We start from the raw sequence: 72,089 nt of genomic DNA, 5'->3' as shown, positions 1-72,089 counted from the left end.
GCTTTTTGGTAGCGGGCTGTTTAATCTCATGCCGCTTTTACTTTGCCAAAGCGCTGCCCTTTGGTTTGGGTTTCTGGGCTCTAAATGCGAGTTTCTAGTTTGTCATGCCACATTTACTTTAGCAAACTACACCGCTGCGTTCTCCCATATGGAAGTTTAAACTTTTTTGAACGCGTTTGTATTAACAAACCATAGTGTATCCATGGCACAAATCTTGGAATTTTATTCTTTGATGTGCGCCTTTTTCAATATATGTGGCACTTGTATGTTCCCTCATCTCACCGAATAGCTTTTTAGTAGCAGGCTGTTAGATCTCATGCCGCTTTTACTTAGCTGATCCGCGACACTTCCGTTTTGGTTTGTGGCTTCTCAATCTTTAGAGCGCTTATATTTACAATGCCAATAACTCTAACTCTAACAAAGCGAGACCTATTGCATTGCAAATGCTTGTTTGTTTGTCCTGTCGTACAAAGCATTGTGATTCCTCAGATGAAGGGACAAGTATGGTTCTTAAAATGGTGCCTGAGTGACAGGAGAAAGCCTGGCAATCGCTGCTCCCAAGGAAGACGATGATGAGGGAAGGACACCGTCTCCTCCTTTGCCAGAAATGAATCCAGAAATGCTTGTTGGAAAAAAAGCCCTGATTGGTAAAAAAAAATACTTTGATGATAGGGGACTGCAAGCTTTAATGGGGCTGCCAGTCAAACTGAAGGTAGTGTTCCAGGGCAAGAGATATGTCTTGAGCCAGCTTATCACCACCAAAAATCCTTCTGAGAAGCTTGGACAAGTCAGAGGGATGGCTCCTTGAAAAGATGAGTTTTGTTTAATGCTCAGTGTTGACTCATGGACTGCAACAAGTACTGTTCTGTGGGATTCACCATTTCTCATCTGGTGCTTGGGAGGATGGACATAGGATTTTACTCACTTAAGAACTGGTGTTTTTTGATGCAATTGTTCCAGGCTCTCCCAATTGCTCCTTGTGAGTATCTGAGTATGTGAAGTGATTGTTTCTGATTCAGACAATATTTAAATTGTAGTTACACTTTTGAGAAGCCTGTTTGTTTTGTGTTTCCTCTGCATGATGTTGTGCTTCTTGCATCTTTGATGCAATTAGTTTTCTTGCAAAACTAAGTTGTTATAAGAAAACTAAATGTACTTACACCAAGTCAAAAAGCAGCCTGAAGTAGCAACTACAGAGGTATCTCAGCAAGTGGGAAAGAGAATTTACTGGGGCCCAGCAAGGCCTGCTGTTCCTCTATCCTGTCCTCCAAAGCTGCATCTATGTATCTTTCTCATTCCAACCTTGAAGTGTTCCATGATTCTATTACATCATGGATAAGGCTCCCGGCTTGCCGTTTTTACAGATTTTTACAGATTAATACAGACAGACAACAATGTGTTTTCTTTCTGTATTTATTTTTAAAAGCAGATAAATACTGAAAATGGGGCTTCTTTTGATTGATTCTTAATGCTGTCTTTCATGAATTGCAGACCGACAGCCTGGGGAATTAAAAACAGGATGACATTTCCTTAAATAATGGCATATGTCAAGATACATTTGTGGAATAGTGCTACTATTTACCAGTGGGTGTATTGTTATGTCATATTTGGCAGCTTAAATAGCTAATACACGACAGACATCATATGAGTGTGCGTCTCTCTGTTAAATATGGAAATGTACAACTTTACATCTTCGTTTATCCACAAACAACATAAATATGGATAAATACTGAGAAGATGGCTAAAAGATAATTATGGATAAATACAGACAGAAATGTTAAAAAAATAAATGTTATAAAGCCAGGAGCCCTAATCATGAAATACTACATCACCACACACCTCCTTACCACGAAGATCTAAGGTTGTAAGAAAAAAAAACATGAACACTTTTTGAAGACACAGGCATTTAAAGCGTCTAGACCCTTTGAATTACTGTGCTGGGCTACACTACAGGGAGGTACTTACAGGCTACCAGCAAGCTTACAGTAGCTCTCGAGCTACATACTGGGGACGTCGGTTTAGCGTCTAGGTGAGAGGTTTAAATTCATGTAGCTATGTGAAGAGCCTTCGAAAGAAGAATTTCCGTATGCTAGAAGTCTCTCTTGTACTTTCTTCGAGCTGTACCTGGCGACTCATTGCTCTTGGATGGGTTGATATCTGAAACCTGCTTTGAATTCAGAGCCAAAACGTTTAGTGCAGTCATGCATGCACAGTTTCAGTCGGACTAACACATTCTGCCCTTCATTACCTAATTAACAGAAGAGTAATTCTGTTACCTGTCTGAATGGAACTTGCCCCCAGATGCATCAACAACCCATATTGCGATTCCTTAATAGCGAAAAATACCGATTCGCTATTAAGGAATAGCAAAATGGAATGCATCAAGAAATCACTTAAAAAATAGCGATTTCTTAGAATTCCTTAATTGCGAATCGCAAATTGCGAGTCGCAATTAAGGAATACCTCCCCATTCATTCCTATGGGCCTAGAGGCCCTTAGGAATGAATGGGAAGACAATCTCAATTTGCAAATCGCAATTTGCGAATCGCAATTAGCGAATCACAAATTGAGATTGCGATTTCAAGGGTGCAGGGGTGTCCAAAGGACACCCTGTTGCACCCCTGAAATTGATCTGTGCACATATGTTGCGCACACACATGCCCTTAGGGCATGTGTGTGCGCAACATGAAACTTTGAAAAAGATTTTGCAAATTACCATGAAGTTGTACTTCATGGTAATTTGCGTACCCTATTAGCGAATTCGCTATTTTTAAAACTTTCATGCATTGAGATTCCTTAAATGCAAATAATCGCAATTTAGCGATTTCTCAATTTGCGATTTTTGCATTTGAGTTGATGCATCCCAAATGCAAAAATACCGATCGCAAAGGGGCAGATTCTGAGAATCTGCCCCTTTGCGAGCGGGTTTTTGTTTGATGCATCTAGCTGTTATTCTGTCTATTGTGCTAATTATCTCTTGAAAAATCTGATCCACTTGCTGCATTTAACTGAAGGATCACCAGGTTCTTGTAAAAAAAGGTGCTGGAATATTCACGTCCTGATCGTTGGAAGGAAATAATCTTGCAAGCGGAATTTAATTTTAAGCAGCCTGATTCACAATACACTTCAAATGATGATGAACAGCAGTAAATGAAACAAATAAATACCACTTCTGTACAACCACATGCAATTCTTATGGATGAGCATGTCTTCAAGATTTCAATATTTCCTTTCATTGTAGTATAATCCACTGACCTGCACAGATTGTGGTAACCAAGGGTGCGCAAACAACTGATAGAAAAATTAGAGTTTTTGTGGGATGACAATAATGAAACCTAAACAGAAGCAGTTCATCACAAAACCAGACGATGGCGCTCGACGACTGTTTCCAATGACACTAGATGCATTTCTACAAAAATACTACAAGGAAAATGGAAACGTGGTTAACATTGACACATTTAGCATTGCGGTGTCGTAAATCTGACATGGAAGAGAAAAAATATTCCAGAGATGGCTTATGGCTCGAAGGTGTTCTCAAATAAGTCTTCCAAGGGGTGGCTGGAGTTTCTGTACTAGGTGCATTCGGTTTGGTGCAGCAACAAAGCTCATCTATAGATATAGTACATTTTTCGAGATGCACAATGTCAAACGTCTATTGCTGCACTAGTCCTCTTTCACTCTTCTCAGTCGGATACTTTTTTTTAACTAATGTGTATTTATAAGAATAGCAGAATGCAACTCCAAAATTAGGATCTGAATTGGTTCCCTATCTGGACGTGTGTGTGTAGGTATACACATAGATAATGAATTCTTATTTTAAACGTTAATAATAAACTTACTTTTAAAAAGACTAAACTCGCTAAACCTATTTACAAATATTTTAAATTAAGTAAACACACTTTTAAACAATATTTACTACATATGAAATAAAGTTAAAAATGTTAATGAGGATGATATTTTTCAAAATTATTTTTTAAATACTATTATTTATAAATGAAAATAATATATTTAAATTAAAAGTTAACTAATTATTACCCATTTAATTTCATGAGTTAATGTGCTGTCGGTGAAAGTTTATTTTATTAGCTCTAGGTTTCAATTAAATATTTAAAATTATTTGACATTTATATTTTACATTAAAATATTGTTAATCATTTTTTTAAAGAATGAATGCTTAATAACATGTCCCCCTATACTTTCCCATAGGGAGCTCTCTGCCATGGTGGTGGAGAATCCTGCTGTAGCAGGCTCTATCCCCTAGTTTGAGGGGGTGGAGGCATGTCAATCTAAAGCTACATTTGTAAATGGTGAATAGCAATAAAGAGTAGACTTACACTTAGATGTAGTTGCAAATGTACATGTGAATAAATATAACTGTACAGTTAACGTTTCTGAATAGGCCCCAGTATATCTATCATGGGCTGTGACTAGCCCAGGAGAGTTGCATTAAGTTGCATCTCATCCTGTTTCAATCTCCCCACATGACAGAAAAACAACTTTTTTCAAACAAATTCTTACACAATTGCAGAGAATAAAGCACATTGGCTATTAGGGGTCTTGCCATCATGCCAAAACAGTAAAGTGTTTATAAAGATGCACTGCTGAAAAGAGGAGCAACTTTAATTCCCAGAGTTACCTGCACCTTTGTTCCGAGGAAGAGGCAGCACTTCGGTAAGTACAAGGCCAGAATGGCCATAGCAGGCACTGGGCATTTCCCCGGTGAGCCGGAAGGGTGAGGCCCGGTGTATGAGTGGCGGGGGCCGTTCTTGTTATGGGGGGACAGTTTTGCAGCAGTGCTCCCATATCGGCCCTCTGTAGCAAAAGCAGCAGCAGTACATCTCACTAGCAATACCCCCCAGCTCCCCTCAGAAACCCCCCGCTGGGGCCGGACCAACTGTATTGCCAGGGCTGGTTTGTGTTCCCAGTCCGGCCCTGGGTAAGTATGGCAGGCGCAGACACATGAGTACCTCCTGAAGAGGAGTCTTTGTAGACGACTGTCATTCCAAAACACATACCATTTCTAGAGGCCCCATAATGGCCTCCATAGGAGGCCCACTCAAGGATTTGAATTTTCGCTGCTGTTCCATATCAGACATTTTCAGAGGGGAACTATGTGAGCACATGGGGTGTCTGTGTACCCTAGGCGAGGGCATGACCGCCCATCTTTCCATTATAGAGGTAGTGCAGCAGACATGGTGGTGGCACCCTCCAAACTAGAAGGGTGAAACCAATTTTTCACTTGGGACCTGATTATGATTGAGCCACAAACTTGTCTGGGGGCAAACTCCAGTTGGTGCTCAAAAAGAGATTTTGTGTCCTCTTTGTTTGTTTGAAATACAATAAAATAGATTTAATCAAAAAGAGATTTTGATACCGGTGCAAAGTTCACCGACACTGAAGTGTGCATACAACATTTGCAGCAGTAAAATCCTGGAGAAAATCACAGAAACCTAGTGCACGAAATTGTGTTTTGCACCATGAGTTCAATCGTACACAAATTGCATGTGATTCGCTATTCCTGGGTGTGCAAACTGTAATCACCTATGAATGGTGTACTTAGAAAATTTTTGCAGCCCATACATTTACAAATGTGTGTGTGCAATTTGACCCAATTTGTGCAGTGCAACGATAATCAGGCCCTGAGACGCTGTACATGTTAAGGGCTTTTGTGTTATTCAAGGTGTTTGTGCTTTACTGTCATTGAATATGCTTGTTATTCATTATCAAACTCTGCTCAATTGCTACTTTATTGTATGGGTTGGTGTACAGAGAGGATCCCCACTGCAGTCTTTTTGCATGCATCCATTTGAGAGGAGCAGTGTTGGAATCAGAATTATTTCCCCTTTCCAGCAGAGAACCTGAAAGCATTTTCCATGCACGGAGGGAGTGCTATGTCCTGCGTCAAGTGGGAAAACAATGGTGTCTGACATTTTGTTTAGCGTATCCTGCTAAAAAGTGTTTTTCTCACTTACGTAAAAAAACACAAAAAGTCAAATGAAAACAGCATTTTTTTAAAGTTTCTTTTTAGAACTGCCTGTTTTTAATTGAAAATAGAGCTATTTCTTTTTTTTTTTTACATTTTTTGCACATGGTTTGGTGGCAAAAAATCTGCACTTGCTCCTCTCCTGTCATTTCCCACTCTCCTTCGACAGCCAAGTGGTGCGGCAATGCGGCAGTTCATAGGGGAAAGGCACTCTTTACCAGTGGCACAGCAAGGGTAGGGTGTGGGGGGGGGGGGGGGGAGTCCGTCCCGGGCGCCATGAGTTTTGGGGGTGGCATGCAGGCACGGCCCGTGCAGGGCGTTATACCGGGGCGGTGACATCAGGCGGGGGAGGGTTAGGGTGGGGTGGTTGTAAAATACGGTATATGGACCATTACAGGTAAGTACCGAAAAAGAAAAAAAAAACTAATTTCGTTACCTGCGCTGCATCGGTAACAAAATTCGTTTTTTTTTTGTACTTACCTGTAATGGTCCATATCCCGCATTTTACAACCCCCCACCCTGCCCTCCCCCGCCTGACGTCACCGCCCCGGTATAACGCCCTACACGGGCCGTGCCTGGTGGCATGACTCCTACCCTAGTTGTCGTCTGTCTTCCTACTACCCCCTGCTCTTACCTGCAGCCATCGCGGGGCGGCAAGCGCAGGGGCCGCCATGGGCGACAAAATATCCAGCTACACCACTTCTCCACTCATTCATTGTCTCATCATGCACCGCGGTGAGCATGCTGGTAAAAGCAGGATGCTGGCATGACAGCACCTCAGCTACCCAATTTCACCAGGATACTCTGAGCCATGTCCCTGGGCAGCTCACATTCTATTGCTCCCCATATTATATCTATTGTTCCCCACTCACGACAACTGCTATGCAGGCCCACTGAACAAACTGGTTGCTGCACTGTCAGTGGGTGCCTGGGGCCATTGATGTCTATAAGTGACTGTGTCTACGTGTCGTTCAGTACTGCCACAATATGTAGTACTGCAAGGGATTGTTGATGTCCAGAACTGCCTGGGGCCAGGGGCGGCTCTAGGCTCATTGCGGCCCTGGGCAGGGAGCTTAGGTAGGGGGCCCCCGGAGGAACGCAGGCGCGGAGGCCAGTGAAGAGGGGGGGTCAGGGTGTTTGGAAGTGGAACAGAGCCACAGGCCACCAAATGCCTGCCAGGGGCCGTCACGCAAATATGTTTCCATCCTCAGAGGATTATTATATTAAGGATACATATTGGCGTGGTGGCCCCTGGGGTTTGGTGTCCCTGTGCAGGTGCACAGCTTGCACATGCCTAAGGCCGGCCCTGCTGGGGCCTTTGATGTTTAATACTGCCTTGGGGCGATTTTGTTCAGGACTGCCAGTGTTTACTGATTTCCAATTCTGCCTCTGACCTTTGATTTGCATTACTGCCTGCTGCCCATAATTTTCAGCAACTGATGTTTATTCCAGCCTTGCATCACTGTTCATTACTGTCTTGGGCCATTGATTCTCCTTAATGCATGGGGCCATTGATACTCATGTTCATATGGAGCTAGTCTGCTCCTGCATGGGGACCAAAATGTTCATTGAGGCTTGACCTCCTGGCAGAGCATGGCAAAAAGAAGAAAACAGTACAATCGCCCCTCCTCCTAAACCTCCTTGCACTTGCAAGGCAAGACATATAAAAAAGAGAAACTCTGTATGGATGGCAAGGTGGGGGTGGGGGAGCTTTGCAGGACTGCCCACTAGAAGCCTTCACAGACCTCGGATATAAGCTGGTGTTGATGTGGTGAGTAGCAAAGGAGTGCAGCGCCACCAGCTGGTACTAGAAGTAAGGCCAGCACTAAGGAGGCAGTTCTTGTAGCTATCAATGGAGGTTCCTTTGTAGCTCTACAGACACAGCTTGCCACGCCTTGAAGCCACTGCCCTCATTTTTTGTTCTGTGCATTCTTTTATATGTATTTCTTTGTTTTCTGATGTCCCTGCGAAGTCAACAGCCTTGTACTGACTCATTAACAGCCTATTTCTTGAGGATGATGCCGTCTGCATTATTGTTTTTAAGGCTCATCTTTGGCAAAACTGCTTGGTTTTTTAGGTTTCTGCACCGAATTATGTTTGTTAATCTAGTCCCTGCGTCCAGAGCCCACTTTGAAAGGCTGTGAGTACACACAGGGGGAGTGAGGCGCACAAGTGCAGAATAACAGCAGATGTTAAAATCCATGTTCAAAGGCTGCGGTTCATGGCCAGAGACCCCAACAGTGAGCCCTGTGGACACATGGCTGAGTGCAGGACATGGTCTTAGGGCAGGAACTGCACCCATCATCCCATGTGCACAGCCACAGTCCCTGCTCTGCTGGGCTCATGGCGCTGCCAAAGCGGATGTATGATGGTACAACGCGATCAAAATGATCGCGGTACATCACAACGCATCTTTTACAATGGTAACGACTTGCGCTGTAGGGTGCTGGATTTAGGAATAGTAAGATTTACTATTCCAACTCCAGCCTACGTACAGTAGGGAAGGTGTTGGAATAGTAAATCTACTATTCCTTAGTCTAGAGCGCCCTCCAGCGCAAGTCGTGGTAACGACTTGCATTGTAAAAGACGCATCTCAATGGCACCGCGGTGTTTTGACCGCGTTGTGCAATCTGCTCACCTGCCAAAGCTTACTTCCATGATTTATTCCCCTTTGAGCACAATTGAAGGTTTTGTGCCATGATTCTGTGGACAAAAGGGCGAGGTACAAAGTGTGACAAAAAGCCAAGCCCAGCATCTAAAGATTCTGGCACACAGCCCAATGCTGTGCACTACTGGCTCTGTAGAAAGTGAGAATGGGTGTAAGAAGTGGGCTGTGCTCAGTCCCAAAGGGTTTACGCAGTTGATTCTGTGAAAAAATGTCCTGAGTGTAACTAACAAAGATTATATTTTCTCCATTTGTCATGATTGCTGAAGCTCCTTAACCTCACAAGGTACTTAATATTCCTTTTCAGGAACCAGAAACAAACATTCCTTGGTGGGCAGGGGTCTAATCTCTCCAATTTAGGAACATGTTTTGCCTCTCGCTCTTATCATAAAAGGGCCAGCTGCCTGTAGCTGCTACAATGTTATATAATGCAAGCAAAATCAATACATTGCATGTTCCCTACAAATATACGCTTGAATATAATACAAGAAAAATCAATACATTGTGGGTTCCCTTCATTTATACCTATGCATATGAATCCATAAGGTGTAATAGTGTGAAAATGAAAAAGGAACCAACAGTTGATACAACTAACGTAGTAATCATTTATCTGTTTCAAACAACAGGATGAAGATTGAAGGAAGAGCGATAACTCCCTAAGTGAGATCTGCTGTGAAGGACATAATAGAAAAGTATGAAACTATTCTTGAGATGAAGTCCTGGTACCTCTCAAAATGCATTCCAAATAAAACAGATTAGACTGCATCTACACTGCATCAGGTGCAACATTTGTAAATGATTGCTCAACAGAGAAATACCTATATAGTCCTGGAATAAAAGAGCTGCCAGTTATTGAGAAGAATTTCTACGCAAACTGTTTGTGGCCTAAATCAAAGTGGTACAAGCGCAGCTAATTTATTAAGACGCGTGTAAAAGGGTTGATTTGTGTAAGATACATTTGAAGAAGAATTGCTACTTTTAATAATCTTTATTGATTATTATGTATTTGAAAATTGACCAATAATCAATTTTCGCAGGCAGGGTAACTAAGATTAATTTATAGAAGAGTTACCAGTTGAGCAAAAAACATTTGTGATAGAGCTTTCTAACTGATGTATACATTAGGTTGAAAGGGTGTTAAGTTTGACTAACCCAATTTAAGGTGCTACTTTCGTCTCATGTCCCCACCACACTATTCTAAATCAATCTTAACTCCCAGCTATATTTACATGGAATTTTAATAGCCTAAGAAACATTTTCTTATTTATCTACATGGAGCTTCTGTTACAGATTTTTTCATAGGTTACTTTATAAACCAGTATTCAACTGAAATTGATACTCATTTCATTGACCTCAGAAAGATGAAACCCTGAGTCAAACTTGCAAACCTGCATCACACACAGCACTCTCCACATCAAGTACTCAATTTGTTGAGTTATGTTACGAACACTCCTATGTAAGGCCTATGTAGAAAGTAACACATGTTACCAACAAGCAATAAGCCTTATTGTTAAATATGTTCTTATAGTAAACATAGTTCTTAAAAATTACCTCTCTTGCTCTATACAAAAATGCAAACCTAGAAATTGCAGAGTGCACATAATTTCAGCACTATGGCTGTCCACATTTTCTAGCACTATTGTTTTAATAAAAGAGTTACATTTTTTTATTTGGAGTACTGTTACCTATTGATCAAAAGAACAAGGATAAAATCAATTTTGAATAAGAATTTGTTTCTTCAAATATCCAAACATCGCATGTCAGCATTACTCCTGCCAAAAATGTCAGAACTGCTGGCCCTGTGAGTTCCATTTATTACACAGTGGTGATAGCCACTATGCAGCTATGACTGAGGGGATGTTCCATTGAAAAGGCGTTTTTCAATGTGCCTATAAAGTTTGACGCCCATAGACGGATTTGCATGAAACCTGGCAACCTGCTTACGCAGTCAGCTAAGTTTCAGCATGCCAAGTGTCTTGAGGATTCGTAAACACAAGTAAAAGTTAAGAGAGGTGAAAGTGTTTTCCCCATTTAAGCTCTCATATGAGGTTTTGCTCAACTCTACAGCCCCAGAGCGGATCAGATATACACCAAGCTTGGCATGAAAGTAGGTCTTTACTCAGATCGCAATCAGTTTTTGATTTGGTGTAACGCTGATCTTTAGCTTTTAAGATCTATGGGGCATATTATCAAGGACCGGTGCTAAAATTATCGCCGTTTTATCAGCAGGAAACTGCCGATAAAACGGAGATAAGGGACTTGATAATATGCCCTTGTTAATTCCCATAGAAGTCCATGTTCTGATGTTAACATGGGCTTCTATAGGAATTAAGGGCGTATTATCAAGCCCATTATAGCCGTTTTATCAGCAGTTTCCTGCCGATAAAACGCCGATAATTTTAACAACGGTCCTTGATAATATGCCCCTATGTATTTACAAAACTTTCCACAGGCTTTACAAGGTTAACATTTCGTCTATCGCTGCAGTTTTTACTCACTAGCCATTACTCACAAATCCTGCCAATCACATTTTGAATTTTTTACAAAATGCATTTAACTGGATTACAGCACTTTTTCACCATGTTGAAACTTGTGAGTCACCTGCGATTCATCAGTTTCATTGTTTCTAAATTGGGACGTGACTCACGAGTTGGAGGCAAATTGGGAGCCCGCCAGCAGCTATTTTTAGGTGCTGGATTTGACCACAATGTGCCCGACTCACGAGTTAATTCTGATTCGCAGATTTCAGGCAGTGTAAAAAAAAAAAAAAACAGCACAGGAGAGGCCACTCTAAAATGAGTGTCTGGCTTTGCTTGGAAGTGGGGGGGAGGAGGGGGGTGGGTTGCAGGCCCTGTACCTATCTCCCACTGTACAGTGCCGGCTGCAGGGTCTGTGACTGAGTGCACCAGGACGATTCGCGGAGGATTGGGCTCACGGCCTAGGGGATGGACATTATGTACATCATAAAACAAATATGAAACTCACTGAAAAAGGACAGTTAAAAACTGAGTTATGCGTCTGGCTCGAATGCGTAAAATCACAGAAATTCTCCAGTTATGAACACACAACACACTCCATAACTTGCACCAACTGCCACGCTCAAAACACTAATTTCCCCAACGAGATAGAAACTAAGAAAAGAGCTATCGAGATGACAGCATGTTGAGTTATGGTATGTGTTGTATACATTCATAACCATAACTGGCAAATTTCAGAGGTTTTACACTTTCGGTTTTTAACTGTTTTTTTTCAGTGAGCATTCCTTGTATGTAAATTAATGGTATGTCTGGTGTGATTACATGTATTCCTGTGTATATGGTTTTCGAGTGTGTGAGGTTGTGTAATGTCTTGTGGTGAAGAGATGGCTGGTGGGTGGTGATGTGATCCATTTAAAGCAGGACTTCTTTTAACAGGGGTAACTACCATTCCCAGGCACAAATAATGGCAGGACTAACAACGGTAGCAGCTGGTGAAGTTGTCATGCATTATTAGAGGCTTTTTGCTGCCACCCAAGTTTGGCAAAGATGGCTGGTAAATATGGGTATTCTACACTGACGAGACCCTTTTATTTCCCCCAGAGAGCGAGATATGTGTGTAGAAGGATGGATTCTGGGCTTTGCAAATTCCCTGCCCTCCAAGTTGTGTGAGGCTTGTAATCTAACAATGCAAGAACAGCAAGCAGCATGCCTTTTGCCACCTAGTGAGAATCCAAAAAACAATTAAACGCATCAGCTTGGAGCACACTGATAGCTTTCACTGTGAAAAACAATGACTCATGAACTTCTGATCTCATATAATATGTTTTGACAATTGCACTAAAATTGTAATTTTTAATGTTTCTACATTTCACCCCTTCATTTCACTCCTGTCCTTTCTTTCTATTTGTTTCTTTTTTCTTTCTATTTTTCTTTTTCCTCCTCTTATCTCATCTCCTTTTCTCTTTCCATTTTTTTGCTTACCTTTACTTTTGTTCATTTTTTCTTTCTTTCTCACGGTGTCTTTCATCCTTTCTTCCTCCCGTTCGGTCTCTCTCCCTTTCTTCTGCTCTTTCTTACTGCCTTACTTTTCTTTCTTTTTGTTGTTTCTTTCTATTTTCTCTCTTTCTTTCTTTCTCTCTCACAATTCCTCCCTCTTCTCCTTTCTTTGTGTTTCTTTCTTTCTACCTTTCTTTCCCCCTCCCTTACTCTATCCCTCCTTTCTTCTTTTCCTTTAACGTCACCTTTCTTTTTTTCTTTCTCCCCACTTTCCTGATTCCTCCTAGACTCCCTCCCGTTCTTTCTCCCACCTTCAATTCCATTCTATACCTCCTTCCTTTAAGACTGTGTGCGTTTTGAAAACAACCTCCTCTGGCTTCAACAGTATATTTCTCATAGAGCCTTATGAAGTCTGCATGTAGCTTGCAAAATGTATTATTGGTAATTATCCTAGTTAGGGGTGCAATGAATAGCGTAAAAAATAACTTTGTGTGACGCTGTGTGCCTGGGCATTTTCACCTAGGGTAGTAAATACTTTGCCAGCAATCCTCAAACCATTTCTACCAAGAGGAATCATTGTTCTTAATCTTGAGTTATTAGACCACTGGTAGTTCTATACATCAGCCAATTGACCTCAGGTAATTTGTCAGGAAAAGAACATTGTAAGAAATGGGGTTACCAATTCTCCAGGGGGGTAGCACGGAACCAAGCGGGCAGGCCAAACTTCGGAGGACATGTGAAGCACTCACGCAGTACCCACAGACGACACACCAGGCACACCACAAAAGAGGCAGGACACCAGTTTGAGTTGGAAAATTAAGAAGTTTAGTATCTCCAACCTGCAAGGCAAAAATGCATCAACAGTGATATCATAACACAGCACCAACTGGCACTAGAGCCAAGTGTATCAAGGGGGATTATTTACATGGGAAGTAAGGGCTGAGTCTGTAAATCCATAGCTGAAATAAAGAAGAATGTTTACATTGTCATTAAACCTGGGGTCACAATGGCGGGGCCAACTCAGGCTCTCATCCTTAGCAGTTTAACTCCAACCCGACCCCTGTAAAGGAAAACTTCATGGCATCACAGTAAATCTCAGCAGACAGGAACACCTGTAATAAATCAGCAATGGGATATAACCGGGGGCCTGGAATGACACGTCCGGCCAGCACAGGGGCAGGACACCTGCAGTAAAAGGGCACATCAACATTAGATATCGGTCTCATCACCTTAGGCCAGGGAGATGACCATCTCATCAGGGTAGTAGGCACCTTGTATGCAATTGAACCTTAGGCATACACATTACGCTGTGACATTAGGCATTTAACCATAAGCATATCAACACTGGCGCATTATTCCTGAGCAATACCCTGGCATCTAACACATTGTGCACCTCACCAGTGCGTACATTAGGCTCACTTACGCAGGTAAATAACATCCGCAGGGGCCCACAACCTTAGTTGTCTAAGAGCCTGGAATCAGCGTAGGATCACCTAGCAGGCGTGAAACATTAATATGCATTGGCATCAGTAACGGTAGTAACTGGTCACAACCAATCAAACATTTCCTATAACCTGGTCACTGTGCAGGAATAAACATTTCATTAGGGCAACCCAAAGGTCTCCTCAGGCAAATAACGCATGGGGGGTGCCTACCATTAACAGGGGCATTAACCCTAGGCCATAAGCACACTGGGCGCGAAATTCAGCAAAAGCACTGCCTTACGCCACACTAACCCAAACACCAGGGCCTACACTAGCTGGCGTTCACCTGGACCCCCAGGTAGGGGTTAACTAATGTCTTGGCCCAGTTCAGATGCCTGGCAGTTCCAAAGGTACTTCTCTCTGGGGGCTCTGGTGTGCAATTAGGGCCAACGAGCTCCAGTACAATGTCTCCCAGGGGGGGGGCCATGCTCTTCCTTTAGGCAGATTCCCAGAAGACGGGGAGGGGCGAGCACCGACCCTGTGCCCCGACATACACCCCCAACTCCCCTACAAGCAGCCCCACTCACCGGCTGCTCCTAGACTCTTTTCTCCCGCAGTCCTCAGCAGGCACGGGGCTCCACCGAGGAAGATTATAATCCTGGGTGCTCTAGGAGTTTACAACGGCGCTCAAGAAGCAATACACACTTATATTAGCTCTCTACAATTTCTGTTACTTGTAACAGAAATTGTAGAGAGCTAATATAAGTGTGTATTGCTTCTTGAGCGCCGTTGTAAACTCCTAGAGCACCCAGGATTATAATTTAACTTCATTGGAGGGCAGCTAAGAGGGCACTGGTACTTACTGACAAAATGAGTGATAACAATGAAAGAGAAAAGATAGCAGCAGAACTATTTGAGAACCTGTGTAAAGGTAGCACAGTTACCCAAGCAATTAGAAGTGTGACACAGCAAAAGGAAGAAGGGTTACGTGCAAAATTCATTAAACTAGAGAGACTTAAGAAAGCGGAGATGTCCAAGTGGTGGGACGGGGCCACCTTAAAACAGTATGCAAAACTTAATAGAATACCAAGGGGCCTTCGTTCCCAAATTATGCCCACCTTCGATGACCTCGATGAGGATTTATTGGGGGTGTGGGAAAAGGAGCTCACATCGAGCTCAATGAAGCTAATTGATATCTTGATTGAGAACTCTGACAGAAAAGTGGCGAAGTTTCAAAGTGAGATTGCCCAATTAGAAGCAGAGATTGTAGATCTCAACCTTCCTGACCCAACTGCAAAAAACTATGAGATATTGAAAGGCATTCTAAATAATTATCAAAATGATATCAAACAAAGGAAAGCGCGCAAGCTGAAGCGCGATGAGGTAGACTACACTAACGGAAGAATTTTTACATTTTCTAAGAAATATGATTATTTAATGCTAGGGGATAAAAATAAGCAGCAGCAGCAATCTGTTTCTTTGAGTTCGAGTAGTACTTCCTTAAGCAGCATCCCTATAAGTAGTAGTGAGAATGAAGGGGCTTCTGGTTCATCGGTTAGGCAAGCGCACCTTTTAGGGAATTCATCATTCTCTCTGGAAGTAAGCAGGATGAAAAGAGGGAATCGCGAACAAGCAAGGCGTCCTGTGCCCAAAAAACAAGAAGAGGAGGGAAAGCAGGCAGACGTAGGAGGACGGGCAGGAATGAAGTTGAGATCTTGGGACAAAAAACCGTAGTAACAGAAATGAATAATGAAGTTCAGGTGGTGAATTTGTCAAGTATTTTTCTTACTGATCACATGACTAGTCTACTCACTAAGGGTTTAAGTTTTTGCCCATCAGCAAAGGGTGATATTTGTGATGTTAAAATTGATTTATTCAAATATATCAGAAAGCTGAAATTGAAAAAGCATTTTACCTTGAACCCTAAAAGTAATAAAGATGAGAGTTTGCAAAGAACTGGTATTATGTCTGATTGCTGTACAATTGGTAATATTCAAGATACGGTTTCTCTCCTATCAATCACAGAATTAGAGGAGGATCCTGTACCAATGGCCAAACTATTGGAAGATTTAGAGATCAGGCCTGATTTTTCGATATCAAGTGGCCTTAAGAGCAAATCCAAATGGTCACCAAATGTAGCGAGTGGCAGTAGCGTAGAGATATTTCACAAGCTAGTGATCTCTGATTTGGACAAACAGGCGCAAAAAGCTTTCCCAGGAGGCTATTTGAACGATAATCTAACACAGCATGAAAGAGAAGCTTTGGATACCTTAAGGAATAATTCAGAACTGATTATTAGAAAAGCTGATAAGGGAGGGAATATAGTGTTAATGAACAGGGATGACTATGAGCATGAAATATATTCTCAGCTAAGTAACAGAACTTGCTATGAGAAAGTAGTTCATAATCCGATATTCTCCCTTAGCGACAGGATTAATATTTATTTGAAACATTGGCATGACACAGGTTTACTGGACGATGATGAATATTTATTTTTAAGAGTGAATCGTCCGAGATACCCGTGTCTATACACTTTATCAAAAATTCATAAAGGCCTGCCATTTCCACCAGGGAGGCCGATAGTATCGGGCATAGGAGGGCCAACGGAACGACTCTCACAATTTGTGGATGTCTTTCTTCAACCGATCATGACCAATCTGCCATCTTTCATAAAAGATACACGACACATTTTGAATATCCTGGGTGATATTAAGTGGGAACCAGGGATGATACTGGTAACCCTGGATGTGATCTCACTGTATACCAGTATTAAAAATGAATTAGGATTAAAGGCGTTGGAATACATTTTTTCTAAGAAACCAGCTAGTCATTGGCAACACACACAAATGACTTTGGCTATGACGGAACTAATTTTGGATAACAATTATTTTCTGTTAAAAAATGAGTGGTACAAGCAGAAACAGGGTGTGGCCATGGGCTCCAAGTTTTCTCCAGCATATGCAAATATTTTCATGGGGTGGCTGGAAGAAAAGGTTGTCTGGGGTCCAGGAGCAAGTAAATGGACTGGATCCATTTTATTTTGGGGAAGGTTCATTGATGACTGTATTATGATATGGACTGGGTCAAAGCAGTCTCTGAATGAATTTTATGATCATCTCAACAACAATGATATGAATATCAGATTTACCACCAATAACAGTACAACTAGCATTGTGTTTCTAGATGTGGAGTTGTACGTAAAGGATGACTCCATAGAAAGTAGATTGTATCGTAAGCCGACTTCGTGCAATACAATTTTACATGCGAAGAGTGCCCATCCGCATAATCAGATTAAAGCAATTCCATTTGGTGAAATGCTAAGAGCAAGGCGGAACTGTAGTGAGGCGCCACAATTTAATGACTGCATATATGACATGGAAAAGAGATTTATTGGAAGGGGTTACGGTAAAAGGAACATCTATTTAGCAAAGCAGAGGGTAATGAATGTAGAAAGAAATATGACTTTGAAACCTAAATCAAAGGATAAAAAAGAGGAGCAAGTAGTTAGAATAATCACAAACTACACTCCCATGAGCAAGCTATTGCAACAGAGTATGACTAAACACTGGAATGTACTAAGAATGGACAAAATGCTATGTAAACATGTAGGAGGAAGACCTCAGATAACTTACAGAAGGGGCCAGACTTTGAGCACCCTACTGAGTCCAAGCTATCCGATAGCTGAGCGTACAGAAACCTGGTTGGACAGGTATTCGAAGGGGTTCTACCAGTGTGGTCACTGTGGAATGTGTAGACATGCTAGGGATAAGACTAAACAATTCCAGGTATCGAATGGAAAATGATATGAAATAAGAATGAACATAACATGCAGCACGAAATATGTGATCTACATAATTGAATGTAAATGTCTAAAGTTTTATGTAGGCAGCACTATTCGCATGTTAAAAGACAGAATGGGTGAGCATTTGAGAGCTGTTAAAAATAATGATTTGCGATACCCAATAGCAGAACATATACACACATGTGTAAAGCAGGATCAGAGTAAGAGTTTTAAATTTTATGGAATAGATCATGTGTACATAGATTCACGAGGGGGAAACAGAGAACTGAAATTAAGGCGGCAGGAGGCAAGATGGATCATGCGCTTGCGGGCTGTGGAGGACGGCCTAAACTATGACCGGGAGTTGGAATTTTTCCTGGGTGATTAAGAAGTAAAGACAATGTGGTACTTGTAATTATAATAGAAATATTTTGTATATGTTGGAAATCTGTCACATTATGATCAAAAGCTTTGGCTTAAGTCCACTTTAAGATGGCAGCCGGGGTAGCGTAAATGGTGAGTCCGTTTTTGGTGCTAACCAAGAAATATCATGAAACACGCTATCCAGTAAATCCCCACTCAAAGATGGCGACCGGGAGAGTGATAGCGGTAAGTCCGCTTTCTATTTTTAGCTCGGGAACATAACGGAATCAGGAAGTAGTGGAGGTGTTGCCTGTACTCGGGACTGCAAGACAACGTGGAGGGTAAGCATCCAGAATTAGAGGGACATAATGTTGAGATAAGGCGTTTTTGAGTATTCGAAATAGTAATGGCAAGTTATGCCGTTTTTGTTTAACAGGGAGAGATGCAGGACTAAGGGCGGAGAAAAGAATGGAAGGGATATGAAGTGAAGTTACTGACTAAGGTACGAGTTTGAGGTTGGAAGTATTAGGAACAAATGCAGTGGCCAACGTAATGATAAGTGGAAGCGTAATTGTGAACTTTAATTTTAAGGTATACAAGCAAGATAGAAGTGAGTTAAAATTGAAAATTTGGGAATAAGGGAAACTGGATCGGATCGATTTACCGAATAATACTGCAGGTGAGAGCAGTGAATTGGCAAATAGTTATTCCTGTTGTCAGTTTGAAAGGCTTGTAAAAGACAAAAATGAATAGATAAATGAATGCAGGAGGTTTGAGATGTGGATACTAATTATTCTTATAGGAATTACGGACATTGAAAAGAGGCTTTTCTCCAACCAGTGGACTATAGCGATAAGAAATAGAGAGAGCGACCTCCCTGAAGTTGATAGAGGTAGGAAATTTCGTTTTTGGAAAGTGTAGTAATCATTTGTGTTGCGTAGTTGATCAGTCTTCCGTCATGCCGAAACTTAAGAGTAAGGAAAATGTTTCTCCCTTCAGGCAGGAGATTGTTTGTATGAAGACAAGGTAAAATATTGTCAGAGTTAATATGAAAAAAACTTTTGGGGCTATAAGCAGACTTGTGCAATCAATATCACAGGAGGATGTTCACCTTCAATTATGCATGAATATGTATAGGTTCTTTTAAGACACCACTGTGATACGTATTGGGACTATGTTTTTCACGTGATGGATGCAGTCTCAAATATATTTTCAAAAATATGTTTTCAATAATACTGTCATAACAAAGTATTGTTAACTAGGAGTGATGTGCATGTATTCACTAAATAATGGGTTTCGAATGGCACGGGTTTTCTCTATGTGCCTTATGGGGCTCTATTTTGCTTATATTTGCAACTGTAATATTTGTATATATTGCTAAGATAGAAACCTTTTGTGTTATTTCCAGCCCTGATGAAGCCGATCGGTGTCTAATGACCTCGGCGAAACGCGTTGCTTTGGGATTGGAATTGGAATTAAAGAAGAAAATCTTCAAAAGTCCTTGGATCGTTAAATTATTTGGCTAATTGGAGCTATTATTGTTGGAGTGCTTCAATCTGTATGACTCCACCGAGGAAGGGCAAGCCCCCTCCTCTCTCACAACGAAAGCCGGGCCCCTCCTTCCTCACGGGGGCCCGGGACTTAAAGGCAGCCTCCGCGAGGCTTCAGGCCCCAAACGGGGCTCTCTTCAGCTTCGAGGAGGAGGGGGCAGGCACCGGCAATGTGCCTCGAGGCCCCCCTCCCCTCAAGCCTCTAACCGCAACACTCGGGCCACTTCTCCCAGGTGGAGGCGGGGTAGGCTCCTTCCCTCCGCTCTCTCCTTACGGCGGCGACGCTTCTCGGGGCCAGTCGGGTCGCTCCCTCTGTGCCGGTGGGTCTGGCACCGACAGTGTGCCCCGGCCCCGCCTCTTCCACCGGCCCCTCACTCCGGGGCCCTGACCGGCGGGGTGGGCTCCCGCTCCGGTCGCTTGCAATCGGGGCTCCCCCTTGACCACGGGGGCTCCGCAACGGCACTTCACCTGGGTCCCCCTCCCTCACGGGGACCCAGGGCTTCGCGTCGCTCCTCTTCCCGGGCTGCCGGCCGGCAGCCAATCCCTGAGCGGCCTTCCAAGGGCACGGCCGCGCAGGCCAATCCGGGTGCGGTGTTGGCGGGGGCAGGCCGATGACGCGGCCGGGCCCCTGTCACGTGATGGGGGACCTGACGGCTTCAGGGCCTAGCGCGGCCCTCACCTCACATCGGCGACCCTCTCCTGGCACAGGGGGCTGCCGCGACAACGCCAAACACAGCGGGGGTCCCCTCGGCAGCGCCGGGCCGCGGCAGTGATTCTCGACCCCAGGCGCAATCTCCAGGCGGCGCCACAGTCTCTACAGCGCCCGGACCGCGGCGGTGATTTTCGCCTATTTACAACCGGCGCAAGGCGGCGCCAACTCTCCTCGGCGGCAGTAAGGGGTAGGCTCCCTTTTTAATTAATTATTTATATGGCGGACAGCGCGCCAAAACGAGGGTAGGCTCCTCCAGCTCGATTCCCCTCACAGCGCCCTCAGGCCACACGGCGCTATTCTCCTCAGCAACCGGCGCTATTCACAGCGCACTGCTCCTTCCTCTGCCCACAGCTCTCAGCTCCTTTCTCAGGCCACGCAGAGGGGGCAGGAAATTAACTCTTCTCCAGCGCTTCCAAATTATAGCGCTTCTTTAGCTGTACAGTTCAGATCAGCGCTTCTTCCCAATTATAGCGCGTGGCAGGCAGTGCCTTACAGCAGCAGAGCTTCCACAGGGTGCCACAGCTTCCTTGGGGGCATCAACCTCCCCAAAACAGCGCTATTGCAGCACAGCACTCGGCAGCAAACCTCACAGGGGGAGCGAACAGTTCCACAGCCAACCTCAGGGGCACACTCCTCACCTCCTGGGCGCTTCTTCACGCAGTGCTGGCGTGGTACCCGGTCCAAACAGCGTCAGTGACCTGGGTAGGGGCCCTCCCTTGTCAGGGGCCCAGGGGACAGCAGAGGGGGGGTTCTAGGGGTGCAGGGCCCAGCTCACAGGCCCATGTGGCGGTAGCACCTCGCAGCAGGTCCCCTCTCTTTCTTGTCCCAGCTCTGACCGACTCTCTGGTGGCACATCCCCCTTACTTATACCCTCCTCCCAGGCAGTGCCAGAACCTTATAGAATGTTGGCAAAGCTGGCCTAAACTGTCTCAAGGGGAGGGGTTGAGCACCCTGGGTGCCAGGCTTTTCCTCCAAAAGCTAGGGCTAGCTGGGTAATAATAACTAGACCGCTGACCTATGGCAGTCCAGTGGCAAAACCCATGGCCATGGCATCCATTGTAAATACAGAATATTTTAGTCAGGTGCATTTTTAAAATGGGGGGAAATTTACAAGTGCTCACACCATTACATGACATTACATTTTAACACAGGGCAACTCCTTCCACACATGGCCTATACAGGTTTATTACCATGGGGGAGACATCCTTGACAAGGGGGTCAAAAGCAAAAAATGTTGGGGGAAAAGGCCAAGTCCAATACAACTCCCCCCCAGCCAAAAGCCAGGGCAGACCAATCAATGCCTTGATGGGCTTCCCGGCTTGGGGCGGAAAAAGGTGGACGCAGGCCTGCAACTACAGGAGCACCTGCAGTCTCCTCTCCACTCCCAATGGTTCTCTCTCGCAACCCTCCCTTCACCAACAAAACCACCCCACTGATGTTCCCTAGTGGGATGTGGCCAGGACTGGCCTCTAGGCCATCCAGAAGTCTCTGGCCCTCGTTTTCTCCTAGAGTGGGAGGCTCTAGCCTCAGGCTGTAGTACTCTTGGACCACTCTCCTCTCTCCAAATTGCCACTGGTCCACCCACCTGGGGTCTACACCCTCAAGCTGACCAGCTCTCAGGGGCGAGGCTCTCCTCCCCCTACCTCTCCTCCTAGGGTTCCGCCATCTCCTTCTCCCGGGGACACCCTCACACAACCACTCTCTCCCCAACCTGGAGTCGAAACCCTCAGGCTGAACCGGTGACAGGGGCAAGTCCTCCCTCCCCCTGCACCCCTTCCCAGAGTTCCGCACCCTCCTAACTGGAGTAGTACCCCTGAGAGTCAAATTTGGGGGGACTCTGAACACAGATGTCCCACCCGCCAGGTCCGACAAACCCTCAACCTGGCCACCCAACCCGGGATCTGCGCCCTGTGGCTGAGCCGGTGACAGAGGAGAGACCTTTCTCCGTCTGCACCCCCTCCCAGAGTTCCGCACCCTCCCACCGGGAGAAGTACCCCTGGGAGTCAAACTGGTAGAGACCTTAACTACAGGTACCCCATCCTCCAGGTCAGGCAACCCCTGAACCTGGAACCCCAGTCCAGGATATAAACCCTGTGACTGGTCAGACCCCCAAACCACTGGAGCTCTGGTTACTGATGCTCCGGGTTCTCCTGACACTAGGGGATTCCCTTCACGAGAAGGCACATCAGGACAGCCTAGGCTCCCAACCTGGGGTCCCCTTATGGAACTCTCCAGGCCCTGTGACTGCAGTTGGGGCACCTCGGGACACCTCCCCGTCTCACTCCCTCCTATAGATGGGATGTGAGGCCCTACAACCCGCTCACTATCCTGGGACCTAGCTGGGCCATTCTTCACCTCCTCCGCCTCGCTGGGTCGGAAGATCCCTGCACCCCTCCCTTCAGGATCACTCCCCAATGTCTTACCAGACACTCTGGCACTTACCCAGAGGTCTGCCTCCCGTGCAAGTTCCCTGGGGTCTGAGAACCCGCGCTGCAACAGATGGTGACGCAGACTTGGGACACAACTCCTCAGCATATGCTCCCGGATAACGGCATGGCACAGCCCTTCCCAATCCTCCACTGCTCTCCTCACCACCCAATCCTCCAATGCAGTCCAACACTCCTCCTCAAACTCTCCCCAGGACTGGTGGGACAGTTTTCCCCTGCCCCTAAACACTATCCCGTCCCCCTCTTCCTGGGAATCAGGCACGGTCTCCTGGGCTTCAGGAATGGGACTCCTTGCACTGGACCTACACTCGCTGCCACCACTGGATCCCACCCTCCCTGGTGTATCCAGGCTCTTAAAACCGCTCTCAGGGGACAACCTACCCACCTGAGCTACTCTCTACCTGGCAAAGGCCCTCTCTGCCTCTGCCATCCTCTCCTGGGCTAGGACCATTTCTGTCTCTAGGCTCTGCTCATGAATCCTCAGCTGCGCTAACTCCGTGGCCTGCTCAAACCTGAGCTTCTCCAGCGCTAGCTGATACTCCCTTTCTTCCCTATTATCTACCCACTCTTCTGGGGACAGGGAAAGGGATGGGGCAGTGACCCCGGGACAGGACCCAATGCGGGACTCCCTCTCTACGGTGTCCTCATCAGCTACCGGCGTCTCTGCCCTGTTAGACTCTTCCTCCTCTCCACCCAGGTAATTACCCTCCAGGGTTGCAGATTGGGAGCCCTGCCACTGGCTTCTACTGAATCAACCCTTTAAATACTCGGGAGGGTAATCAGACAAGTCCCCGCCGATCTTTAAGGGCTCTCCCCTCTTGAGGGCCTCATAAAGAAACAACTTTCTTCTAATGTTTCCTACTGGGGTATCCCTCTCTCCAGGAGGAAGTCTACCACTTCCTGTTCGGTGTACTCCATCAGTTCCACCTCATCATAAACCAACCCCATTGTGGCGAAGTTCACTCGGGACACACCCACAGTGGAACAAGGGGACACAATACACAAAAACACTTTCAGGAGGAAGTAATACAGCAAACAATATTCAGCCAACAATAATCCCCACAACAAGGCTATGAATACTCTCAAAGCTCTACTTGTGGTGTAACCCGTGGCCGCTGTGGGACTGCGTAAACACAAGTCCTATCCCACCGCTCGCCACCAATGTAAGAAATGGGGTTACCAATTCTCCAGGGGGGTAGCACAGAACCAAGCGGGCAGGCCAAACTTCGGAGGACATGTGAAGCACTCACGCAGTACCCACAGACGACACACCAGGCACACCACAAAAGAGGCAGGACACCAGTTTGAGTTGGAAAATTAAGAAGTTTAGTATCTCCAACCTGCAAGGCAAAAATGCATCAACAGTGGTATCATAGCACGGCGCCAACTGGCACCAGAGCCAAGTGTATCAAGGGGGATTATTTACATGGGAAGTAAGGGCTGAGTCTGTAAGTCTATAGCTGAAATAAAGAAGAATGTTTACATTGTCATTAAACCTGGGGTCACAATGGCGGGGCCAACACAGGCTCTCATCCTTAGCAGTTTAACTCCAACCCGACCCCTGTAAAGGAAAACTTCATGGCATCACAGTAAATCCCAGCAGACAGGAACACCTGTAATAAATCAGCAATGGGATATAACCGGGGGCCTGGAATGACACGTCCGGCCAGCACAGGGGCAGGGCACCTGCAGTAAAAGGGCACATCAACATTAGATATCGGTCTCATCACCTTAGGCCAGGGAGATGACCATCTCATCAGGGTAGTAGGCACCTTGTATGCAATTGAACCTTAGGCATACACATTACACTGTGACATTAGGCATTTAACCATAAGCATATCAACACTGGGGCATTACTCCTGAGCAATACCCTGGCATCTAACACATTGTGCACCTCACCAGTGCGTACATTAGGCTCACTTAGGCAGGTAAATAACATCCGCAGGGGCCCACAACCTTAGTTGTCTAACAGCCTGGAATCAGCGTAGGATCACCTTGCAGGCGTGAAACATTAATATGCATTGGCATCAGTAACGGTAGTAACTGTTCACAACCAATCAAACATTTCCTATAACCTGGTCACTGTGCAGGAATAAACATTTCATTAGGGCAACCCAAAGGTCTCCTCAGGCGAATAACGCATGGGGGGTGCCTACCATTAACAGGGGCATTAACCCTAGGCCATAAGCACACTGGGCGTGAAATTCAGCAAAAGCACTGCGTTACGCCACACTAACCCAAACACCAGGGCCTACACTAGCTGGCGTTCACCTGGACCCCCAGGTAGGGGTTAACTAATGTCTTGGCCCAGTTCAGAGGCCTGGCAGTTCCAAAGGTACTTCTCTCTGGGGGCTCTGGTGTGCAATTAGGGCCAACGAGCTCCAGTACAATGTCTCCCGGGGGGGGGGACCCTGCTCTTTCTTTAGGCAGATTCCCAGAAGACGGGGAGGGGCGAGCACCGACCCTGTGCCCCGACATACACCCCCAACTCCCCTACAAGCAGCCCCACTCACCGGCTGCTCCTAGACTCTTTTCTCCCACGGTCCTCAGCAGGCGCGGGGCTCCACCGAGGAAGGGCAAGCCCCCTCCTCTCTCACGACGACAGCCGGGCCCCTCCTTCCTCACGGGGGCCCGGGACTTAAAGGCAGCCTCCGCGAGGCTTCAGGCCCCAAACAGGGCTCTCCTCAGCTTCGAGGAGGAGGGGGCAGGCACCGGCCATGTGCCTCGAGGCCCCCCCTCCCCTCAAGCCTCTGACCGCAACACTTGGGCCACTTCTCCCAGGCGGAGGCGGGGTAGGCTCCTTCCCTCAGCTCTCTCCTTACGGCGGCGACGCTTCTCGGGGCCAGTCGGTTCGCTCCCTCTGTGCCGGTGGGGCTGGCACCGACAGTGTGCCCCGGCCCCGCCTCTTCCACCGGCCCCTCACTCTGGGGCCCAGACCGGCTGGGTGGGCTCCCACTCCGGTCGCTTGCAATCGGGGCTCCCCCTTGACCACGGGGGCCCCGCAACAACACTTCACCTGGGTCCCCCTCCCTCACGGGGACCCAGGGCTTTGCGCCGCTCCTCTTCCCGGGCTGCCGGCCGGCAGCCAATCCCTGCGCGGCCTTCCAAGGGCATGGCCGCGCAGGCCAATCCGGGTGCGGCGTTGGCGGGGGCGGGCCGATGACGCGGCCGGGCCCCCGTCACGTGATGGTGAACTGACGGCTTCAGGGCCTAGCGCGGCCCTCACCTCACATCGGCGGCCCTCTCCTGGCACCGGGGGCCGCCGCAACAACGCCAAACACAGCGGGGGTCCCCTCGGCAGCGCCGGGCCGCGGCAGTGATTCTCGACCCCAGGCTCAATCTCCAGGCGGCGCCACAGTCTACACAGCGCCCGGGCCGCGGCGGTGATTTTCGCCTATTTACAACCGGTGCAAGGCGGCGCCAACACTCCTCGGCGGCAGTAAGGGGTAGGCTCCCTTTTCAATTAATTATTTATATGGCGGACAGTGCGCCAAAACGAGGGTAGGCTCCTCCTGCTCGATTCCCCTCACAGTGCCCTCAGGCCACATGGCGCTATTCTCCTCAGCAACCGGCGCTATTCACAGCACACTGCTCCTCCCTCTGCCCACAGCTCTCAGCTCCTTTCTCAGGCCACGCAGAGGGGGCAGGAAATTAACTCTTCTCCAGCGCTTCCAAATTATAGCGCTTCTTTAGCTGTACAGTTCAGATCAGCGCTTCTTCCCAATTATAGCGCGTGGCAGGCAGTGCCTTACAGCAGCAGAGCTTCCACAGGGGGCCACAGCTTCCTTGGGGGCATCAACCTCCCCAAAACAGCGCTATTGCAGCACAGCACCCGGTAGCACACCCCACAGGGGGTTGAACAGTTCCACAGCCAACCTCAGGGGCACACTCCTCACCTCCTGGGCGCTTCTTCACGCAGTGCTGGCGTGGTACCCAGTCCAAACAGCGTCAGTGACCTGGGTAGGGGCCCTCCCTTGTCAGGGGCCCAGGGGACAGCAGAGGGGGCGGTTCTAGGGGTGCAGGGCCCAGCTCACAGGCCCATGTGGCGGTAGCACCTCGCAGCAGGTCCCCTCTCTTTCTTGTCCTAGCTCTGACCGACTCTCTGCTGGCACATCCCCCTTACTTATACCCTCCTCCCAGGCAGTGCCAGAACCTTCTAGAATGTTGGCAAAGCTGGCCTAAACTGGCTCAAGGGGAGGGGTTGAGCACCCTGGGTGCCAGACTTTCCCTCCAAAAGCTAGGGGTAGCTGGGTAATAATAACTAGACCGCTGACCTATGGCAGTCCAGTGGCAAACCCCATGGCCATGGCATCCATTGTAAATACACAACATTTTAGTCAGGTGCATTTTTAAAATGGGGGGAAATTTACAAGTGCTCACACCATTACATGACATTACATTTTAACACAGGGCAACTCCTTCCACACATGGCCTATACAGGTTTATTACCATGGGGGAGACATCCTTGACAAGGGGGTCAAAAGCGAAGATTTTTGGGGGAAAAGGCCAAGTCCAAAAAACATCTTTTTAATGCTAGCTCCCACAATCTAAGCAGTTCCATCTGTTGCAGAAGAAACAAGCCTCAATAAGATACCTCACAGAGTTGATTCATAAAACAGACGACTAAAAGGACACTACAGGTGCATGGAGACCACAGAGGCAAACCTTTTCTGATATAGGTCTTGTGCCGTTAATGCAGTATACTAATTGCAGCAAGATGAGGATACTCCAAGTGCAACATTTAAATTGCTTGCCTTATAGGTATCCAGATGTAAATCCCACATTAGGAGGTACCTTAGAAAGCTATTCATTGATCAGTGTAGCTCTCAGTCTAAAAAGGTTGACCCGGGGATGGATATCTTCCCGTGTCCCATGTACCACTCAATGTTCCTGTGCTGCTCAGACCTCTACCCTCTTCCTTCCAAGTCATTGTGGCTAGGTGATTCACAAAACCAGCAATGGACTAATGAGATATCATTTGTACTTCCGCATCCAGGTTCAGGCCCGTCTAGGAAGGTCAGCCTGTGGCATGGAACAAAGCACCCCCTTATTAAAAGGAATGTTGTTCATGGTTACGTCACGGGAACACCTTAACAAAGGTGATGTGTTGAATGCACAGCATCATCCAGTCTACTCTGTTAGAAAAGGTTTGAAGCCCAGCCACAAGAATTTTATGTTCTAGAGGACGGGTTGACTATTTGAGTGGAATTAAAAAAAATAATAGCAAAGCCCTGCCATTCTGTATTCCAACACTTCTCCTATTTGAAGCAGTATCCCACAACTGTTTGTTGCCTGTGGGCCCCCTGAGCCCCTGAAAGTCTGATACTCCCATGCTCATGAGACCCAGAGGAAGAAGTATGGGGCTGAAAGGTATATGTTTTTGCGTATAGGAGAATGGAGGAATTTTTCAGGTGCTTGAAAAAAGTGCTGAAAATCTTAGCGATGGTATGTTAAGTCTGTTACACCGGCAGTCAGTCAGGGCAAGGGAAGTCTGGCTTGCACCAATTGTTTGCTTACATGAAATAGAATTAGAAAATACATTTTTGTGTGCTTTCCTTCTAGTACTGACTTTAATATTTGTCATCAAATGCATCATTCGTCATAAACAGTGATTCTGCCACAATATTGTGTTCTGTGCTACTGTTACATACTCCAGACATTCATGGCAAATTTCTTTGAATAGTGCTCCATAATTTATGTTTGTCCCTTTTGCAAGTAAGGGAAAACATGGAGTAAATTTTAAAGAAAAGGAAAATAGCTGCATTTTTCATTGAATGGTCAAAATGCAATGAGATATTGATGCATGATTTGCACCAATGCACAGCCTTGTGATTGTTAAAAATAAACATACAGCTTGTATGGGTGCACTTAAGGACTAAATATGTATTGCGAAAAAAACTGAAAGATGTAGGTAACTGCAAGCTCTAACAAAGATGATGAAATGACACATGGAAAATCTAACCTGCCTGGGTCACTCAGTTTTTCTCCATTCTATAAGGAACATTCTAGAAGGAATACAATTGCGACTAAGGGGATTGATATCAACGGTGGCAGTTGAGGGATAGTTGAAACATTTGAATTCACAAAGGATTGACTCTAGCCTATGTTTGTTTTTGCTCAGTGAGGCCATTCTCGTTCTCTCGGTTCGGCCAGCCAAGAAGCAGTGGTGGAGATAGGCTTACCTTTGAAAAACAAAGTCACTGAAAACGAGTGTTCAAAATAAAACATCTAGAACATAATACCATGTCCTGACATTTGACACTTGTCACAATCACCCGCTCAAAGCTTCTTTGAGGGCTACTTAGACAGGTCTGCCGCTGAAGGGTTTAGTTTAACTTGGGAAATGCTCTCTCCACTTCTGATTGGACCTCATAGATCCATTAAATGGGAATGAATGTGAGTCACATAAAGCACTGGTTGCAGGCAATGGCTGTTGTGTAGCCTCAAGACACATAGAATCCTATCATCTCCATTCCATACTCTTCTCTTGGGATGCTCATGAGTATTCTTCTCGGTGTTTCGACCCAAGCTTTACTTCGAGGGGCTCATTAGGACCACAAGTCATTTGACTGAGCACCTGAAGTGGATGTGGTCATGTATAAACATCAAGGCTAATTCATATAATGTCACTCTGAAATCCATATGGTACACTATGTATTAAACTTTGAAAGCTGTTCTCCCCATGTCCTCATACCAATGTACCCACCGAACGCCATAATCTACTGGTATACTTGGGAGCTGTGTGTGTTTAACCGCATGCGTGCAGTGCAGATTTCAGCGCTGCGCTGCAGTTCGCAAAAACCCGCGGTTCATGACGAGCTCAGCTCGTCATGAGTGTACGAGAGGTGTACCTCATGACGAGCTGAGCTCGTCATGAGCGTCGAAGGGGTTAAACCTGCATCTAGTCATTAATTACCTAAAATATGTGATTTTATAAATGCTAAGTTCACACTTGTTGAGCACGGCATTGTCTGCACCTATCACCCCCATATATACAGCACCTTTTGGACTTGAAATACAAGAAATATATCTCTGCATAATTAGATAGGAGTATTGGTTTTGTTTGCATTCATGAACTGTTATATATGTGACTAAATCTGTTGTTGATTAAATTGGGTTACCTTAGAGAAACTCTGTTTGGCAAGTAGAAATTGAGTCACACAGGACATTTGTTCAGATATACCCACGACCCCATATCCGCCATGTTCTGCCAGAATCTTGGTAACTGCAACAGTGTCAAAGGATGCCTCTCGTGTGTACATTTAATTTTTTTTTTTTTTAAAACCTCACTGAAATAAAAATAAGACTAGTCAACCATCAGCAGGGGCCATCTTGAACTGGGCCTGCGCACTTCATTCCTAACTAAAGCTGACTACAAACCAAAGCTCGGTTGACACACTGGATGGAGCACTCACTCACCCAATTGTTGAAAACGATGCCCTCCTCAAATCAATTCCTCTACTAACCCACTGGATAATGCCCTCCTCAAATCAATCTATCTACTAACCCACTGGATAATGCCCTCCTCAAATCAATCTATCTACCAACCCACTGGATGATGCCCTCCTCAAATCAGTCCATCTACTAACCCACTTCCCCGATTGGCAAGAGCCCTCTTAACAAACAGAGACTCTAGTACACACAATGGCTTAGCCATACCTTAAGACCCCCGATGCAAATTTCGCGAGATTCGGCCCAAACACTTGGAGCATAAAATACCCCATTACCCTCTCAGTTAATGCAAAGAAAAAATTCAAGCACAATCTTCTCAAACAACTCCCGGAAATACTTATAGCTGATACTTACCATAGCATATCTAATGGGAACACGAAAACGGACCTCATCTTCTACACAAAACGCCCTACACAATGGAGGAATGTCTTCCTCATGCACCTTAAAACTGCTAACACTATCAAAATTCCAGATGGCACTAAACTCGTCACATCTCCCTCTCAACTTTACAAAGCTGAGACCTGCATATCAATCTTCAGAATGGAAAACATACTAATTCAAGCAGCAGACCATCACCTCTCTACATTTGACCAACACTTCCCCTCGCTTCTCACATATCTAACCAAACTCATTCCAGCTCCCATCATGAGGTACTGGGTTTTTTAAGAACCGGCACAGAACCGGCAACCCAGCGGTGTCAGGGTACACCCAGAGACCTCGAGTCCTTCCTGATTCAGACCACAGAAACTCAGAGTCTTCTAGGTGAAGTCAAGGATCGATTTTATTGGCTGCAACCAAGGTAACAAGTGTCCTAGAAGTACAACACACAGGAAGTATATTCTCAGGAGACTGCTCGAATTTACAAAGTCAGGCTTCTCTTCTTATACAGAATTTTAAGCTTCAGGCAAACATTCTTGGTTTTACAGTAGATCATTGACATATTTTCAATACAAAGAAAAAGCAGAGTCATGATGACATGTCCATATTTCACTTCGTGCTGCCTACAACAAATCACCCGGCAAGGCCCAACATTTCATCAGATATCGGTGGACCCCCAATAAAAACGGGCACCTCCCCACCATAAAGTAAGTGAAGCAAAGAGAGCAGAGACGGATGCGAGCAAGATACGGCAGGTGTGTGCGCTGAAATGGTTTTATGGCTTGTTGAGCCTTGATGCTATCTTGTTCGGCCACTGGGAGGGGAACTGACCTAACAAGTTCGGCCTGGGGCAATGGTTCCAACTTGCACAGGTCATAGGAAAGTCGATTAAGGTGTACGTGTCCTTTTGGGATCGAATTCAGCTGGATTATAGGCCTATGTATAGGGCAACTCGCAAAATGGCTGCCATACATAAAATGGAAGCCAAGGGTTCTGAACGATAATGGCAATTTCGAGGCGAAATTGTCACTCGAATACGCTGAAAATGCTTGTACATGGTGTACTCGTCATTCTCGGTCTTTTGATACTAAATTCGTCATGTTATGATGAAGTTTTTATTCTCGAGTCCAGAATAATTACACAAGTCCAGAATTTTCAGAACCACAAACCCTCCTTTTGCCCTTACATAGGAAATTAATCTATCCTCATGCTAATCTGAGTCCAGATCTATATTCCTAAAGTCATTGAGATGTTGCTGTAACATCATTCTAGTACTCAGTTCTTCTCTTGATACAGGCTTCCTTACACATGATGTGACACAAAGGCCACATATTGCAGGAGCACACTGTACGCATAGACAGAACAGGAAAAGAATGGCTAAGACCATCCCAATGACCATCAGAATTTTCCAGCCCCAGGCGGATATCAGTTCCCAGAACCATCCCATTAATGACCAATCTCCTTTATCCACATGAATAGATTCGGAAATCTTATGTAGTTTGGAGATGGCCTGGTACACCGTTGGAGCGTTATCTGGGATGAACACACAGCAACTCGATTGGATCAATCTGCATACCCCACCTCGGTCTGCAAGTATGACATCTAACGCGACCCTGTTCTGAAGGGTCATAAGTCGATCCGACTGGAGCTCAGCAGTCAAGTTACTAAGGGCACCAGCAGTTTCAATCACGGTGGACTCAACTACCCTTGTCAATTGCCTTATGTTCCTGCTGTTAGCCATGGATCCCCAGAACGGCAGAAAACCCTTTGCAAAGTCCCCAAATTCTTGACCTGCAGTGTCTTCTTTACTCAAGACACCTCTAACTATCCTTGTCCTGTGGTAATCTGCCGCTGCTGTGTAGGTGGGGGGCAACGGGAATGAAACAAAACATGAGCCCGAAAAGTCAGGGGGCAACCATGTATAGGCTCTATCATGGCAGATGAAATAAGTACCATTAGCTGCTAAAAACGCGGGGGAAGTCTGAGACCCAAAAACATACGTTTCAGTACAGACACTCTTCCCTAACTGAGCTCTGGGATTCTTGCCAGTACCTTGCAGACACAGGTGACCCTGATGGGGTACAATCCAAATCAGGGAGGATCTCTTAGCTTGCTGTTTCTCACTCAGAGTAGCTTCATATCCGGTCACGTTCCAATTTATATATGCAAATATCTCATCGTCCGGGGTATTTTCATAGGAGATTTCTCCCTTAATCATGTCAAATATACCTTTGACTAGGGCGCTAGTCTTGGGGTTGTCTTTTACAGAGCGTAGGGGTTGGACTTCACGTGCGTATATGAACATTGTTCTGTATGCCCACACAGAACCATTGTGGCTGAATGGCAGGACCAGATAGGGGATACCTTTATCCGTTGTGTGAGGCATAAGACCACACACCCAGCAGTTAGTCGTGTTCATTACAAGTTGGTGTTGGTGCAACAGCTGAACAAAGGAGTTATTAACGAACTCCAATATCCTATTGGATCATGGTCAGGAAGAGGGTGGAAAGAATGAGAGGAAACAGTAGGAGGAGGTATGGGTGATGCAGTGGGTACAAATGTTACACGAAAAGAGAATAAAACGTAACTTATTAAAAATATCATCATACTGAATAACATACAAATGCACAATATTAAAAAGCTTTTCTTCGTCATTACTTTACATAATTTGTGTTTAAAGTTCGTTGGTTTGGCAGGTCTCTCCATCTCGGAAAACTCCATCCTCTCTAAAGTGCTGCCCGCGACGGGAGGTTGATTCTGCTAAGAAATGCTTCCGTCAGTCTAGGGCAACTCCCTTGGACCAACCAGAACTGCCAACCTAACGTCGTCAGCTGCACCCCGAAGACTTTAAGCAATCGCGGCCCTAGCAGCGGAACCCGGATGGCGGTTCGATAAACAAAAATAAGCAAGTTTTCTTCAGATGGGAGAGCTGCACTTAAAAAAATAGTACATGGAAGGAAAAAGAAATATCTTTTATTTGTCCATAGGTCTCGGTCTCAAATTGTAACGTTCTCTTCCGGGTACTGTTTGATCCTGGAACAAAAGTTCAGGCTCTGTAGTGTTCAATCGCTTGGATGGTGGCACAGCCTCGTGCAAAATGTTCTCCCTTTCACGTTCAGAGTTAGTTCCTTTTATACGTGCATAACTGAAAGGTATGACACGTGGCACGGTTTTAGGTTCTGGGTCAGCGACACCCTTCTGGACCCACTGGTCATGTGGCAGAGGTGAAGGGATTCTTTTGCAGTGGACCCCGTGGATCCAGTTGGCCTTCCCCTCCACTCGAACAGCCGATCTTGTGGAAAGAAGGACGAGGTGCGGTCCGGTCCACCTGGGCTGGTCGTTCTTAGTTCTCTGGAAGTTTTTAACAAGGACCCAGGAACCAGGGTCGATGGAGTGACCTGGAGTCTCAGAGACCGGAGGCAGGGTGTCGTGAACCTGTTGATGCAAAACACGCAATTTAGCCGTCAATTCATACAGATAATCAAGCAAAACAGGGTGTTCGAGTTCACTGAACTTAGTGGGTCTAGGCACTCCCCATATGTTGGCCGGACGGCCGAAAACGATTTCATAGGGGCTAAGTTTCACTCGTGAATGCACAGTCATTCTGGTGGACAGGAGTGCTAGGGGTAGAGCATCGGGCCATTTAAGACCTGTGCTCGCTTGGATTTTGGCCAATTTAAGTTTCAAAGTGCCGTTGTAGCATTCTACTAATCCAGCTGATTGGGGGTGATTTGCAGTGTGGAACTTCTGCCGAATACCTAGCCCTTCACACACTCTCTTCATCACACGACCCACAAATTCACTTCCATTATCAGACCAGACCATTCTAGGCATTCCAAACCTGGGGAAATACTCTTTCACAAGGGCTTTTGCTGTGGATAAGGCAGTGTTGTCTTTTAGGGGATATGCTTCTACCCATCTTGAGAAGGCACAAACAACAACGAGTACGTATTTTAAATTGTTGCACCTCTCCATGTGAATATAATCTAGCTGCAAAACCTCGAACGGATACGTTGGAGGTGCGAAATGACCAGCTGGAGTTGGGGTTCCCCTACCAGGATTGTGCTTCAGACATACCATGCAATTCTTGACGACATTCTCTGCACACTTGGGAATTCCTGAATTTTGCCATACTGGAGCAAACAACTCGCAAATCCCTTTTACGCTGATATGAGCCATTCCATGAGCCATTGTAACCACTGCAAGCACATATGCATCGGGTAACAACCATCTCTGATACTCTGATAATTCAATCCAGCAACCATTTGCATCCATTCTTCCCGTACTTTCTCTCCACGTGCTCAACTCTTTCTCTGTGGCCTCAGCTTGGATGGACTTCACACTCTCTATCGTGTCTTCACACATCCCAACATCACCAGTCCACCTTGCAGGGCTTGCAACATACATTCGGCTCACCACATTCCTTGCAGTTTCTTTCACGATTTCGTCAGCAAATGCATTTCCACGACCAACATCATCAGTCACCTTCTTGTGAGCACTACATTTCACAATCGCCACTTGCAGAGGCATGGTCAGTGATTCAAGAAGCTCATTCACCAACTGACCATGCTGAATCTTAGCCCCATGCGAAGTCAGGAACCCACGTTCTCTCCACAGTCGTCCAAAACTATGAGCCACACCAAATGCATACCAACTGTCGGTATAGACAGTCACTTTCATTCCTTTTGACAACACACATGCTCTTGTAAGTGCAATCAATTCTGCTGCTTGAGCTGAATTATGTGGAATACGTGCAGCTTCAACAATTGTATGCAAAGTCGTGACAGCATATGCTGCAGTCGTGTCACCATTCAGAAGCTTGAAGCATGAACCATCCACCCATAATGTACCATCACATTCAGCAAGAGGAGTGTCCAGGAGATCTATTCTCCCTTTCGTTTCTTCTTCTGTTCTAAGAAAACAATCATGCTGTTCTGAAGCATCTAATTCCTCTACAATTGGCAACAATGTAGCTAGGTTTAGAGTGTTGCACCTTTTTATGTGCACATGACTCGCTAACAATGTTAATTCGTAACCCGACGATCGAGCACTAGTTAAGTGCTGTGTCTTGGTCCTATTTAACAACGTGTCTACTGCATGTGGGACCATCACGACTAGTGTATTATCCATTACTAGACCAGCAGACTGTCGAATAGAAACAGCTGCTGCCGCTGTGGCTCTTAAACAACTTTGCAACGCTCTAGCCACTGGATCCAAAGTCGATGAAAAATATGCACATGGACGCTGTTTGTCCCCAAATAACTGAGTCAGAACTGACAATGCACAACCTTCCTTTTCATGGACATATAATGTAAAGGGCTTACTGTAGTTGGGGGTACCTAACACAGGAGCCGAACATAATGCTGTGCGTAATTCAGAAAAACTTTTCTGACACTCTTCAGACCAAGGAATAGGATTGGGTGTATCTTTACACGTTAATGCCACCAAAGGTTTCGCTAATAACGAAAAATTTGGAATCCACTGTCTACAGTACGATGTAATGCCCAAGAAAGCACGCACTTCTCTCTGCGTTTTTGGCACCCTCAATTTCGCTATTGCCTGAATTCTTTCTGGGGTCAGTTTCCTTCCCTCCTTCGATAAGAGGTGACCTAAGTAGGTCACTTCTTGTAGGCAATATTGCAGTTTGGAAAGTGACACCTTGTGATGTAAATCACACAGATGGCGCAACAATGACATCGTTGCTTTCTTACAAATTTCCTCAGTATCTGCAGCAATAAGCAAATCATCGACGTACTGTACAAGAGTAGCACCTTCAGGTAAAACAATCGTATCAAGCTGTGTTTTTAGAGCTTGACTATATATTGATGGACTTTCACAGTAGCCCTGAGGAGCGCGTTAAAAGCGGAAGCTGCGACCTCCTAAACTGAAGGAAAAAATATCTCTGCTCTCCTCAGCAATCGGGATGCTGAATAAAGCATTCTTCAGGTCAATCACCGAAAACCAAGTGGCAGAAGCTGGAATCATAGTCAATAATGTAGTAATGTCGGGGACAACTGGAAATTGTGGCACAACTATTTTATTCACCTCTCTGAGATCAATCACAAATCTGTACACAGGTGGCTGAGAAGGGTCAGTTTGTTTTAAAACAGGCAGAACAGGACTATTGCAAACGTTGCCTCGTGTTTCTACAATAACATCTTTTTCAATTAGCTCGTAAACGATCGCTAGCAAAGCTTTTTCACCTTCACTAGAGATTCTATATTGGGGAATTCGTGGCATCTGGACATTGGCTTTCAATGTTACAACATATGGTGGTATTTCTAAAAGACCTACATCATTAGGACCAGAGGCCCAAAGAATATCTGGAAGAAACGACAATTCTGCTGGAAGTTTATCTCTTGACAGATACATTGGAGAAACCACTTTCTTACCTAAAGTAAGTTGTACTCCTGAAGGAGAACAGTACAAAGTCGCATACAATCTTTTTAACAAATCCAATCCTAGCAAGTTTTCACCACAACCTGTTGTCAGAATAAGGGGTGCTTCGAATTCGCAAGGACCAACAGAAAGAGACAAAGGGTCAGAAAACGGATTTCTAACTGGGGCGCCAGAAAAACCTACAGAAACGTTCATTTCGCCAGACAAAGGTGCGCCAGGGAGTTTGGAGTGCATAATAGAACTCTTTGTAGCACCAGTATCCAACAGAAAAGGCTCTGACACACCTGATGTAATCACCTCAACGTAAGGTCCACTCTGATCTACTGGAACTGAAACAACTCCCTCTCTTTGTCTATGGCTGTCCTAGCAATCATTACCCTCTAAATACTCATCTTCTGTATAGTAATCATCAACATAGTATTGAGCTGTTCTGTCAGATGTGTTGTTCTGCTGATCGAACCTATTCATAGAATTTTGAGGTGGAAGGGGGCGTGCGTTCTGGGGAACGTTTCCACGCCCTCTACCTCTAGGCGTTTGCAGAAAACCCCGACCTCTTACACTAGAAGCACCATTTGCGCGCTGTAACAGAATAGGGCAACTATACTTGAAATGACCCTCTTCTTTACAGTATGAGCACTGGTTGGGGCCTACAGGGACACGTGGCTGAGTATACTCGACTCTTTGCGAGTTCCTCTGATACTGTTGAGGCTGCTGAAAATTATTCTGATAGTTATTCTGACCACCATTATTTTGACCAACACCACCACGTGGCGGATATGCTTGCTGTAATAAAACCTTCGTTTTCAGTTCTTTAGTTTTCTTTTCTGCTCTATCTTTCTCGTCCTTGTCTCTATTTTCGTAATATTGTGCAGTAGCCAATATCTGGGCTGAAGATGAAACAGCCCAAGAACTTTCTGGATCCTTTAACTTTTTACACAATTCTGGAAGTAGATTGTGCACGAATTTATCGACGAACAATGTCTGACCACCTTCTGTGGTCATATCTTGACCGCTGTGGTCGACAAATGTTTCTTCAAACCTGGTGAAGAAATCTGAGACCGTCTCATCTTTCTTCTGCTTACATGCAGACAACTTATCCCAATTTACACGTATTGCAGGCAATATCGTTTTCATGTAATCAACTATTTTACCAGGAAGCTCTGCTATTAAAGGCTCAGGCTTAGCACCACCAACTTGTCGGGCATCTGCAGCAGCAATATTAGCCCATGAGTCACCTAACTCCTGATCATGATCTACATGACGAATCTTACCCCATAAAGGCTGTGGAACAACATTCCCAAATAACATATCGATATCGGCTAAATTCATTATACATGACCCAGCAGTCTGTGACAACTCTTTGTAATACCCTGCAGGATTTTTACGTGGGTCAGGTAATGTCTGTTTAAGGGCTAAAACTTCAGCTCGCTTCCATGGGACATGTACCCATACACGCTGAAAGTGTGGCAGAATAGGGGGGTCAACAGTTGTGTCACCCTCTCTCCATTGTGGGGGAACTTCTCTCATGGGGTATTGTCGCGCCTTTTTCCTACTAGATGCACCAGGCTCAGATTGTGACCCAGAAGTGCTCCCCTTACTCCGATATGATAACAATATTTCAACCGCTCTCTCGACATCGGGACCTACGATCATACCCTCTCCAAACTTAAACCGTACACGACACAACTCTTGCGGGTTGCATTCCAGATCATTGTCTTCCAAATCCTCACAAAGGAACACACACATTTGTTCAAAAACATATCTCTGCGTCGGTGCTTCCCATTGACGGAAGACTTCCATGACAGACTCTACATCATACTTTACAGTATCCATAACCCATTTACGCGCTAAACGATTCAATAAATCTCTCTCTTGGTAGTCAGGCAGTCGACTTCGCAACTGTCTTCGTCCTGTGTTAGGGGTCGTAGTAGGCGACCCGAAAAGAGGTGAGAAAAGGTTAGTAACAGTGTTGGCCATTTTCTGCCGAACGGAAGGTGAAACCGAAGGAAGAACGGGTGGAAAAATGGGGTGAGATAAGGCAGGGGCAGAGACAATAGCAGAGGAAGCATCAGGAGAAATAGAAGGTGCACTAGGTAAAGTCGTGGAAAGCACAGGTGAAACAGATGTGATCGGTGGGCCTTGAGGAGTCTGCACCATAGGGACAGGAGCCAGCTGAAGAACAGCTGGTGGGTGCTGTGGAGGAACATGGGGCACAGGTTGCACAACTAAAGGTTGCGAAGGTGCCGTGGCATTTTGTGCGTAGGGGGGTGGCGAACTTAATAAATGTGACATTAACGGATCTTTTTCACGCTCTTTTGCTGCCTCTTGCTGAAGAGACGGCAAAACTGGATAGCATTTATCTATTACCATTTTACGTTGCCTGTGCAACTGCTCACTCATCTGTTCTTCTTCATTGTCTTTAAACTGCATAGCAGCTTGCATTACTGAAATACCCCTTTCTCTCTTATTTTTCTTCTCTAATTTAATTTCCTTCTGTTTGGCCTCTTTACGCCATAGGCGAAAAGAGTCGAACATCGCCGGCTGGGCTTTCTTTTTGAAAAGTTTAACTTCGAGGTTATCTAAGATTTCGGTATCAAAGCTACCATATTGGGGCCATTTTAAAACACCATCTTTTCTGGTGTATTTGATCCATACTTCATTGTATGTGATGGGGCCTACTCAGTGTTTGACATATAACTCGTAAGTTGGAGTTCCAACCCAACCGGAGGAACCGGACATGAGTCCTCCAATCGGGAGTCCCTATTATTACAACCAAGACAAAACAAATTTCCAAGTCTAAGACCAGGCATCTTCGCTCTCTAGTCTAGCTCCAAACTTCAAAGGATTATCGATTACGATATTTCTCGTGAATACACGAGTCCTTCGGCTTTGGTGCTTGCAAGCTCCAAATCAAAGCCAACTAAGGACTGGGAGACGCTCCACTTATACTTAACTGAGATATCGATGACGTCACCAGAAGACTCGTCTTAATGTTTCGCTCTACCAAACTTCAAGGGTCCAAATCAGGGCGATAGCCAGGGCAGCAGTCCTTCGTAGCCGTCGGGAAGCAGCAAAGACCTTCGGACCACGTCGACATGCAGGGGTCGATGAAGTGGTTGGCCGTCCTCTGGAATTTTCATACGAAGCTCCTCACGAACCTCTGGCTGGGCTGGTACCGCTGGAATCGCCCCAAACGTTGGGCGCCAACTGAGGTACTGGTTTTTTAAGAACCGGCACAGAACCGGCAACCCAGCGGTGTCAGGGTACACCCAGAGACCTCAAGTCCTTCCTGATTCAGACCACAGAAACTCAGAGTCTTCTAGGTGAAGTCAAGGATCGATTTTATTGGCTGCAACCAAGGTAACAAGTGTCCTAGAAGTACAACACACGGGAAGTATATTCTCAGGAGACTGCTCGAATTTACAAAGTCAGGCTTCTCTTCTTATACAGAATTTTAAGCTTCAGGCAAACATTCTTGGTTTTACAGTAGATCATTGACATATTTTCAATACAAGGAAAAAGCAGAGTCATGATGACATGTCCATATTTCACTTCGGGCTGCCTACAACAAATCACCCGGCAAGGCCCAACATTTCATCAGATATCGGTGGACCCCCAATAAAAACGGGCACCTCCCCACCATAAAGTAAGTGAAGCAAAGAGAGCAGAGACAGATGCGAGCAAGATACGGCAGGTGTGTGCGCTGAAATGGTTTTATGGCTTGTTGAGCCTTGATGCTATCTTGTTCGGCCACTGGGAGGGGAACTGACCTAACGAGTTCGGCCTGGGGCAATGGTTCCAACTTGCACAGGTCATAGGAAAGTCGATTAAGGTGTACGTGTCCTTTTGGGATCGAATTCAGCTGGATTATAGGCCTATGTAAAGGGCAACTCGCAAAATGGCTGCCATACATAAAATGGAAGCCAAGGGTTCTGAATGATAATGGCAATTTCGAGGCGAAATTGTCACTCGAATACGCTGAAAATGCTTGTACATGGTGTACTCGTCATTCTCGGTCTTTTGATACAAAATTCGTCATGTTATGATGAAGTTTTTATTCTCGAGTCCAGAATAATTACACAAGTCCAGAATTTTCAGAACCACAATCAGAACACCCATACAGGTGGAGAGCCCATGACCGTTCCACCTACAAGACTTCTCTGCTTTATCAAATCCCTCCCCCGCCACCACATCCTGTATTCAAGGAGACACTAACTATAGCACCACTGCTGCATCCTCAAAATAAGACCATATAAACAAACAACCCTTGTCACTCACAGGCACATAAGAACACTAACCCTAAGGTAATATTGACTACAAATGAGCCCCACAAAAACAAACCCCAAATTCCCCTCAATTAACCCTCCCTACACACCCAACCCTTCGACATATCCTGCCCCAATATCACCCCTCCTTCCTCCATCAGCGAAAAGATACCTTCATTAATCTCTGAACCCATCTCCAGCTCACCGATTCACGTATTAACCAACCTCACCGACACTCTTATCACCCTCAAGAGGCATTTAGAACAGAAACTCAATTCTCTAGGTAACGACCTCGCGACAGTAAAAAATAACCTTATGATCCAGACTAACTTAACACGCAACTTAGCTCTGAGAACAGTAAACTGGGCCCCCCATACAAATCCTACATTTCGAAAGCCCGCCGACATACCACAATCCCACAGAGCTGCATATCCAACAGGCCTCACCGAGCACTCAACTCCCTATCGGACATAGAAACAGAACTTCTCACCGAATCATATAACCCCAAATCTCCTCGAGAGGTCTCAAAATCACCTTCCAAAATCCCAGTAATCATGGCCACAAATAGAATCTCTCGACCCAACTTAACCCCCAGACCTCCTCCTCAATACATCACTATCCACACACTACACTCGGAAAAAAGCCCTCCCTACCTAACCTGTATGCTCATAAACTATAGATCTACTGCTAAGCATGCCACAGATATTGGCAAGACCTTACTAGCGGAAGAAATCGACATTGCGTTCCTTACCGAACGGCTTAATGATCACTCAACCTCATTACTAGACCTACTCACCCCTACTGGTTACTCCATCACCAGAAAAGACTGAACTGGTCAAATAGGGGGTGAACTGGCGGTTATGCACAAAAAGGAAATACAACTTAACCACCTTGAGACCATGAACTACACCACCTTCAAATACCTTGGATTAGAACCCATAACAAAGGACAACTCAACTCTCAAATTTCACATCATTTATCACCGACTAGGTAACCACACATCCTACATTGAGGAACCTACTGACCTAATAACCCAACTCTCACTTACCGACTCCAACAGCATTCTCCTGGGTGACTTCAACTTACACTGGAATGTCACAACTGATCCCACAATATCCAACCTGAATAACTTTCTAGAAATAAACCATCTCAAGCAACTCTGTAATGAAGCAACCCACAAAAAAGGTTCAACTCTGGATGCAATCATCACCAAAGATAAACTTGTTTCCATCCGATCTATCTTACCGGCAGACTGGTCAGACCACCATCTAATACTCTTCAACCTACAGCACACATACATCCCGGCAACATCCTGCAAACCCTTACACTGGGCTAGAAACATCAAACATGTCCCCCCTTTGGAACTAGAGTCCAGGATCAAAGACAATTTACAATCATAACCCCTCCCCCAAACCGTGGACAAACTTACTGCCCACTACAACTCTTCGATAACCGATGCTCTTAACTAGGTTGCACCACTCAAGCTTAAGAGATTGAGAAAAATCCAATCCAGATCCTTGTTCTGTCTAGACCTAAACAAGGAAAGAATACAACTGAGACAACTGAGACAGATTGAAAGGTTGTGGAGACAGAACTCCTCAATGGCCAACCTCGTACTTTTAAGAGCCAAATGACTCTCCTATAAGAAACACATTTTCAAGGAAAAAGCCACTTTCTTTTGTAATCAACTCGACCAATCAAAAAAACGACCCAAGGAACCCTTCAGTATAATAAAATAACAAACCATGCTTATCTCCCAACAAGAATCACTAAACATCACTGAACAGTGTCAAACTATAGCTAACTTCTTCACTGACAAAATAGCCAAAATTGATTGCTCCTTGCCCTTAGAGATTCCCTCCATAACCCAACCCTCAGACTCCACCAGCACCGAACCCCTTTAACCAAAGAATAACGCTAATTGGTCTGATTTCAAACTCTTGACAGATGATGAAATGTTCAAAATTATTGCCAGACTCAAACGCTCATCCCACCTTTGTTCAGAAACTCAACCACATCATCTCCCCAATATGGACCAAAATCATAAATGCCTCTCTATCATCAGACCTTTTTTCCTGACTCCCTTCAACGTGGACAAGTCACCCCCATGCTAAAAATACCTGGAGCCGACTCAAATAATCTTAACAATCTTAGATCCATCACAAATCTCCCTTTCCTTGCCAAAACACTGTAGAAATGTGTCCTACTTCACCTTAATCAACACATAGAAAAATTCAACCTCCAGACCTTCCAATCAGGTTTCAGGAAAGGCTTCAGAACAGAAACGGCTATACTCAATATAATAGACAACATACACAAGGCCTTAATAAAGGTGACCCTAGCCTCTTAATACTACTTGACCTCTCAGCGGCATTTGATACAGCACACCGCCCAGCCTTACTGGAGACACTCCAGAAACACAATGGTATCAATGGCACGGTCCTGAGATGGCTCACATCATATCTTCAACATCACTCCCAACAAAAAAAAATGGACTGATGTTTCTTGGACCCCTCACCAGTAACTCAAGCAGTACCTCAAGGTTCCATGCTCTCACCAGCCCTATTCAATCTCTTCATGGAACCCTTCACAGCCATCCTAAACCAAGTGGATATCAAATATCACCTATATGCAGATTACTACAGAATAAAATCCCCCAGCGATAAAAAAACATCTTATTGCTACACTAACCAGGATCCAAACCTGGCTTTTGACAAATCACCTGTAACTAAACCCTAACAAGACTGAACTCCTGCTCATTTCTCCAAAGAACAATCCACTACCCATCCCTGAATGGCTCAAAAACGTGGATTTACTAAACAACCCTATCTCACTATCCAAATCTGCGAAATCCCTAGGTATCACCCTAGGTGCAAACCTATCAATGTTTGATCACATTAAAAACACTGCCAAAGGTGCATGCTACATGCTAAGGAATCTAAAGAAAATCAAACAATTTATCCAACCTGAAGACTCTAAAACAGTGGTTCAATCTCTAGTCCTCTCAATACTGTACTACGGAAATGCCACCCGAACAGGAACCCCCAAATTCCACCTCCAGCCATTAACCTCTATCCCCAATGCTGCTACCAGACTCATCACAGGAACCAATGCTTCAACCACATCTCTCCAGCTCTCAAAAGTCTCTCTTGGCTCCCCATCGAAAGAAGGTATATCTACAAATCTGCATGTATAACCCACAAATCTCTCCACTCTGCAACCCCCAAATATCTTGATTCTAAAGTAGTGCGAGCAGGGAAAAACTAGGTTCTGAGAAGCTCCAACACGCTCCACCTCATACCCCATAAACTAAAAAATAAGTCATCCCAGACAAGATCCTTCACAGGAAATGCCCTAAAATCTGGAACTCACTCCCTAAAGAACTATGCTGCAACCAGTGTTCCCTCTAACGTGCGCGGGTGCGCTCGCGCGCAGCTTTAAGGGCCCGAGCGCGCATGGTACATTGTTAAGCGCGCACACGTTCTCGCCGCCGCCACCCGCTTTTAAAATGCGAGCGGCGAAAAACGGCAATTTTCCTGGTTGTCTGAGTCCTTTGGGAAAGTATTCCTGTTAATCACAGCGCCCGTCATGCGCTGCAATTAACAGGAATATTTTCACGATGGCCCACAATCAGCACCCAGCGGCGCTGTATTTAGAAAAGAATTAAAGCAAGTCTGAAAGCATGATGTGTAAAGCACATGTCGAACTTTCAGACTTGCTTAATTTCTTTTCTAAATACAGCGCGACTGGGTGCTGATTGTGGGCCATCGTGAAAGGATTCCTGTTAATCACAGCGCCTGTCATGCGCTGCAATTAACAGGAATATTTTCACGATGGCCGGGAAGGGCGCTGGGGGACTCGGGTGACTCCTAACACGTCGCTGGTTGAACTCCCGGGGTTGCCCACTTGGGACGTCTGCGGCTTCGTCGTCTACAAAGTGTAATAAGTGCCTGAGCCCTCCTGGTACCACAACTGCGTGGAGCGCTTCAGCAGCACACGCTCGTCAAAGGTTGCCAAGTCGACTTTTTTTTTAATTGTTTTCCACCCACTTGGATGTCGATAATATCAGATTGAGCCTATGCTATATAAAAGGCAGCCGGGAGCGGTGATGGTGTAGCCTGCTCAATTGACAAACAAATCTTTCCAGATCTAGGCACGCAGATAAAAAAACAGAGTGAAGCTGTTCTTGTGACTCGCACACACGCAGCCTGCATGCCATCCCGTTTGTCCACTTTCAGAATAAAGTTGCAGAGACACTTTTAGGGAAAGAAAACACGCAGATATTGTGTATAAACAAGTGACATTAATCTGGATACGGTGAAGTAAAGTAGCATATCAGGCCGGATCAAATAAAATGGAAATATTTTGCCCCAAGTTGTGACTGTCCATGAAACAAGCATTGGCAAACTGAGCATGTTTGGCTTGCTCTTGGAGTCCTAACCAGTGCTTTAAATGGGCAGTACTGTCCGGTGCCAAGTACCTGCGCTTTTTTAATTTGAATACCGGCACTTTTCAGAAGTGCTGCAATACATTTAATTGGGGAGTACTGGCCCCCCTCAGTAGCAAGCAGGTACTCTAATAGTAAGTCCCTGCACTTCTATAGTTCCCTTCAAAGCACTATCTGCAAACTTTTATGATAAAAGGAAGGGCTGCTGTCTCCTCTGGTGCTTCATCTTTCACGGAAGAGGCATCAAATTTAGGAAAGGAAGGCACACCTGGAGGTCTTGTCAAAAGCAGGTAAATCATCGGAGGGGGCAAGGGGGTGGGGTGCTATCTATTTGATGTCACACTTCTGCTTACTTATAAGACTATGTGCAGGTTCCTGCTCCAGTATTTGGAATACTTGAAACTGTTTGTGGTAGTGGCACGCATGCAACAATCACTTTTACACTATTTGGCTAGGCAGGCAGACCCCTGATCAGACGGACATACACACAGACAACCAGAGCAGCGGAAAGTGCCCTAAGTACGAAGGTAGATTAGACAGACATTCCTAGGAGACAGGCGGCCACGATGCAAGCAGGCAGAAACAGAAAATGAGAGAGAAAGGGGCGGACACATAGCATTAATACACAGGCACAGAGAAGCCAGCAGGGACAAAAGCCCGGAAGACAAATATAGACAACACACTTAACGATGTACTGACTTACAAACTGTTGTACACAAAGGTAACTGGATAGACAGAGATAAAAAAACATACATAGGCAAATACAGAAAAAGTTGAAAGAAAAATATAAATGCATACAGCTTGTGTATAGTTTATGTACAGGTTGAATGATAACCTAGTTAAAAAGATAGACATGCTGCCAAAAAGACAAAGGGGAGGGAAGGATAGAGAAAATATACAGAAGGTACCCACATTGGCAGACGTGGATGGTCTGAACACACATTTGACTGCTTTCTCTCTGCAGCTAGATGGACGGACAGACAGACAGACAGACAGATTTAAATTCGAGATGTGCTGATGGATGGACGCTTGAATGGACGGGTTATGGGTTTGGGAGCTGGCTGGGTTTGAGTGGGTGAATGAGCTGTATGTAAGGATGGATGAGCTTAAGGGGTAGCTGGATGGTTTTGAGTGTGTAGATACGGTGGATGTAAGTTTATGTGGATGGATGAATGAATGGATGGGTGGATTTATTTTACTTGGATGCTAGATGAGTGACACTGTGGGTTGGATGGATGGATGGCTAGGGGATGGATGGGCGGATGGGACGGGGGTTTGTATACAAACATAGTCAATGGAAGAATGTATCGACGAAAAGGGAAATGTTCAAATGATCAGTAAATGTGTTTTGAACAATATTTAAGCAGAGCCTGTCTGGCCTGCAGAGTGCATCCAGCACAGCGTGCAGGCTTCCCTAAGCTGAATTCTATGTGCGTACAGACATTCTTCATACATGAGAAGTGCAGGGAAAGTGCGTGGGTGATGTTTGCATATTTTTTGACGAGGGTCTTGCAGTTTTCCTCCCGTGAACATGTGTTTGCGTCTCGCAGCGGGAGCCGGAGCTGTCGGAGGCTGTCCCCATTTGCCTGACCGCCATGACCCAGCCGAGGAGCCCCTTGCAGCTGGCACTGCTGCTCTGCATGCTGATTGCCGGAGCCTGCAAAGAGAGAACCGAGCTGGTCGAGCTCTGAGACAGCGCCGTCCTCAACCTCATTATGGACATCATACAGGACTTGAGAAACTAACACTTGGCCAAGGAAAACGGGGTGCAGTTTTACTCCAAATTCTCTGACTACAAACTGGAAGACAAGGAAGCCCCCGAGTACGGGCACTATCAGGACGAGCAGAGAGTCGGCGAGTCTCCCATTTTCGCTCCTCCCGTTAGCTAGCATCCGCACTATTCTGTTTGTAAAAAGGTGAAACCGGGCAGAGCCCGAGCACACTATTATGACTGGACTTGTTGTGTTGAGAGGTAGGCAGGGCTTGGGTCATGTGGGTGGTCTCTTTGGACTGGGATGAAGTAAGATTGGGGCAAATCTGTAGCACTATATGCTAAAATAGAATTGTATCGAATTTACATATCCTCTAAGGTGATCTGTTCTTACCATCTAAAAATGAATATATTATGCGGCACAGTTAGTGCAGTAAATTATATCAGAAACAAAGTGTTTGGCTACAGATATTGCACAATAACTTCTAAACTATCTATTCGTGTCCATTAGTGCCACCGAGGGTGCTCTGGTCAAAGTATTATAAGTCACAAGGCAAAACAAGCATTGGCCGCACGGCCATAAAAGTAACAGCCGCGAGTATTTTCATCCCACTCAAAGCCCTGGTCTACACGCGCGGTCAGGTTCTTGGTGCACATAGCCTTGGCTGCATCGCACAGAGACCTTACTCTGCCGCACACAGAGGAAAATAATTAGAGGGAACATTGGCTGCAACCCCTCCTCCTGTTTCAAATGAGACCTCAAGCCTCTACTGCTCACCGAGTACCTCAAGTAGAGCATGAAATTACTTTCACATCCCATAGACCCAACTCTCCAGGGCAATTTCTAGGCGGACTCCTTACCAGGCGAACTCAAACTCTATCCTCCTCCCCAGAACCAAATGACTTTTTTAACTTTCACTATGTATGTTTTGAATACCATGTGCTCCTATTTTTACTTGTACAATCGTAACCTCTAAACATGTAAAGTGCTCTGTTACCTTTTAGCCAAGCCAGTGACATAGAAAACTCAAATATAAATACATAAATAAATAAACTGATGAGCCAAATTTGGGTTAATCTAAATGGGGAACAACAGAAATTGATTAGGCACAAATTTAGAAATGTAGGTGTCCTTACTGAGGTGTGTCCTTCATTCTGCCAGTAAATACCGTTACCAAAAATGTATCTTTCATCTAACGCATACTTCCTCTTCGGTAGACGCTGCACTGAATTTCCATTATGCTTGCAGTGGACCATTTTCGCTTCAACTGATGTAAGAGTTTACCTTACGGAGAGTTCCAGCCACCTCTTGTTTGCCTTGAGAAACATTAACTACATCTGTCTTCCACCAAGGCCCTTCCACTGGCAAGCAGAGTCAATTTCAAAATCTTTGTCTATTTCCGCAAGAGCCTGCACAGTTCAGCACCTGAGCATCTACTCAAAGAGGACCTCCCTTGCCTGATCAAACACCTAGTCATTTTGCCTACTTCCAGCAGAAGTGCTCTATTGAAAAACATCTGACCAGCAGTGCTCCCATTGGAGGTGTAATCCCAATGTGGCTGGTAACACCTGTTACAGGTAACCCTGGGCATAGTTTGCGTAGTAGCGCTACGCAAAGCTACACGAAGTGCACTTCGCACGCTACGCGTGACTACGCAAACTGCGTAGTACTGTAGGGAAATGCTGTTCGCAATGATTGTACAGTGCCGATGCTTGTCCGCACTGTGCAATCATTACGAACGGCATCATGCACAGTGCAAGAGGTCGTTTTCTGCCGCTTGATGAGATTTGTACTCCAGTGGCAGCTTTCTCAACGTAGACTGGTAGTTTCTCATCGCGTGCGGTCACGCAAAGAGAAACCTGACCTCCCCACATTGAGAATGTCGCCGGGAGATTTATTTTCCACGGTCGCGATCGGCAACTTGATGTTGATGATGGCGAACGAGGAAAAAGTCTCACCGGGATGTTGATTTTGCTTACTCGCGGTCGCCAACTTGACGTTGAGGACCGCGAGTGAGCAAAAAATGCCCGCTACACTATGCGTTTTTGCACTGTGCTACGTGTGATTCGCATAGCGCGTAGTTGCGCAATCTATGCACACTCCACGAGTGTAGCGTAGTTTTCCACCCAGGGTTAGTTACAGAGTAAACTGGTTTTATCAGCACATTCTTAATAGGTTTTTAAATGAGGATCTGGCAATAACATCTCCTACCTGAGCTAAAATACCAAATCTCTTGATTAAAAGTTGCCTAGATCACAACAATTAGAGTGGTAGCTGAATAGAAACCCTGTTATGCGGCCACTGTGGCCCTGTGGACACTTTACTGTGCTTACTTAGGGGCTGATTACCATGTCATTCGTAAAGCATTCCGACCGAATCGGTCTTGGAATGGTTTCCAACCGAATCTGAATCGTAGAGTCCAACCGACTGATTACAATGCTTCCGAACACCATTCGGTCGGACTCCCATTGACTTCAATGGGAGTCTGTGTTCCAACCGATAACAGAGGCTCCCATTGAAGAAAGGGGTAGTTGCGGAAGATCGTGCACCCTGTGGCGGGCACTCCATGGTGGTTGCCACACTGTGCATGATTGGAAATGGGAAATTCAATCAGAGGGCCCCGGGTGAAGGGAAGTCTGCTACTGGCCCCCAAAGTCAGATTCCAACAATCGATCTATGTCAGAACAACCGATTCGAAAAGGCTGTCTGAATCCCACATCGTAATCACTCAGTCAAAAACGTGGTCCGTAGACTTGCACGAGTCGGCTCCGACCAACTCGGTTACTCTGAATGGTGTTTGGAACCGAGGCGAAACCAAGTCGGAAAGTCCCAACAGTTTCCTACCATTGTAATCTGTCGTTCAGAAATGTGTCCGAGTCGGTCAGAAAGGCGGGTTCCGAATCAGATTCGGATTAACCAAATGCCATTCGGAGCCTTTCTGACCAACATCGTTATCGGCCCCTCAGTATTTATGTAGTCTTCAAGAGCCTCAACCTTATACACAAATTCATCCCAAGTCCCCAAAGATAAATCATAGAGCTAAACACCCTCAGGCGGTATCAGCTCTGCAAACTCCAACATCATGGCATTCTCTAGCTCCCCATCCTATCTCCCCTCTTTTGAAACCTTGTAGCTTATAATAAGGATAGCTCTACAGGTGTCTCAGGCCCCGACTTTGGTACATGCTTCTTTCTGAAGTCCAATCAGAGTCCATCCACGTTGCCGTCAGGAAGAAAGAACTGAAAACACACCTTGTCTGATCTAACTACAATAAGGAAGCAAATTGGATCTGTTCAATTTCCACTGTTGCGCTAGACAAGTCACCTCACATCCTACCTCAGATAGGAATCACAATCGAGAATACACAAACGTGATGGATGGAATGCTTAAATTAATCTCACCCATGCTATACTCACTGATGAGGCCTAAGCAAGTCAAAATTTGGGGTTGCTTGTGTTCCCATCTGGAGATGTGGCCTGGAGGTTTGGGCTCAACTATTCCTAGTTGAACAGGAGCAAGACTGATTAGCTTAAGACTGGAATCAGTCTAGGATGGCACAGAGGGTGAGAAACGATGTCTTGGAAGGTGACCCGAGTGATTGCTAGTGGCTGAGATTAATTCAGGCATTCCTTCCATCACCTTGTTGCTTTTGCAGTAGACGGCCTAAGTGTGACAAGTATACTCAGATGTGGGTCCTGTACTGTACCGCGGAACTAAACCTATAACTCACTGATAGGTAGGTTGAAAGTGGTCTGTGACTGCTTGTGTTCCTATATGGAAGGGACATGAACTTGGAGTTCGGTCTGGACGGTTCCTATTTCAGCAGGACCAAGACTGATGTGTAGAATGCAAGCTGGGGAAAAACAATGGTCTTGAATGTGGTCCTGAGCCATTGGCAGTGGCTGGTAATATTTCAAGCTTTCCTTGCATTACCTTGCGATGCCTTAAGTGAGATGTGCATGTCCCGATGTGGGTCCCATCCTCAATGTGCTAAAAGACTCAAGTTATACCCCACTGATGAGACCTAACTGGTAAAAATCGGCCTGGGGCTACTTGTGTTCCGATCTGGAACTGGCGGCTCAGGCTGGACAGTTCCTATTGGAGCACAACCAACATTGATTTACATAAGGCGGGTCTCTGTCTAGAATGGCAGAGAGGGTTAAAAAGACAATGGTCTGGAAGGCATCTCCAATGGATCACCAGTAGTGTAAATTAATGCAAGAATTCCTTCCTTTTGCAGCAAATGCCCTAAGCGTGCTGGGTATGATCAAATGTGGGTCCCATGCTTACTGCACCTTAGGACTCAAGATATATCTCACTGATGAGACCTAGGTATGATGAAAGAGGTCTGAGGTTGCTGGCATCCCCATCTGGAGAAGACCTGGCTTTGCAGTTCTGGCTGGACTGTTGCCATGGGAGCAGGACAAAAACTGATTTGCATAAGGTGGTTCTCTGCCTAGAATGGCACAGTGGATGAAAAACGATGGCCTGGAATGGAGCCCTAAGCAATCACTAGTAGCTGAAATTAATTCAAATATTGTTTCCATTATTTAATTTTTTTTTCCAAAAAGGAATAATGTCACATCTCAGCCAAAAACTACCAGCGCTAAATCGCGGCACAATTTGCATATTTCCATCTGTTGGCAGAAATCTGCAGAACCTTGCAGAGTTTTTTTAGTAACTCTGCGGAATTCCACAGAGTGAATTTCCTCGAGTTCTTCCCACCCTTAACTATGATGTGTTACGTTGCTAATAAAAGACACTATGGTGTTCAACAAGATACATTTGAAACAAAAGAGCTTCGAGTATTTTCTAGTTTTATAGCCATTGTCAACCCAACAGGAACTGCGGGGCTGTGGTTTCGAGGTGTGAGGGTCCCGCTGCATTCCAGTCATGTCTGTGTTTAATTACCCTACTATTAGGCGGAAAGGGGACATTTTTATTGCGTGCACTAGGATCCCTTTCTTGTTAATCCAATTCACATTATTTGTTGTCATTCTACCACTTCACCAACAGATGGCGCACACACTCCATTCCTGAACCGTAGCATTTGTTAATGGTCACAAGGAGTTCTCTGAGCGGAGTTTTCCTGTACTTTTTGATCATTTCTATACCCGTGAGAAACAAAATAAAAAATAAATACAACAGTCCCTTCTTATACTGGCTTGGATGCTTACTGGACCCGCTACCCTAGGCCTTATTGCTGTTTCTTCTCTTTTTCAGATAATTGATTATATTTGCATGCAAATACTACATTTTGGGTAAAACAAGAGCATGCTGGTCACATAAATTTATTCGCACATTCGCGCTTTTTTACATTCAGATAAACATTTTTTTAACATATTGTGAACATTTTTAGGTGTCTCTCACAGACCGCTTTAGTTGTGTGTTGTTGGAAGACCAGTTCTGGACACTACCAATACTTAGATTGGGCTCTGGCTTTGTCCATTGCTTATCGTTGGTTGGCATTTCTTGTCAGTTGTATTTGTTTGCTTCATATTCAGTGAATGTCCTTCCTTCTCTTGCATTTGTCCCTCTCCTGGAAAGAACTCCTTTACCAACCTTTTGATTGGATGACTCAAATCCCTCCGCTGATTATATTCGGGGAGCTAATTATGTTTCGCTATTAGTGCTCCATGGGAGTGCATGTGTTTTCTAGCTCGCTCTCTATATCCCTGTGCACTACCCCACCCTAAGAATGTCCTCCTCCCAGCTTGTCTTTTGCTGCCTTCACTCCTCCTCATCCCACTCAGTTTGTTTCAACCCCCTAATACCTCCACTACTCCATTACACCCCATTCCTTCTTGTCCCTTTTTTTTCACTTTTTAGAAGGGCTCAGAAGCTGCAATGGCTACCAGGCTTCTCCTTTGTGAAAATGCACTTTTGTACACAGTTTCTCTTTTCTTTTAAAAATACTGCTCCAGGACGAGCCTCTGCCATTTTGAAGCACTACATTGAAGGAAAAAAAAACTGACACATGCATCGACATGCTTGAGGGTGCATGCCAGTGCATACATCATCATTCCGGCCCACCGTAGCATCATGGCTCATCCGTGCATAGATATGATGATGCGTGCACACATATACTTCATTATGCTTTTTTTTTGTCTCCAATTCTGAACATCATCGGCAAAACGCACTGGTAAAGCCAAAAGCTCTGCAATGGTAAAGTCAAAAGGGATGTATGATGTTACAACGCATGCTATTACAACGCATGCCTTTACGACGCAAGTTTTACAACGCAAGTCGTTACAACGACTTGCGTTGGGGGCGCTGGATAGTGAATAGTTTAATTTACTATTCCAACTCCAGTCCCCGTGGATAGTAGGGAAGGTGTTGGAAACTATTCCCTATCCTAGAGCGCCCCCCAGCGCAATTCGTTGTAAAAGTTGCGTTGTAATGGTTGCGTCGTAAAGGCACTTCGTTGTAAAAATTGCATTGTAAAGGATGTTCCCCAGTCAAAAGGCATGACATATTGGCTTTGCTAATGCTTGTTGATTATGGGGATCCAAGAGAGTTTCCAGAAAATTGTTGCTTATTTACATTTGAATCACAGATATTATAGATAAACTCACAAGAGGGGGGCGTGGCCAAGTGCCGATCATGGTGTACGTGTAGTCCCTGAGCTCCGTCCTTAGCCCTAAATACGAGCAATTTATCCTGCAATCCCGGTTTGCAACCCACCTGAATCCTGTGCACGAAGTCTCCGGCAGCGAGCGGCGTGCAGCGGAGAAGCGCTGCTCCCCCAGACATCGCCGGAGAGTCGTTGGAGCTGTGGTGCCTGCTGCGGCCTGCAGAGCAGCGTGAAGCCTCGGCCTCGATTAGTGGCCTGCCCGACCCGCCCCCGGTTGCCGGCCCGCTCCTGACTGGGTCCCGTACCGGCGGTGGAGCACGATACCTGCCGATACATCGGGGGACGGAGGGGGGTCCCCGCTCCGCCTGCGGCCTCGCTGCCTCCCCCCCAGCTGCTGAAACCCCCGGCCGGCGTACCCTGCCGAGCGGCCCACTTGGGACGCGGGAGCTTCCCGGACCGGCCCGCCGTCCGCCTGAATCCATCCGAGGTGCCCACGCAACCATTGACATGGGTGAGGAGTGCGGGTCGGGAGGAGCGTGAGATCCGTCGTCGGCGCTGGGGGTCCCGACATCCTCTGGCTACACCACGCACTGGGGGGCACGGAGCGGCCCTACACCAAGGCAACCCTGTTGGCACCATTTTGTCTCCATGCCGGGACCGGACCAGGGACCCGGAGTATCTGTTGTGGCGCCTTGCCCACCCCTGGATTTCACAACAGCGAGCAGTGTACAGGGACAAGCCACGCGGCAACGCACACCAGAGGCTCATGCACCTTGCACCGAGACGTGGACCCCCCAAGCAGCTGAGCTGAGCAGAACCGGCCCACACAGCGGACGAGAAGAGAGTCACACTCTGCGGAGCCCTGCCGCCACATTGGATGCCGGGCGCCTGTCGCGCTCCCGGTCTATGAAAGGAGTCCCCCCCACCATTACCTGAGGACTGCGGCCTCCCCCCCTATACCTTGCCGGGCCAGAACCATAGCAACTCACAAGGTCCGCAGCGGAACGCCACTCCACCCTACAGAGGCGCTGTGGTGGGCGGGCTAACGCTGTCCCTGCCTGAGCTGGGGTCATCACCGCAACTGCCTTCCTCCAGTAGAATCCTGGCACGCCGCAGCCGCTGACCGGCACCCTGAGTGGACACTTGCAGGGGTAGAGGCCGACGGCCGCATTTACTACAGCGACGCCCTGCTTACTAGGTCAATGGGCAGACACAAGGGCAGGAATCAGGACCAGGGCGCTCCAACAGACATGCAGTCCACGGGCTCCGAGGACCCGCTCGCCTCTTCAAATGCGGACATCATCCCGCCGACCGGGAAGGGATCCCAGGACGCTAAGTTGGACCTTATCCTTAACGAAATGCGCGCAATGCGCGAGGCTTTGGAATCACACATAGACAGTATGGCAACTGGCCTATCCCTGCTGCGAGCTGACCATAATAAGTTGGCGGAGCGGGTCTCGGAACAGAAGATAGCGCTGAGCGACCTCATACCCCAACAGACGGAACATTCTACGAAGCTGGAGAACGTAGAGAAACAGCTCAGGCAGCTATGGGACAGGGTGGACGATGCGGAAGGACGTGCCCGCCGCAACAACGTCCGCATCCTGGGCATTCCGGAGCGAAGCGAGGGGAGGAACCCCACCCAGTTCGTGGAAGATTGGCTGCGGAAACTAGTGGGCCAGGAAGATCTTACTGCCCTATACAGTGTGGAGCGAGCACACAGGATGCCGTCACGGCCCCCGCAACCGGGGGCACCCCCTCGTCCCTTGATTGCGCGCCTTCTCCACTATAAAGATCGTGACACTGTTCTAAGAGCGGCTCGAGAGAAGGCGCCAATACGCTTCGAGGACAAAAATATATCGGTGTACCCCGACTTCACGCCCACAGTACAACGAGCCAGGTCCACTTTCATGGGAGTGAAGCGCAAATTGAGAGACAGAGATATGAAATATGCGCTTTTGTTCCCCGCAAGACTCAAGATACTACATGACAACAAATGTCACTTCTTCGACTCGCCGGAGGAGGCGGAGGAATGGATGGAGGTCACACTATCCCCGCCGGCCTCGCAAGACCCATTTGCAGATAATCGCAGCGGCAGTCACCGGAACCCGCCGGACCGAGGAGACACCACCACTTCCAACATCGGACATTCCCCCTCAACAGGGGCACCGACGAAAGCTCAACCTACAGGAGATCAGACGGCGGGTCATTCGTCACCGCTGATGCGGCTAACGGAGGAGGCACTGGCCGCGCACGACGCGGGAGCAACCGGAGACAGGATCACCGTTACCACCGACACCCACACTGAGGTATCCGGATCAGTGGACAGCCTGCAACTGTTCCCTAAGATCACAGCCCAGATGGCGGCAGAGTTCTGAGTGGCAGCATGCTTGATCCTCTCCGGGTGGTAATGTATAACTGATCCCCTTCTTCATCTATGGTGGGTTGCATGAGGGCCCACCCTGTTGAGGGCTACCATGCCAATGCAGGCCATTAAGTGACAGATACCGGTGGTCTACTACCCCCAGTATGCACATGGACCTCACTGACTTGTGCCCATGTTGGGCACCTTGGTTTGGCTCCCGAGCCCGTTGGCCTGGGGACCTTATGGTTATGGGGTTACATGTTCGCAAGACACTCCTACCTAGTAGCAAGACAGATCTGGCATGGTCGCCCAAGTGCTCCACTCTACCGCTCCACACAGATGGTCATGGGGCCTCTTAATGTTTATCAATTGTGCACCTGGAACGTGCGGGGCATGGGCTCGGTCCACAAACGCCATAGAATTCTAGCTCAACTCAACCGCATAGGGATACAGATAGCTTGCCTACAAGAGACACACTTGAACAATGCTGAAAACGTGAAGCTACGCAAAAAATGGAGAGGGCAGCTCTTCGCTACCTCCTATTCCGCGTTCTCTAGGGGGGCGGCTATTTGGCTTCGCAACTCTGTTCCTTTCAAGATGTTGGAGCAGAAAATTGATAAGGAGGGACGATATGTGTTTGTACGGGGTTTGTTGGACGGGGATGCCATTGTATTTGGTTGTGCGTACTCACCTAACACAGGGCAGTCGGAGTTTTTGTTAACTGTAAACGGGGTCCTTCCAGATTGGGCTGATCATCACTGGATAATTGGGGGGGATTTCAACGCTGTGCTTGATGTTACACTGGATAGGTCACACCCCCCCTTGCAGGCCACTGAAAGCAGGAAACAGGCAGACGCTCTGGCACAATGGGCTGAGGGATGGGACTTGGCAGACGCATGGCGCAGCACACATACACAAGAGAGGGAATACACCTTTTTTTCCCCACCTCACCAGCTCCACACCAGAATCGACCATGTCTTCTGCTCCCGCTCCCTAACAGATTCGATTGTTCAGGCACAACACATGGGGAAAACCCTGTCCGACCACAACCCCGTTGAGCTCACTTGGCAGTGGGGCAGACTGCTGACCTCCATCCCGACTTGGAGACTACCCACATATCTCCTTGAGGACACGGTCTTCCGGTCATCCCTGTCCGACTCTATAGAAGCCTACTTCTCCACGAATACGAACACAGCCAGCACCCGTCAGATAGAATGGGACGCTTTCAAAGTCTACCTCAGGGGAGAAGCGATGGCCACTCGAGTGGGCAGGAGGCGAGAGGTAATCAATCAATTGAAGGAAGTAGAGAGTTCGCTAGCGTCCCTAGAGAGTGAGGCCGCAGGCACAAATGCACATTTCACACCACTGCAGGATGCTCACATAAGACATGCAGAGCTACTAGAAGACCTGAGGCTCCTAGATTATAGAGAATACACGAATAGGCAGCATGCGCAAGCAGATAGAGCTGGCGCCCTACTGGCCCGTCTTCTACGTGACTTCCCAGTTTGCCACCCGATTTTGGAAATACTGGATCAAACAGGCAATCCGACCTCAACCCAATTAGGGATCAATACTGCATTCAAAGACTACTATACTACACTGTACAGCCCCCCCGACCCCTCTCAGAGGCCGCCTTCGAGGCCTTCATGAGGGAATTGGACCTACCCCAACTCACTGACAGGCAAAGCAAAGATCTAAAGCGCACTATTTCAGTGGCGGAAATTAGACAGGCGATACGAGCTCTCCCGAAGAGCGAGGCCCCCGGAACGGATGGCCTACCGGCCGAATTCTATGCGACGTTCCTTGATCTCCTAGCCCCACGATTACACACTATCTACTTGGAAGCTTTACGGACAGCCTCCCTACCACAATCATCCATGCAAGCGTTAATCACATCCCTCTTAAAACCAGGCAAAGACGGACTGCAGCTGGCCGACTACAGACCCTTATCCCTCCTCAACACCGATTACAAGATTTTGAGCAAAGTGCTGGCGACGAGACTAGTGCAATACATACCGCAGCTGATCCATCCCGACCAATGTGGTTTTGTACCGGGCCGCAAGACTGCCATGAATCTTAGGCGCTTGGCCCAGCTGATGCTCGGAAACCAGGTGGGCGCGGGCTCAGAGGGCTGCATATCGCTGGATCTGAAACAAGCGTTCGATTCCCTTAGATGGGACTACATGTTTGCCACACTCTTGAAATTCGGGATACCGCCCGAATACATTGCCTGGGTCAGACTACTATACACCCACCCCACGGCTAGAGTGCGTACCTCCAGGCACATTTCAGGACCCATAGCTATAGCGAGGGGCACCCGTCAGGGCTGCCCACTCTCCCCACTTCTATTTATCCTTGCCCTCGAACCACTGCTCTGTAGGCTTAGGGCAGCGGCCCCCCGCTGTGGTATTCAGAGGCACGGGACGGTACACATAGTGTCCGCTTACGCTGATGATATCATTTTATACCTTCAGGACCTGCGGGGCGACCTGGGCCCTACACCCCATATATTTGAGGACTTCAGGTCAATCTCAGGCCTCACCATAAGCGAACCTAAGTCTTATGGATTCACCTTTAGGGATGCGGGCTTGTCCACTCCCCTACCCTTCGCCCCGCACGAATTCCAGATGGCGGGAACCACCTTCCGATACCTTGGGATGCACATCTACAGGGAAGCTGACATGATGATAAATGGAAACCTTGGGAGGGCCATAAGAGCGCTGAAATCGCAAATTCAATTCTGGCTAACATTGCCCCTTTGGGTAGCCGGCAGAGCGGCCATCTCTAAGATGGTGATGCTCCCTCGCCTCATTTACCACTTCACCAACCTACCATTCCTGATCCCAGCAGCGACCTTTAGGACTCTTGACACACTACTCACGGAACTTGTGTGGGGGTACGGGCGAAGGCGCATAGGCCTCGCTAAGCTACAGCTCCCCTCTGGCTCTGGTGGCATGGGCCTGCCGGACTTTAGGGCTTACAACTACGCATGCCAGCTGCAATGGCTGGCCTACTGGGTGGCAGGTCGCAACCTCCACGAGATTAACATGTCAGGGGATGAGCATGCCAAAGGGAGGATACACACATTGCTTTTACCCCGATCGGATCTGCCGGGAGATGCCCCACCGCTCCTCCGGCTGGCAGTGCAATACTGGCGGAAGGCATTAAAGTACACGTCCCCCACGACATCTTACGCCCCCACAATCCCGCTCTTAGGTATCCCACTGGGCTCGGGGACACTTACGACGAACAAACTGATGTCCTGGCATGACGCAGGAGTGTCGCATGTGGGTGACCTGTTTGCTGAGGGATACCTATTGTCCTTTACAGACTTCAGAATCGCACATGGTGTTCCTAGGGGCTCATTACTTTTACACGCAGGCCTTCGCCATTATATAACACACAAGTGGTCACCTGAGGGTCGAGAGCCAAATATAAACCCCTTGATAACAATGCACTACCTCATGGGCACAGGCGGCCACCTGACCAAATGGCTCACCGCTAGCATCAAAACCGGGAGGGCGATCCCTCTGTCGCCTCTCAGGGCGACATGGGAAGGAGATATTGGGAGGCCACTGAGAGACAAAGAGTGGGAGCGTGTCCTCCAGTTTCCCAAGAAGGTGGCTAGACACCCCAAGTTTAAGTTTATTCAACTGATGTTGCTACATAGGGCCTACCTGACCCCGCACCGCATACACGTGATGTTCCCTGATGCAGATGGCAAGTGCCCCCGGGTGACACTGACGACGCATCGCTAATACACATGCTATGGCAATGCCCTAAGTTAGGTTATTACTGGACCACTATCAATGACATGCTTGAGGGAACTGGCACCCTGCCCCAATCACTCACCCTAGAATATACACTGTTAGGGCTGGGACCATCGGCACGTACAAGAAGCGTGGCGACACGTTTTACTGACATGGCCCTATTGCTAGCGAAGCGAGCAATCACGATGAGGTGGAAGTCATCCAGACCACCCGACCCCGATCTATGGAAAGCGGAGGTAATACGGTGGGGCAAGGCGGAAGGCGAAGCACTACAGCGAGAGGAACGCAGAGGCCTCAGAAAAACACTGATTTCACAGGATTGGTTTGCCCTAATGGGAATGTTTGAAACTGGGCATGATGGGGATGATGGGGACACAAATGACTCGCTGCACGTATGATGAACATGCCCAGCCCTCCTTGACATTTCATGTACCGTCACGGACTGTGGTGCACTGAGACCTGGTACGAGGAACCCCGTACCATCGTTTATCCTACCCCTACCTACCTGTGTGTATGGACGCCACTGCATTTTACGGTGCCATGGACGACCCAGATGTAAATACTATGATTATACGCATACTGAAGGAGTGTCGGGAGGGACTCTTGAGGGTGGGGGGAGGGTTCAGGAACAGTAAGGGATTGTTATGTTGAATGGTTCTGGAAAACAACAAAATCAGTAATACTATGTACCTGTCCATCCTGAGCAAGCAGATGCATGTGACATCCTGCGTATTGCTGCGCTTGAATATGTATGTCTCTGCTCCAACTACTATGCTAATAAACAGATAAAAAAAAACAACTCACAAGTAGGTCGTTCATCCATTCAAAGGCCATTCGACTTCATACACATAGACATAGCCTTATTATTTCAGGTAATTTCGCTTGTACACTTTTTCCTAAATAGAGTGCATGAATCTGGCACCCGCCAATTATTCATTTAATCGAGTTTGTAATGTCATATTGTTCAAATTGAAAAAAAAAAACATAAATATACAGCACACTTTTGGTATTTACAAGACATAATATTCAGTAGTGTAGTGTATGAAGTCAAAACGGTTAAGTGTTAATTAACTAATACCAAAGACAACTTCGAAGGAACAGGTCTGTCCTCAACAATATATATCTGCCACTAATCCATAGACACGTAGGTCCAATTTAAGAGCAACCGAATTCTGCACATGTAGGTTTACTACTGTTCATGGGCGCGGATATGCAATATTTGCAATTCACAAAGATGTCCAGGGGACCCTGCAACAGTCAATTTTTAAGGGGTAAGTTTTGTGAATACCAGCTTGAGTTGTGAATGGATTTCTGCACCTGCAAAAGTAAATATAGTACAAAAGCACGTGTGAAAATGGGCGCAACTGCACTTTTTGTTTTTTTAATTATTTTTCCCTGAAAGAGAAGCTTCTCCCTTTTACACCCCATCAGTTTTGGGGAGTTTTCTGATTCCATCCCTGTCCTCAGAAGGGACTGAGCCCTGCCCTTGACACAAATCAATCTCAGAATGTTCTCACGGTGGAAATGAATTGCAATCAAGTTTGTCAATACACAAACCCTGGTTCCCAAATACTCCAGTCCATCGGCAGCCTGGAACTTCCATCCTGCATTTATGATTTGCAAGTAAAATTATACCAACATGGGGTATTTATTCCGCATGTGTAAATCACTTTGAGTGCAAATGTAAGCTTTGTGTATGCAAACCTGAATTTTCACCTGCAAAACGAGCAATTTGATTCTCGAAGTGAAATTTACAGATTCAAATAGAGTTATAAATTAGTAAGTCAAGTTGGCTAATATGGCTGTGTATCCTTGCAGCCAACAGTTCGATATTCCCAGCTAACAAATGTGTTTGAGGTATGTGTTCAAGAGGGTTCAGCGCACGGGGCCGTCATTAAGGCAGGATAAATGTAGCCTTGCACGTGCACCATTTGTAGACCTCTGTATGTACTAGACAAGGGACAGCGATTTTGGCGCTCTGCCTTTGGGATGAAAGTCTCAGCGTGGTTTAACCCCTTGGCCGCGGCGGTAATTCTGCCGCGGCGCTAGGGGGAGGGGGGCCGCGTGGCGCCTCCATGCTCGTGACGGAACCACTCCGTCACAAGCCGCGGTGGGCTGTGCTTGTGACAGAATGGTTTCGTCACGGTCCTGCCCGCTTAATAGAACGCGCCGCGCAGGCGCGATGGCCGGGCTGTGACGGAATCATTCCGTCACCAGCATAGCCCCACCGTGGCTCGTGACGGAATGGTTCCGTCACGAGCACGCAAGGGGTTAAAAGGCTGTTCCACTGTGGCCTATTTGTCTTTTTGGGCCTCCCCAAGTCCTCCGCTTAACGGTACAATCCGCAGAAACTGTCCTGTTGCATATTTTAGAAGGATAAGATAGGTAGTAGTAGGGTGACCAACTGGCATGGGTGCAAATTCAGGACGGTGAGTGTAAAAATTAAGGACAAAGGGCCAAAATTCAGGATAAAAATTCAGGACAGCAGGTCAAAGTTCAGGACAAACCTTTGGGGGGAAAAATTTACATTTTACAGACACAGAGGAAGTTGCACAGTAGTATAAACACATAAACGGGCCTTTGGTGAGCCCGCATAATTCATTGGCCTGTTAAATTGTAAGGGCCTCATTTATGAGACTCATTGTGCCTCCGGAACGTCACTTTTTGCGACGTTTCGTGGCGCTGAAGCCTGCGTGATATTTATCAGGCAGCACTAAGCCACTTTTTTTGGCTCATTGCTACCTGATAAATATCAGTCCCTTTAACGCAGTGTTCTGCGTTAAAGAGGCATTCAATGAGTGTTGCTGGGGGCGTTCCCAACAACATCCATGGCCTTTTGACACTGCCCCAGATTTAAGGGAAATCATAAATCTGAGGCAGTGCTAAAAGCTTACGCCTTCCCAGGGGAGGCGTAAGGGAGGCGAAACGAGGAGAAGTATCTTTATTTATTCTCGTTTTTCCTTTTTCTATGTGTGCTAATTCTGCAGCACACATAGAAAGAGGAACAAGCCTCTTGTTAATATTTTTGTACAGAAAGGTTTCCCTTCCTGTACAAAAATAATCATCCCCGCAACGCAGGCACCCTTGGCGCAGGGGAAAAGGACAGGAATGCGCCGTATCTTATAGATACGTCACATTCCTGCCCTTTTCTTTTGCTGTAGGGAAGCACAGCTGGAAGGCCTGCTGCGCTGCTCTACGGCAAAACCTCATAAAGGAGGCCCTCAATTGTTAAATTTACACTTTGCTTCAGCCCACCACAGCATACAGCAAGGGGCTGTAAGTCAACCCACTTTATCATTGCGCCCTTCAGTGTGAGCGATGGCACAAAGTAACAGCCACTGTTCAAATTAGCCTAAAAATAGTTCCTTTCTCTCAAACTAGAAAGTGGAATAAAACTTTACTTTTTAAATTCTATTGTTTTATTAACCCCTTCGCTGCGGCCGCGAGTTTTCCGCTGTGCGGTAAACAAACGAACAGGGCGGGGCCGTGACGAACCCCAGCCGTCATCAGCACACGCCCACCGCGGGGCGTGACGGCTGGGGTTCGTCACCAGCATGGGAGGGGTTAATTTGAAATACGGGCTAGTTATGTTGTATTCACTTTTTTTTTTTTAAAGTTCATGGTGTGTGTCTCCTAAAGTTTATCCATTCCTGCCTGGTGCCCTAGGCATAGATTGAGGCAGTCTGCCGAAAATGAGGGTATAGGTGCCACCAACAACAAAGAAGAAGAAAAAAATATCAGTTCAACTAACCGTCAGGAAGCTGTTCAGGGCAGAGCGACACACACTAATTCAAACATCCTGGCAGTTAGGTGGGTGGTGGTTTCCCCAACAAAGAGATGGGGAGAGCAGGTGACAAAAATACCCATCCCGCAGGATGATAACTATGCAGAAACTGGGAATTGAGAATTAATGGGCAGAGTTCGGTTCCTGGAATGTGCTGGACTGACACTCTACAAAAAACAACTCTCAAACTAGAGGCTGCGCAGCCATCGCTGTCCTTGGGAGTGAAAGCAAAATATTGTTTCTGTTGTTTGGCAGTCCGGCACGGGAAACATCCTTTACAACGCAACTTTTACCACGCAGTGCCTTTACGACGCAACTTTTACAACGCAAACCATTACAACGCATTGCGCTGGGGGGCACTCTAGGATAGGGAATAGGTTTAATTTACTATCTAACACCTTCCCTACTATCCACGGGGACTGGAGTTGGAATAGTAAATTAAACTATTCACTATCCAGCGCCCCAAAGCACTATGCGTTGTAAAAACAGCGTTGTAAAGGCACGCAATGTAAAAGCATGCATTGTAATGTCATACGTCCGTCAGGCACAACACCAGCATTTATGGCATCCGACTCTGCAATGCAGGCACACCACATGCTGTAACTGCAGCATGGCCCATTGTCATTCTGTATGAGGGAATCGGGACAGATAGATTGACAATGGGGCTGGAGCTGTGGAAGATTCGTCACTTGAAAGAAGTGCGAGCTGGCCCCCAACAATGACTGCTGTGAAACCGCTGAGGCTTCTCAAATGGATCATCCCTGCAAACGCCAGAATTACGGACAAAAGGCGTCCGTAAAAATAATTTTAATGGACAACAGACTAGACACTAAAGTCTAGGTAGTAGATGGAATTCTTTTCCCTTTTTCGGTTAGATGGAATTCTTTTTTCGGTTAGAGGAATTCTTTTTTCTTTTTCCGGTTAGATGGAATTCTTTTTTTGGTTTAAATTGATAAAAAACACAGTTAAGCACTTCCAGAAGGATTTGTTTCCTTATTCTTTTAAGCCCAGAATAACAGATAGTCTTCATGAATTTGATTGGACCTAATAGGGGCCAAAATAACGACCTGCTTCTCACAATGATCCCTCGACATACAGCTCTGATTCATCCTGCGGTTTCCTTGAGCCTGTTGATACGATGAGCTGCAGTTTATCAGATTGTTCTGGCATGGAGTAAGTTATCCCACACTTCATTAAAAAAAACTGCCCAGCTTACTGGTGTGGACACTAAAGAGGAAGAGATGACCAGTCTTGGGCGCTCAGATTTAATTCTACAGACAATGTTTTACATCATACTTGGCTGTTGTTTCCTTGCTGTGCTCTAAAGCTGAGTCATCTACATAAATGCCAACATTTTTTAAGAGGAAAGTGGGAGATTTTAGAAAAATAATCGAGAAATTGTTTTTCTCCCATTGACTTTTATTGAGGCCTGAATCGGGTCTACCGTCATGTATGGACCTTAGTGTGCTGCTGCAGGATCGGATATCAGAAACACAGATACACATTTTTATCCCTTACCTGGAAGGAGCAAGGAGAGAGCACAAGCAGAGAATCCATGACAAGAATTGCGTGGACTGGCCTGCAGGAGCAGGTTACTGGCAGTGAATACTACGAGTCTCACTAGACAAATCCCAGTTGTAGCCGGCCGAGGAATCAGGTTTTTGAATGCAAGAATCGGGAGGCTGGAGACAAGCCTTGAAATCGGTAGTTTCCCTTCTAAAGCGGTGGGTTGGCATGTATGCATCAAATAACTCAAGTTCAAGGTCTCTGGCACACCACCTCCTCTAGAACAAAGGATAAGGCACATGAGTCCTAGTTACACTTCCTTTTCTCACCCTGGTACACTCAATGTCACTCAATGTCCCCAAGTCCTGGAAATGGAACTTTGGTGGATAATCAGGACCGGACTAAGAACTCCAACCAGCCCTGGCAATTATGTCAGACCAGTCGGGGGAGGATGGGAGGGTGGGAGGGTGGAGTGGACAAGGCTGGTGGAAAACACTGCTGGTGGGCTTGTGTTACTAGAAATTTGAAAAACCTCCACCAGAAATAAAAACGTCCTGCACTGGTCCAAAACTGGCCCCCACCCATCTGGCCCACTTGGAACATGCCCGGTGCCCGCTATGTCCAGTCCGGCACCGTTGAAAATACACTATTTTTTCTACTCGTGGGTTTGTTGTCCCCTTACAGAACAGGGGATGAGGCTCATAATTACCATCTCTATTACCTTGCTGTTTGGTACTGTCCTCCTTTCAGAATGGTATGACCTCCCTGTTCCCTAGGCCTTCCTTATTGTGGTTTGTCTTCTTTCACCTCCCTGGCTGATAACAATGTCTTCTGATTGGATAAGAAACCAACAGCTGGATTCATCAAGCTCAATTGCGCTCGCAAAGGGCCAGATTGTGAGAATCTGGCCCTTTGCGAGTGCAATTTTTGCCTTTGGGATTCATCATCCCAAATGCAAAATTCGCTAATAAAGAATTCACACATTTACGAGGAAATGCATTTAAGGAATCTCGATTTGAGATTCCTTAAATGCAATTCATTAACCATTTCTACATTGCGAATTCGCTATTTTTGGTCGCTATTTACCACGAAGTCTGACTTCGTGGTAAATAGCGAAAAAATAGAAAAAAGAACTTTAGTGCATTTTTCTCAATTGCATGTTACACACACACATGTCCTTTGGACATGTGTGTGCGCAACACCTGTGTAAATTTACATTTCAGGGGTGCTACAGGGTGTCCTTTGGACACCCTGGCACCCTTGAAATCGCAATCTTATTTGCGATTAGCTAATTGCTAATCGCAAATAAGGATTAACTCCCCATGCATTCCTATGGGCCTTTAGGCCCCTAGGAATGAATGGGGAGTTATTCCTTATTTGCGATTAGCAATTAGCTAATCGCAAATAAGGAATCAGTGGGAATCGCAATAAATATTGCGATTCCTACATGAATCCCATTTTGCGAGTCTGTAATAGCGATTCCTTATGAATCGCTATTATAGACTCGCAAAACGGGTCTTTCATGAATCTAGCTGCAAGATCTTCCCCTTCCAGCCACACCTTTGCAAATCCTGGTTGAGCCTGACATCGCATTGCTAGTTGAATTGTCTAGGGTGGGTTATAAACTCAGTCTGGCCGTGGGAGAGCCTAGGTCTCCCCCTCGTCTTTCCGCTGTCACAGGCCATGAAGCATGGAACTCCCGCACACCACGAGGCCGCAGGTGAGTGAGACACTCAAGGCCTGAGCCAGATACCTGCCTTTTGCACAGCTTGATGTCATCTTGGATCCTTGAGCCAAAACAAGTCTTCATGTGGCATCTGCCAAATTCACCCCCACCCTGTAAAATGGGGGTGGAAGAGCTATGCATCTAGTGGCTAAGCTGCACAACATGAAACCAGGTATCCTGGGATTAACCCGGCTTCCCACTTGGCTAAATTGTGTGATCCTAGGCAATAAGCTTATTCACTGTGTCTATTTTTTGTTTCATGTTCACGTTTGAGAGCAATTTTAGATACATGGATCCCAGATGTGCGCTGTACAAAGACCTGTTGTATATCTTGGATTTAATATTAACCCCTTGGCTGCGCCGCCGATTTTGCGGAAGTGCGGCACTTCCGCAAAACGGGCAGGGCCGCATCGGCCATTGGCCGACGGCAGCACCAGCGAGGTAGTGCTGCTGTCGGCCAATTGCCGACGGCAGCATGTAAGGGGTTAATGTTGTTGCATCTATAATACAACCTAGGCCACAAACAGGGTACACATAACAATGGACTTACTCCTGGGATCACTAATGGGTTGTCTTCAGAACAGTGGTTGTAGTGCATAAAAAAAAGCATTGGAAAGTGTGATCCTGAGTCCAATGGGGGTGGGGTCAGTGAGCGTGGGGCGGGATCAAACGTGTGGCCAAAATGGTCAAAAACATTCTGAAATATTTTGTTGGTTTTCACCTTCAAGTAAGTGCATGTAAAATAACACCCTAAATGAAAAATAAATGCATGTTAAACTAATCAGCGAGAGAAGCACTTGAAAACCTCTATTGGTGAATGTGATCACTGCAGATATATGTGCCTGTAACCAGAAAGCCACAAAATTGAATTCAGGTTGGTGCAGTGGGGGAAAGTGCCTTGTAAGTTTTTAGTTTTACGAGGTCCGAGTCTGTGAGAGAAAGTACTGTGCATGTATTTGGCAATTAACCCCAGTAGAAGATAGGCTTCCACAAAGTGCAAAAAAAGATTTAGGTTTAAAATAAAAAGGGGCTTCCAAAATATAGATCTGAGGAATATGCAGACTCCTCCCAGTGCAACATTTTTTTCTAACAGTCCCTTAAAAACATGCACTCCACAGCTTACTTTACCATACCTCTCAAAACGAGCACTCTTCAAGTGAATCCATCAATTAAGGCCAATAGCAGCTCCCAAGCAGCCTTTAAATTTGCAAATTGATCAGCTGCACACATTTACATTTCTTTCAGGTGGCAGGCACCATGACAAGAAGGCTTGTCTGCACCTCCCTCGGCTTCCCAGCACAGGAGACTCTCTAGCCTTCCACTTTAGCTGAGGCATCTCAAATGTTAGAATTAACCGTCCTTTTAACATAACTTTTGGGAACTGGTTTTGTCAAGTTAAAAAAGTATGGGAATGTCCTGCCTTCCCGATCCAGCCCACTTCGACCTCTGCTTCAGAGTGGTGGAGGAGGCTTACGGATTTGTGTAAGTTCATGTTTGAAACTATCACTTAGAATCAACGCCACTCAATAAAGCAATACAATCTAGGTGCAGATTTATCAAGATTTTACGCCGTGTTTACATCACAAAACTGACACAAATCGGTGCAAAATCTTTGTGTCTGATTTTCTTTCCAGCACTTCACTTGTTTAGTACTGGAAATAATATGAAAGTAACGCGAAGCAGCTCATAGCGCTTTTTTGCAATACTTACCCCCAAGGGGGCGTACCATGGGTGGCCCATGGGCATTCCCATGCAACCACCCAAGGTTTCTGACGCTAAATCCATTTTTCAAACAAAGTAGAGATGGTTTAGCTTCAGAAAATAGCGTACCCTTCAACTAGGGACTATGAATGAATGAATGAATGAAAAGAAATTTGTAACACGCGACATAGCCCAAGGGCATCAAGGCGCCAGAAAAAGCCAAATTTAAAATCGCAGGTCTCGGAGTTGCCGGGTCCATGGCTTAGGAATAAACCTTTCGGAAAAGCCAAGTTTTTAGATCCTTGCGGAAAAGTACCAAAGAGGGTTGTGCAGCCAGATCGGGCAGAAGGGAGTTCCAGAGCTTGGGAGCCAGAGTGGAGAAGGCTTTCCCCCCCATCTGGCTTTGGTGACACTAGGCACTCGAAGGAGATTTTTAGTGGAGGACCGAAGAGCTCTACTGGGGAGGTAGGGAACAAGAAGGGACCTAATACCCTCAGACCCAGAGCCATGAATGGCTGCAGCATTCTGGACCATCTGTAGTCGATGTACAGAGCTCTTATTCATGCCCACGTACAGCGAGTTACAGTAGTCCAGTCTCGATAAAACTAATGCAACCGTCGCCTGCTTCCTCGCCTCAAAAGAAAGATAAGAACCTATCCTTCTGAGGATCCTGATGATCCCACAACATGTGGACACCGTCCTACTGACCTGAAGATCAAATGAAAAAGAGGTGTCAATCAGGACCCCCAGATTTCTGGCCAAATAGGAGGGAAGCAGACAATCCCCAAGGGAGTCCGGCCACCAATCTTTGGACCAAATATCCTGGCCACCCCCAAAGATCAAAACTTCGGTCTTTTCTCCATTGAGTTTTAAGACGTTTTGCACCATCCAGCGGGATACTGCCTCCATACAGGTTTTAAAGTTGAGGGCCGAATCATTCACCGACTGGGTAAGGGAGACTATAATTTGGGTGTCGTCAGCGTAGGACAACACCTCGAAACCATAGGATCTCACCACCCTGGCAAGTGGGGCCACATAGATATTAAAAAGGGTGGGACTTAAAGAAGACCCTTGGGGGACCCCACACTGCACAGGAGTGGAAGGTGACAGGAAATCACCCAGTTTAACTCTCTGCTCCCTTTGGTGGAGAAAAGAGGCTAAGAGTCTGAGGGCAATTAGAAGTAGAAAAACTTTTTTTCTCCTTTATTTTACGACTTTGCATGTGTGCTGCACTGTACCACACACGCACAAAGTGGGCAAATGTTTAAAATGAGTCTAAGCATAATATTTTGTACTGGAAGTGTATCATTCCAATACAAAACCTATGTTAGACTCACAGAGACACCCTTGCACTATGGCGCATAGGTGTCTCCGTGGCACGCTGCAGCTAATTTCAGCACCTGCACTAGGGAGAGGGGAGAGTGCCATATTTCAGTAAATATGGCACTCTCCTGCTCTCTCCTTCTCACCCACCTTTGCGACTGCTGCAGTGTCTCAGAAATTGGTAAATCTGGTCCCTAATGTACTAAAGTGAAATGCTCCCGAAAGTTTACGATATACACTTTTTTGAATTTTGAAGGGTTTATCATATTTTTACATAGCGTTTCCTTCATGATTTCCATGCCGAATATATTGTTGGGTCAGTGAGTGTTACGACTCTTATAGCCAAGCAACCCTGTGTCTCGTCTTGTCATTCTCTCGTACATTTTTATTTATTGCACACTCTTCCCAGCCCAACGGTCACCTGGAGCGAACAGCGACTGAATGTTAGACACTTATTGCACTGTTGTGCTCTAGGCGACTAAGTGACCCCACACAGTCTTCTAATAGTGAAGGCTTGCTATTCGTGTTTCTATTTCTTTATCCTATAATCCTTTGTATCTTTAATACAGTCAATACAATTAATCTAACTATTTACAGGGTTATTCTACTGCAAGTTCTCAATCACTGAAGCCTCCAATCATTGTAGCTTTAAAATAATCTCAGAAATTGTTAGATTTACTTAAATCTTTCATCCTCTAAATACCTCTTCATTACTGGACCTCCTCCTCTACACCCCATCTAAACACCCAATCTTCAATCCTGATTTCTGCAATTTCACCAATTTTCAGCAATGTCCCAGAAGACTTCAAAAACATCTGCCCCATGATCACCAGCTGCAGCCAAATTAAAAACAAAATAGTTTTCGAAGGTCAGATAATAAGAGATGAACTTCCAGCAACACCGATGATTACAGAGAAACATAGAGGATCCATTCCACAAAACAGCCACTGACCGACATGGCGCAGTGAGACGCCAAACCCCAAGGCAAAGACTGCTCTGCAAAGTACCCCCTTCTGAGCTTCCAGCACCACATCTCAACACCTACCCCAAAACGGATGTATGACGTTACAACGCATACTTTTACAGCGCATACCTTTACAACGCATTTTTTACAACGCAACATCCATTACAACGCATTCCATTACAACGCATGCCATTACAACAAATTTTTAAAAACTACCTTTACAACGCATTCCATTACAACGCATACTACCTTTACAACACATACCATTACATCACATAACATTACATTGCATGTATGGTAAGTATTGGATAGTGTAGGGGTAAAAATTACTATTCTAACTCCAGGGGGTTGTAACAGTATGGTAAGTGTTGGATAGTGTAAGGGTGAAAATTACTATTCTAACTCCAGGGGGGTGCAAGAGTAGGGTAAGTGTTGGATAGTGTAGGGGTAAAAATTACTATCCTAACTCCAAGGGGGTGCAACAGTAGGGTAAGTGTTGGATAGTGTAAGGGTACTATGCGTTGTAATGTTATGCGTTGTAATGGTATGCGTTGTAATGACATGCATTGTAGTGGTATGCGTTGTAGTGTCATGCGTTGTAATGGTTGCGTTGTAATGGCATGCGATGTAATGGATGTTGCGTTGTAAAAGTTTTGTTGTAATGGTAGTGCGTTGTAAAAGTTGCGTTGTAAAAGTTGTTTCCCCCCCAAAACTGTCCATTGCCTTTAGTCTACTGCGTTTAGGCATTCACTCACAGCTCCTTTTCTGCAAGGCCACATCCAATTACCACTCAGACGAAACTAAGACCTAGGGGGAAGCAGGGG

This window comes from Lissotriton helveticus, chromosome 7 (assembly GCF_964261635.1).
Source record: "Lissotriton helveticus chromosome 7, aLisHel1.1, whole genome shotgun sequence".
Taxonomy (NCBI): domain Eukaryota; kingdom Metazoa; phylum Chordata; class Amphibia; order Caudata; family Salamandridae; genus Lissotriton; species Lissotriton helveticus.
Note: the sequence above shows the minus strand (reverse complement) of the source record.